Here is a 72,089-nt window from a genome sequence, read left to right as displayed (position 1 = left end):
CAAGACATAACTCTTAGGTGATCGTCTCTTTCATAATTCATACAAGTTACATGAGAAAGAAAAGTATTTTGACGTACAAAAAGATGCTCTCTGAAAAATCATATAATAAATCCGACCATAATTTGATAAAAGAGCATCCAAAATATCAATCTTTCTATATTCAATTGAGAACTCACAACAATTGTTTGAATACTTTCTTTTTATCATAAAATGGGGTTCATAATATCATAGTTCCCAACCCATAACATAAGTATATGAATAAAAGCTAAAGTTTATAGAAATCCCCATAATAAATACATAATTTTATAATAACAAAGGGGGTTTCATAATTCATGCTTTTCAATCAATTTCAAAACCTTAACTTATACATATACAATATAGAGCTTATTAAAAATGTCATAACTTACGCCCATGAATGTTAGGATAGTTCTACATACCTTTTTCATGAACAAAATTCGAGATATTTTGAATCTAAGTCTTGAAAGTATGAGTTTTGGAAGAACCCCTAATTTCTTTCTCTTAAGAGTGGAGAGGAGAATGAGTGTTAAAAACTGATTAATGATGGGTAAATAACACTTATTGAATGATTTAAGTAGTGGGTTAAGGTTTGAGATAAGGAAAAGATCAAACTACCCCTAAGAAAACTTACAAGAAAATTGCAGGAATTTCTTAGTTGACGATGGAATTGACAACCTGGCAACGTGTTGACGGCTCATCAACTCAAGTTGTAGATCAACCTCTATCTGATTTAGATTTTTGTTAGTTAAGGTTGACTATGGAGCTGACAGCCCATCAACTTGTTGATAGCTCGTCACTTCAAGTCGTCAATATCTGGTAGACAGACACTCTCAAGTAAAATGAGCACAATTTTCTACTCTGATATCAGATTAAGGTGAAACCAGATGCATTAGAAAAAAGGCTCAAAGATCTTTCATTTGGTATTATACCTGTCAAGTCGGTCGGGTAAGGTCGGGTCAACTCGGAACCGGCCCGTGAAAGTTAGTCGTTTTATGGGCCAATCCGGATTTGGACATGGTTAAATGGGCCGGTTCGGTTTCGGGCCCAACAGTAAAAAATTTCAAAGGGCAAAATTCAGAAATAGCATACTTATCCCCTTAATTATGAGTTTCATAGCAACAATTTCATAATTACATAATATAGCAAGTTGTATTTTGTATTTTTGCAAATTGTTGCTACAAAAATACAAATACATATGATTTTTACTGCCCTTATGATTGATATGTATTTTGTATTTTTGCAAACTATTGCTACAAAAATACAAATATATACAAATACATATGCCACAAAATGTAATTTGATAAAAGTGTTGTTATTTTTTGTAATTTAATACTTAAGTATGCTACTTTATGTACTTTTTTCAATTTCAAAACAACTCTAACCCGGCCCACTTAACCCAACCCGGTCCAACCCACCTAAACCCGGTCAAAACAGGTTAAAAATTCGGTCAAAACTGATCAAAAAGAAATTCTCTAATATACATTATATATACCCACCTATATACATTTAAAATACACTAAACAATATATATACACTATATATATAGTATATACTACATTAGAATTTAAAAAAATATATACACAATTACACATATAATCGTGCATATAACTATACGTTAGTTAAATATGCATATTACTCTAAATAAAACATATTCTACAAGATATATACTATAATATAATGATATATATAATAATTTATAAAACATATACACATGTATACGTTAAATATATACTTCTATAGAAGATATATACACATATATACGTACCATTCAATATATATGTACTACTTTAAATAAAATATACTACAATATATATACACACACACACACTATATATAGTTATATACTAATTTATAAAACATATACACATGTATACGTTAAATATATACCTATAGAAGATATATACACATATACACGTACCATTCAATATATACGTACTACTTTAAAAAATATATACTACAATATATACATACACATAATATATCTATAGTTATACACTAATTTATAAAACATATACACATGTATACGTTAAATATATACGTCTATAGAAGATATATACACGTATATACGTACCATTCAATATATACGTACTACTTTAAATAAAATATACTACAATATATATACTACAATATATACACACACTATATATATAGTTGTATACTAATTTATAAAACATATACACATGTATATGTTAAATATATACGTCTATAGAAGATATATACACATATATACGTACCATTCAATGTATATGTACTACTTTAAATAAAATATACTACAATATATGTACTACAATATATACACACACTAAATATATAGTTATATACTAATTTATAAAACATATACACATGTATACGTTAAATATATTCGTCTATAGAAGATACATACAGATATATACCTACCATTTAATATATGTACTACTTTAAATAGAACATATACTGCAATATATATACTACAATATATACACACACTAAATATATAGTTATATACTAATTTCTTAAATATATAGACATGTGTACGTTAAATATATACTACTTTAGAAAATATACACACATATATACATATCATTCAATATAAACGTACACATATAAAATATATGTACTTCTTTAAATAAAACATATGCTACATAATATAATAAATTAATAATACTTTACAGTAAATTAGTCCGTTTATTAATTTTTTTCTTTAAAAAAAAATTAACTGAGCCGATTAATCGACGGGCCTGGACCGGGGTTAGTCCGGGCCGGATTAACTAGGCCCAAAATAAAAAATAAATCAGCTCGGGATCCGATATCCTACAGTACGTGGGCTAATCAGGCCGAATTAAATCAGGCCAAATTGACTAAATGGGCCGGGTCGGGTCAGGCCGACCCGTTTGACACCCTTACTTAAATATGAGGAGGATAAAGTAGGGTTCTCTCTGCAAACTTTGACAATAAGCAAATCCAACAATAAATTTGTTTCTTCGTTCTATAATATTTCTTTTAATAACCCCCATGAGTCTCAAAGCTATAAACTGACCTCTTGAGTACAATTTAATTAGGGGAAAATATTAGATATATATAATAACACAATTAGTTTATAACATATATAGCCGTATTTTTATTTACATTAAAAATAGTCAAATGTTAAAAAAAATTGAATTTTAGTCACAAATGAGTAGAGAAAACGGGGCTAATAATTATGTACTACAGATGTTTGTCACGGCAGAATCGTAACTAATTTATATAATGAATTAATTCACAAGTATACTAATAAATCATCTTATTTTAGCCACGGCTAGATCGTGAATAAATAAATTATATATATAAGGCCAAACGCATTGTCAATCCCCTAAATTTGAGGCTAAAATAAGATGATTTATTCACAAGTATACTGATAAATCATCTTAAAAGTTAAAAATATAATTTATTTTTCATGCAGTCAATTTTATCCCTGGCTAGACTATGGATAAATAAATTTTATATATAAGGCCTAACACGTCGCCAGACTCTTAAATCTGACACCAACTTTTATTTTAACACCTAGCTTAATTAGTCATTCTAATTTTAAAATTCATTGTGTCATTTTGACACTCTTTTGCTGACTTGTCACTTTGTGTGTCTTGCATAAACTTTTAGCGCATGATGAATCTAAATTTTATGATTTTTATTATTTCTTCTTCCTCCTTCTCTCTCCTCCCAACACTTTCTTCCCCCACTTTCTCCATCTCTACCCTATCTCCACCTTCCTCCGCCACTCTTATTGCAGATCCACACTGTAATCATAACTACTTCCTCTTCATTTTCACAATCGACTTCAAAAATTAGAAAAAGAAAATCTTTAAAACAATTCCCCCCCCCCCCCCCCCCCTCCCCTGGTTTCGTCTTTAAGAAGGTAAAAAATGGTAGAGCATTAATTATCATCACCTTCTTCTTTCACTTTTTATAAATTCACCATTTTCAGTTACTCATTCTATCTCAAATTTCGGCAATCAAATTTTCTCCATTGTTCTACTCTTTTTCTCAAATTCATTTGTTCCATTTTTATCCTCACATTCCATCATAAAAATTCTTAAATCGATAACAAAAAACACCCTTATTATCAGTTTTGTAATAAAATTTTTTTTTTTCAAAATCTGACAATTCTTCTTGTTTCTTTTCTTCACTTTTTATTTACAAATTTCAGCATGAAAATTTCTTTAAAATATAATAAAAAATATCTTTTTACCAAATCTAACAATTCTTCAGACAAATCTAACAACTGTGGCTACAATACAATGAAGAAAAAAATTTAAAAAAATAAAAATTTAAGAATAGATTTGAATTGAACAATAGAAGATCTTGGGGGAGGGGGGAGGGAGGAGGTGGTGTTAAAAGATTTTAATATAATTTTTTGTAAGAAAATTTAAATTGCCACATTTAGTTATTTTATTTGTTGCTTGCTGCATCACCGCAGAGTGAGTATATACTCTTTCCTTATTTGTTTTTCTCATTATCAAAAAGGTATCAAAATGATACAACAGAACATTACTTCAAGTGTTTAAAATGAAGAATGCGTTTTTTGAGGTGTCAAAATAAATGTTTGGGCCAAATTAAGGAGGCTGCTAATATGTTTGTCCTATATATAATGTATATGTAGCATATCAATATCATATAAATAGTCACATAAGGTATTGATATGGTATAAATGGTGTATAGATGTGTATCAATATTATATAAGTAGTGTATAAACATGTATTAATACTATATAAATAGTGTATGAACATGTAGATATGATGAATAAATAGTTACGTAGTGTATATGTAACATATTGATATTATTATATAGACGTGTATAAACATGTATCGATATTATATATAGATGTGTAATGTATCGATATTACATAAATAGTGTATAAACGTATATCGATATTATATAAATAATTACATAATGTATAGCATCAAAATTTATTTAATTATCATGCCTTCCACCCTAATAAATAAAAGTATAAACAAAAAAGGCAAACACATTGACATACCACTCAACTTGGCATGATCTTTCACTTTGACACCAAAGTGCATGAAGTTTATTATAAACACCTAAAATAGCCGTAAACTGTGTTAGTTTGGCACTTTTTGCCCTGTTGAAAAAAAATCCGGGCGCATGTAAACAAATGCATCCACGTGAATTTAAAATGCCTATTAACAATTTCCACCTCATTTTACTTTTCACTCAGACAAAATAAATCTAAAAGGGGAGAAAGGAAAAAATTCAATTATTTTTCATATTATTTATTCGAAGCCCGATGAAAATCCTTGTTAAGATTCTCGATCATTTGTGTCATTTTGCTTCTATTTTCCTTGAATTCATTGTGATTACTATTTATTAATAGTGTATTTTACAGGTACAACGCTTGCAATCAAGTTTTGATGCATTTTCGTTTACATTGGCTTCAAAATTGATTTTAAAATTGATGAAATTACAGGTCGAACTAAACTTTTCTTTTATTATTCTGACATGTGGTTTGTTTGTTGAAAACAATTTAAGTGTTTGATTAAATTAGGATATTTTTGAAAATTTCAATGCTAAAGCTTAATTTTTATTTTTTTTTGAGATTTCAATGATAAAGTTAGAATTTTATTGGGGATTTGACCGATAAAGTTAGGGTTATTTTGATAATTTTAAAGTTTGGAGATTTTGAGTATTTCCTTATTTTTGAGAATATTTGTGGATTGTCAAGGAAATATAATAAATAATTCTATTTTCATCATTGGGGGACTATTGTAGCCGATCCTAACCCTACTTATAAAGATGATTAGATAATTGATACAAGACCAAGCATACAACAAGACAACAACAAGAAGCAACAACAATAGTGAATCGAAGATGGCCACACACGGCTTCACTATATCAACATCCCAACCACAATATTACAAGATTACAAGATAGATAAAAATTTCACACAAGATATTCTAGAATCTAAGAGCCCTAACAACATGAAAGGACCCTAAGACGAAAGAATGTCCACACCAAGTTCTTACTTAGATCAAGAGGAACTCATGAACCTCAAGGCCTAGAGTTTCCAGCCAAGAGACAACACAAGTGTTACTACACTTTGTTGTCAAGTTTCGGGTTCCCACAAGAATAAGAGAGAGAAGTTCTCAAAATATTACAACACTTGTGTTTTAAGAATATCAATAATGAACTACGTCTAGAAATGACACTAATATTACCTATTTATATTACACCATAAAAGAAAAGGAAAATAACCATTCTATACTTGGCCTAGGGGTGGCTTTGGAGTGTAAGTTTATTATACTTCAAAGCCCCTCTTCATATTTCAAAACATTTAATCCTTGTGTTTGATCGATCACACACTCACACAAGGTCAATTGCATGAACATGGCTGGGAGTTTTTGTAACTCCCGAGCTTGGCTACGTGTGAATGGCCTTGAACTCGTTGGAAAGCTTGGTATACCCATATCATCCTCTCCATCTTGAGAGGAATTTGACCTCAAATTTGGCATTTGGTCATCCTCAACCACATCCACTAAAGAGAGATCACACACATTGAAAGTGTTATGCACTTGATATTCTGGAGGAAGGTCGATCTTGTAGGCGTTTTCATTGATTCTTTCAAGTACTTGAAATGGACCATCGCCCCTTGGCATCAATTTGGTCTTTCTTTGAGAAGGAAACCAATCCTTCCTAAGGTGCACCCACACCCAATCTCCCGATTCAAGAATGAACTTCTTTATCCCTTTGTTGGTCCTCCTTGCAATCGTTTGTTTTTTTTAAGTCATAGCCTCACCTTTTCATGTAACCTCCTCATAGATTCGGACCGCTTGCTACCATCTAAGCTTGTCATAAGATCACTTGGTAAAGGCGTTAAATCCAAAAGAGTAAGGGGGATGAGGTCGTATACACACTCTAAGGGAGTCATTCCCATGCTTGAGTGTATGACACGGTTATAAGAAAACTCAATCAATGGTAGGTGTTCCTCCCAAGAAGTTATTTTTCCCTTAATCATGGATCGTAGCATAGAACCCAAGGTCCTATTTACAATTTTCGTTTGGCCGTCAGTTTGTGGGTGGCAAGAGGTTGAGAACAACAACTTGGTACCAAGTATACCCCACATTGACTTCCAAAAGTGACTTAGAAATTTGGAGTCTCGATAACTTACAATGGTCCTTGAAATACCATGTAACTTAACCACATTCTCAACAAATAAAGAGGCCACACTCGGTGCATCATTATATTTAGAGCATGGGATAAAGTGTGCCATCTTAGATAATTAATCCACGACAACAAAGATACTATCCCAACCTTGTCTATTCCTTGGCAAACCTAACATGAAGTCCATTTATATATTAAGCCAAGAACGGAAAGGGATGGACAGTGGGGTGTACAATCCATGAGGTAGAAGCCGAGATTTGGCTCCTTTGCAATCTACACATTGACCACGAATCCTAGCCACATCCTTGTGCATTCTTGGCCAATAAAATTGTTCTTACAATATCTCGAGGGTCTTTTCGACCCTTAAGTGACCCATGAGACCGCCATTGTGTGCTTTCCTAACAAATAACTCTCTCTACTAACTAGAGGGCACACATAGTCATCTACCTTTAAATAAGTAACCATCAAACTTGGCATAGGGATTTAAACCCCAATCTGAAGCCCACTTATCCCTACCCAAGTCTTTATATTCCCTAAAAATAGGAGCAAAGTATGGATCCTCAGGATACAACTCCTTTAAGATCTCAAAACCCATTAACTTCGAAGACAAAGTAAACATAATAACATGTTTTCTTGACAAAGCATCGGCTACCACATTATCCTTGCCCTTTTTGTGTTGAATTACATAAGGGGAGGTTTTAAGAAAATCAATTCATTTGGCATGCCGTTTGTTAAGTTTGTCTTGTGCCCAAAGATGTTTTAAGGATTCATGGTCCGTTCGGATCACAAATTCCTTAGGCCAATTGTAGTGTTGACAATTGCTCAATGCTCTAATCAAGTAATACAACTCTAAATCATACGTGGAGTAGTTTAGAGTATCACCTTTGAGCTTTTCACTAAAATAATCAATAGGCTTCAATTCTTACATCAAAACCGCGCCTATACATACCTTACTAGCATCACATTCCACTTCAAACATCTTGTCAAAATTAGGCAATTGCAATAATGGTGCCGAGATGAGCATAGCTTTCAAGGACTCGAAGGCCTTAGCTTGGTCTTCACCCCACTTGAATGGTTGGTCTTTTCATATTATCTTGGTCAAGGGGGCGACAATGGTACTAAATCCCTTGACAAACCTCTTATAAAACTTGCCAACCCATGGAAACTTCTCACTTCACCAACGATTTAAGGGGTTGGCCAATTTTTTATGGTGGTTATCTTGGATTCATCCACTTTGAACCCTCTTGAGCTCACCATAAATCCAAGAAATACAACTTCATTAATACTAAAAGAACACTTTTCTAGATTAGCATATAACTTCTCCTTTCGGAGGACATCAAACACACATTGTAAATACTTTACATACTCATCTAAGGAATTTCTATAAACCAAGACATCATCAAAGTAAACAACAACAAACTTTTTGATAAACGGCTTCATCATATAATTCATTAGCTGCATGAAAATGCTTGGAGCATTGGTGAGGCCGAATGGCATAACCGTTCATTCATAGAGATCGAACTTGTTATTGAAGGCAATTTTCACTCATCACTGGGTTGCATTCTTATTTGATGGTACCTGCTCTATAAATCAATCTTGGAAAATAGACACGAACCATTGAATTCATCAAGCATATCATTTAACCTATGAATTGTGTGATGATATTTTACCGTAATTTTATTGATGTCTCGGCAATCCACTTACACATCTCAAGTTCCGTCCTTCTTAGGCACTAGTAGCACTAGAATCGTGCTTGGACTCATGTTTTCCTTGATGTATCCTTTGTTGAGAATTTTCTCAACTTGGCATTGTAATTCATTGATATCTGTAGGATTGCTCCTATAAGCCGACTTGTTGGGTAATTAGAATCCCAGCACAAAGTCGATTTGGTTGTCAATGACCCTGAGTAGGGGCAACCCTTGCGGAAGCTCCTTTAGAAACACATCCTCATGATCCCGCAAGACACCAGAAATAGACACATTAGAAGGGTTTATGTTAAAATAATAGGCCAAAAGAAGCATAGGAATGCTATTATCATGATCCACAAATAACTCTTTCCTTCTAGCCAACATCACCATGCTTCCCTTCTCTTTGGAGGTTGAGGCCCCCTCGGATTCCCTCACTGCCCCACTCTCAGGTTTCCCTTCCATTTTTTTCATTTTTGGCCTTCTTGACTTTTTTTTTCAATTCCCTCATCTTTTGGTGCTAGTCATTCACTTGTAAAGGCAAAACAGGATGAAGAGTAACCTTTCAGCCATCCTTCTCAAGTGTATATCGATTGTACCTTCCATCATGTTTGCTAGACCTATCGTATAGCCAAGGCCTACCTAACAGCAAGTGACACACTTACATTGGTATCATGTCACAAAGTACCTCATCATGGTAGTTTCCCACCTTGAATCGTATCACATATTGCCTTATGATCTTAAATTCACCGCATTCATTCAACTATTGCAACTTATAAGGACTATTATAAGTTGTAGTAGGTAATTTCAAGAAGTTCACCATAGCAAAACTAACAATATTTGTACAACTACCACTATATATTACCAACATACACACACTACCCTTTACACGACACTTAGTGTGGAATATATTCTCCATTTGGCTAGGATCATCTATTGCTTCACTAATCATGGCATACCTCACTATAAAATTTGGAACAACACACTCTCCCTTTTGCTGATAAACATCTTCCCTATCATCATCATCATGTGGCTCACCCTCGATTTTCCCTCCATCTTGAGGACCGACCTTATTATCCTCTTTTTTAAGACCCACCTCCTCATCAAGGTAATACAATCTTTCTTCTCTTAGGATTACATTGTGTCGGTTAAGGCATTCGTTGGCCTTATGCCCCCAACCTTGGCACTTAAAGCATTAAAATCCCTTAGGATTAGGATACTTGTGAACTTCTTATCATGGAGGGTACTTTTGGATTGGCTTGACCTCAGATTATTTTGCATTGGCGGGTTGGTCCTTGTTCTTGGGCCAACGTGAGGATGTTTGAGCAATCTCTTTGTTTCTCGGCCAACCCGAGGATATTTATCCCTTGGCCTTGTAACTTGTCATTTCCTTGAGTTCTCTTTCAATTTCTATGGCCACTTGGAAGATTCCATCAATGGTATCGAACTTATAGAGAGTCAAATAAGTGGCAATCTCCTTATTCAACCCACACTTGAGCCGGATAATATTGTGGCTAACTTTTTCTCCCCGATGATCAAGTTTCAACATGAGTTATTGGAATTCAACATGAGCCATGACACTTTTTTTCCCTTAATACAATTTGTACAATCTAGCAAATAACTCGTATCGATAGCTCTTGGGAAGGTACCGTTGCCTCATGAGATATCTCAATCGAAACCAAGATGGTGGTTGTTCTTCAATCAACTCATTTCCAAATTGCTTGACGTACTCCCACCATGTATTAGTAGAGCCTTTAAAGTGGGCCATGGCATAAAAACTCTTCTTTTTCTTCGAGATTTCATTAACTTGAAAAACTTGTCACAAGCCGATTCCCACGCTAAGTAAGCCTCAGGATAACTTTCACCCTTGAAGATTGGAAGGCTTAATTTGATAGTGTTGATGCCAACATCCCTCTCTTGATGATGGTTCAACCTTTCCCCATGCCCTCGGTATCTTCTAGGATCTATACGGCCCCTTCTCATCTTCTCCTCCCTAATATAAGCATCATTAAAGGCTCCATACCCATCATAATCCTTTATACCATATTTCTCAAGGGGGACGGGACGGTTTTGGTTGTTTGGAACTTGGTTTGGAGGAATTGGATTTTGTGGAGACTGTGGTCTTTGGTTTAGTAGAGCTTGGAAAGAAGGGTTCAGATTTGGTCGAGGTAATTGACGACCAAGTTTTTCTTATGGAACTTGAGGAGATTGTGAACGAAATGGCCCATTGAAGTCTCGGCCTTGGGGGTAAGGAGTAGCTTGAATTACAGTATTTAGTGGTGGTCTTGGTGGATTGAGCATTGGATGTGAGGTTTCGGGGGAAATGGTAGCGGGAGTGTTTTGGTCATGTCCACTTGAAGAAACATGGTAATGTTGAGGAGTAGTAGGGAGGGGGAGTTCCTTTGACTCTCCACACGCTCCAACCTTCCACTCATGGTTGCCACTTCTCCTTTCAATGATCTTACATCCCCCTTCACCGAAGACACATCCATTTCTAACTTCCCAAGACTCATTTGCATTCTTTCCAAAGTTTGATTGAGGCCCTCAATAGAAGCCATGAGGATATTGGTATCATTTTTGCCCAAGGTTTGGGAGGTCGTTCCCTCCATTACAATGTATTACCTACAAAATCAATAAATAAGTTAGTACAAACCTTTCTTCACTCACACTATTTTGGTTTACCTCACACTTTTAGTTCCACAAGTGTTGTAAATTGGCTAGTAACCCGTGAATCCTCAAGGTATAAGATGTTCTTGTCCAGAGTAGATTTTTTTTCAAAGACTCAAAGTATTCTCGTAGGACTAGAACCATGAAGCACAACATATTCAAAAGATAAAAGCACCCAAGTAAACATTAACACGAACAAAGGATTCAAAGGACTAATTGACAACCTAGTAGGAGTTTACTAGTTTGTTAATTAGTTCAATGATCAACCAACTGAAACTAAGAATCAATAATTAGAAACTAGAAAAATCCAACTTTGAGCTCAATATTGACGTGAAAAGTAGCAAGGGTGACGTGGCAGCAAGCAATTTGTCTTGCGCCCACACAATTTTTAGTTACAAATTTGAATTTTCAACTTTCACACAATTAGTTTTGGAGGGAAAGTATAAGTCTTGAGTCCCTTTGTAAGTTTAATCTCAAAGAGGACGAACTTGACTTGTACTAGTCCCACAAAACAAGGCCCATGAAACAAGAAAAAGTGGTTGGAAAGTTGATGTCAAGTCTAGGAAGTGATGGATTCAAGTCTTCTCACAAACAACTTTATAACTTTTGTCTTCACCTTTTGAATCAATTTTGTACTTTAGTAAGTTAAGTTATAAAACTAGGTGAAGAACAAGATAAATAAAACAACAATCTTCAAAAACATCACCACAACACACCAACAATGTCCACTTCAACGGCAAACAACAATACACAACATGGCCAACTTTAAGTTCACCACAACAATGCCAATATTATAAGCTCAACTTTAGATCTAGACACCTTTTGTGCTAGTGAGAAAGAAACCAACACAAGAAACACACTTGACAATCAAAAACCTACTAGATCTAGTTACAAACTCTCGACCAAGACAACTTCACAAGAACAACGAATTTCGGCCAAGGTCCAACAACAACACATTGTTTCTAACTTTGGTAAGATCTTCCTAAGATTGATTTTGTTAGAACAAAATCAAGCCTTGAGCTTATACCAAATGATACAAGATCAAGCATACAACAAGACAACAATAAGAAGCAAAAACAATAGTGAATCAAAGATGGCCACGCACGGCTTCACTATATCAACATCCCAACCACAGTATTACAAGATTAAAAGATAGATAACAACTTAACACAAGATATTCTAAAATCTAAGAATCCTAACAATATGAAAGGACCCTAAGACTAAAGAATGTCCACACCAAGTTCTTACTTAGAGCAATAAGAACTCATGAACCTCAAGACCTAGAGTTTCTAGCCAAGAGACAACACAAGTGTTACTACACTTTGTTGTCAACTTTTAGGTTCCCACAAGAACAAGACAGAGAAGTTCTCAAAATATTACAAGACTTGTGTTGTAAGAATATCAATAATGAACTAAGTCTAGAAATGACCCTAATATTACCTATTTATATTACGCTATAAAAGAAAATAAAAATGGCCATTCTATCCTTGGCCTAGGGGTGGCTTTGGAGTGTAAGATTATTACACTTCAAAGCCCCTCTTCACATTTCAAAACATTTAATCCTTGTGTTGGATCAATCACACACCCACACATGGTAACCCCCGAGCTTGGTTGCGTGTGAATAGCCTTGAACTCGTTGGACATCTTGGTACACCCGTATCAATAATGAATAGTTTTAAATATATTTACCGGTATTTAATTAGTTTATAAAAAAACTAAATTGATATTTTTAAATAAATACGATAGAAAATGATAATAGAGATCACACTTTAAGAAACTATATTTTTATTTTTATAAAATCAAATAGTAGCTTACAACTTATTTAAATTTTCCTAATTAAAATTAAAAGATTATATGTTTCAATGCTTATTTTAACATCAGGTCAAACACATTTTCTTGAATTAAGTAACTAATTTTAATTTTTTTATTTTCAATTTTATTTGAAAATTATACAAGAGGATAAATTAAAATTACAAGTGTCAGTATATTAACAATTTTTATAAAATCTTATGAGCAATATTTTCTTAAAATCAATATTTTTACCTAATATACTATATAAATAAAAGTATATAGTGTATTTATATTAAGGAGATAAGAGATTGTTGTATCCATATAAATATATCATACATTCATTTTCATAATGAAATAATACAAAAGTTACTAAAGATACATTATTGATAGCTGGAAATTATCTTTAAAAAATAGAGTACAAATCAAATTAATATTGGTGGAGTTAAAATTTTTATTAAGGAAATTAAAAAAATATATGTTATTTTGTGTTAGTTTAAAGTTACTTTATATGCAGGTTAATTTATTTATTTTATCGTACTCTCTTCATTCCATTTTATTTGCTCTATTGAGTTAGACACACACCTTAATCTCTTACTTCTATAAAATTTAAGGAAATTTTACTAATATACCCCTAATTAAATTTTATACCTCTTTCCAAATTAATAATGATTACATTTATTGAACAAGTGCATAATAGGAAGATTTTGTTCAAATTATTCTTGAAAGATTAAAGGGGCAAATATTTGAGAATATAAGCACAACCCAAATAGAGCAAATAAAGAAGAATGAACGGAGTATCATATATCTTATTAATATTACAGATTTTAATTTTTATGAAAACTTACATGTAAATATATTTATATAATATAGTAAAAGTTTTTTACATTGACCATTTAATGTATTTCAATCTTTTTTAAAAAATTTATCTTTTAAATATCTATTTTGCGAGTTGACATGCACACCAATTGTGATTACACCTACAATCCATAAGTGAATACAAAAATTACACAAACTAAGACTTATATGAATATTACATATGGAATTCTTTTTCATTTCTAGTAAAACATTTATAGACTGATTTAATGATATCTTTTATGAAATTATTTTATAATGAACAAAAAAATATCTTTAAATAGGTTGACAACTTTAAATTTTAACCCACCAAGTTCATTTGTGATAGTATTTTTGAGCAAGAAACCAAAATATTAAAAGCTTGACGTATTGAAATTTTAACGGAGTCAGAATTTTAACTTAGAAAGTTTAAAATATAAGAAAATAAATATATAAAAAAAAATTCAAATACCACGTAAAAATAAAAAATAATTTTATTTTTATATAAACAATCTTTTTTTTTGTTTCTCATCCGGCGTTCGGTGTCCGGTACCCGCATTAGAGCCCAACTAATTTGGATTCGCACCGGGTAGGGTCCCATTCGGGGAGGTAATATTTTGTGACAGGGGATTTAGATTATAAATTTAAATTTATTTAAAATATTATTTCGTAAATAATGTGGTTGAATAAGTTGGGACTTGAAAGTAAAAATATCGTTAGCCACAAAATGGGTCCACTTAGAAAATATAGACACATAAGCCAAAAAAAATGGCTAATGAAGTTCTTTGTTGATATTACTATTGACTAATGATTGTTGACTCCTAATTTTTATCTTCCACAACTAAGTCTAATTTCGAATTTCTTCAATTTTTGAATAAAATTATAACATTTATTTTATCTGAATAAAAAGATTTTAAAAGTATTTATCTAGGTAAAATTGTCATTTTAAGTATTGATTATATATTATCGTATTCAATTATATGAAATTATATAATTTTGTTACTTAAATATTTATTTTATTAAAATATCAGCTTTTAATCAAGGCTTATCTTGAAAATAAACTCAAATGGTTAAAATCTTGATTTAAATGTAATTTTTTCTTGAAAATAATTTATTTACAAAAATTTTTGTTTGATTTTTATTAAATCAAGAAGCCCGAAATTAAACAAGTTATTAATTCGTATCGAATTTTAATTTAATTTAGCTGATCTTTTAAATTTGGCCATAATTAAAATTAAATGGACTATAATTGCGATGCAATTAACCAATTGATTTTTAATTTGGTCAAATATTTAATGAATTGACTAAATCCTAAATTGATTGTGGTTATTTTGAAAATAACGCCAAATCCTTTAAAAAAAAAATAAGCCAACATCAATCTCAAAACCAAAAATTTAAATTTTGAATTTTAAAATTTGTACTAGATCATACAATTTCCTCTCAACATTATCCTCATTTCCATTTGAATTTCAAAACTTGTACTAGATAGTACAATTCCATCTCAACCTTGTCTTTTTTTCAATTTGAATTTCAAAACTCGTACTAGATAGTACAATTCCACCTCAACCTTGTCTTTTTTTTCAATTTGAATTTCAAAATTTGTACTAGATTGTACAATTCCCTCTCAACATTATCCTCATTTCCATTTGAATTTCAAAATTTGTACTAGATTGTACAATTCCACCTCAACCTTATTCTTTTTTTCATTTTTGAAATTCAAAATTTGTACTAGATTGTACAATTCTACCACACCTTATCCTCCAACAAGCCTTACCCTCAATTTCAAATTCCCAAAATACCCTTAAATTCTTTCTCACACATTGGTGGATTGAAAGAATTGAATCTCCATCTTTTTCTATAAATACTACTACTATTTTGGTAGAAGGACCAAGTCTCAAAGGGTGAATAAAACTTTTGAGCAAATAGTTAAATTTCTTTTCTTTAGTAAAATTTTTCAAACGGTAGTCTAATCTGGGTTCTCGAAAGATTGCTTTCCGGTGGTGATCAGGACTTCGAAAAAAGCTTGGAATCCCATTTTGCTACCCTTAAAAAGGTAAACACAACTTTTCCCTTTTAGTTTTATTATCGCTTTCTTCTTCATCTCTTCTTCTTCTTCGTAGTTCGTTGTTGTAGTTTTGTTTGCTGGGATTATTTGTTGTAGACGGCCTTGAAGGTCATAGGACGTTGTGGTATCGATATTATGGTTATTTTCATGTTCATGGTATAAAAATGAGCTAGCAATAGTTGAACGTGTTTCTTTTACTTTATTCTTTGATTATTATGGATAAAGTTTTGATCTTTACTTAAAAGACGTACTCATACTTTGTTTAAATTCATTGTTGGAGGATATGTTTAGTTTTAGCATGTAAAGTTGTTTCCTTTATGTTGAAAAGAATAGTTAATATTGATTGTTTCGCCTTTTTTACTTTATTCTTTGATTATTATAGATAAAGTTTCAATCTTTGCTTAAAAGACGTACTTATGCTTTGTTTAAATTCATTGTTGGCGGATATATTTATTTTTAGCATGTAAAGTTGTTTTCTTTATGTCGAAAAGAATAGTTACTATTGGTTGTTTTTCCTTAATAAAATAGTAATTGGTTAAGTCAAGAACTTGTCATTTGCTTGCTAATTATTTTAATGGATTTCAAATCCTCATATGAGAGATGAAGTGCTAGCTTTATTGTTCATCCAAGATGTTTATTCCTCTTTTTTTTTCGCATGTTATTTTGTCAAAATGATGAGAAAGTTTAGATTTTTGTCGCTAAATAGAGTCATTTAGATATTTTCGAGTCATTTATAGTAGATTGTTGAATGATATTTCACTTTTAGAGATGCTAAACTTTTATTCTAATTTTCTTACTCCTTTCGGATTGTTATATGTGCTCTTTGTGTGTGTAAAGACTTGATTCGTGTGTCTCTCTGATTCATAATATCAAAAGAGAATCAACGATGGTTTAGAAATATAAACCATAGGTCGTTACATGTTTTTCCTAAAGTTGGCCATAATTTGAATGTATGAATCATCGGTAATGTCGCCTTAGTTGGAGTTTACAAATTTCCTTTCTTAAAAGTTAGCCTCCACCTTCTTCTTTTTTATACGGGTTAATTTTCTTTTTGTTGGATAATTTGATTTATTCTAATATCACAGTTTACTATTTCTTTATGCTTGAGAATGCTATTTTTCAATTTCATCATTTATCTATTAAGTGCAAATTTTTCAGACACGTATTAATTCCCAAAAATTTTTCTTTGCAAAATCTATTTTAGAGTTCAAATGGACTCCTTTCCTCTTGCATTTCGTAATGGGCCAATGAGGCTCACTTCTCTGAGTCAAGTTTGAAGTTTAAATCCAAAGTTGATGGCGTGCGGGTGCAAGAAGATAGAAGAAGAAGAAAAGTGAGTCAAAACTCATTGATGAGGTCACTAAGAGACATGAAAAGTCTCAATTTTTATTATTGTCTTATTCTTTATTTATTTATTTATCTATTTTTTCATTCATTTGGGTCTCGAAGCCAAAGTTGTAATTTAATACAGGTGAAGCGGATTTTGGACCTCAAAGGTCCAAAAACTAGCTTAGAACAAGTTATGAGCCAAAAATTCAAGTATTTAGATTAGGACAGGTGAAGATGCGCCAAAAGCCCAAATTAGGAAAATATTTATGGATTTGGGCCTAATGACTTAAGTCATTTAGTCTCCCTCTTTTCCCTAATATGTCAATTGTTCTTAATTTTTTTAGACTTAGTTAAAACTTTCCGCTAAGTCGTCAAAATTTATCAAGCACAAATCTTGAAGAAAATATTTTTCTTTAATCATTTTCTTTTCAAAAATCAATTTCCCTTTTTAAAGTTAGTCAAAAGAATTATGTTCAAATAGTCCGGATAACCGCAAGTTAGTGGATACTCTTGGTGCCTTAACAACCTTCCAAGAGTATTAATAGGAACCACTTACTCGAAATTTCTAAACTTAAAAGATTTTTTATTTTGAATCTTCTAAGTAATATTTTTAGTTTTTCTTGATATTTTCTCAAAAATCAAGTGGCCTCTTTGATTTCTTAAATTATTTCAAACTTTTCTTTAAGGTTTCGAAATAGTTTAAAAAGTCAAAAAATAATATTTTTCAAATCCTTCGATTGAAAAGGGGGCAAAACAATGATTGTACCATTTATATGTGAAATGACAAATATATCCTTGGTCTTCCTCCAATTCACTCTTCTATATAATAAAATAAATTAGATATCTTTGTTGTTGCTATTGATAAAATACCACTACAGTCTTGTTGAGTTTCTTTCCTACACTAAAGATTTTGGGTACTCAAAGGTGAAGGAATTTACTGTCAATATATAGGTGGTGGTGAGTTAGTTCAAGTTACTTCTGATAGTCAATTATTAGACCTTGTGAATGACTTAAAAGATGGTTATGAGCTTGATGTGTTTGTTCAACACGACATTAATAATGAGCGTGATGTTTTGATAGATGTTGATTTCTTAGAAGGGCTAAAGTGTAATGACTCTTCTAATGAAGATGGTATAGAAAATAATGGTAATGAGGATAGGAGTCTTAATTCAGATTTGAATGATAATGAAATAGATCTGCCTAGAAATAAATCAAATAGAGGTGAAATTCCTGATGAGGATGGCTCAGACATTTGTTGACACCTAATTTTTGTCCTCCACGACTAAATTTAATCCTAAGTTTCTTCAATTTTTAAATAAAATTACAACATTTAATTTATTCGGATAAAAAGCTTTTCAAAATATTTATCTGGGTAAGTTTGTCATTTTAAGTAATGATTATATATTATCGTACTCAATTATATGAATGTCACGACCCAAAAACGAGGGTCATGATGGCACTTGTCGCGGCGTACCTGGACAAGCAAGCCTATCACCCAAACTGATACGAATAGAGAAAAAGACAGAAATACCCCAAGGTAAGGCTTTGTGAATGAAGTCAAACCATATAAAATATTATAACAATGCAGAAAGAACTTATCCAAACTACCAATCATGCCCAAAACTAGGTGTGAATAGTGTAAGAACTACTAATACAATCCAAGAGTCAAATACATTGAAAAATTAACCACAAAGAAATAATAACTATCTTCGAATACTAATAAAGACATAACTAGTATAGAAAGATAGAGGTGAACTTCGGACGCATGAATGTCCAACTGCTACCTTGGAAGCTCCAACAATCGCCCGAATCAAGTAAGCTGAGGCGCACTCGAGCTAGGACCTGCACCAAAAGGGCGCAGTAGGCATGAGTATGGTCCACTTATACTCAGTAGGTATCATAGGCCGACCAAGCAAAGTGGTAAATAAAGCATACAAAATATACACTAAGGGCACGTCACCTGCAATCAGATAATGTCCCACAATGGTAGCCCACACCGCTTGCACTAACAGTTCTAGTATATCTCACGTATATTACAAAAACACACCAAGATACGAAACACAAGTATATATTATGTCACATATAATATAACAAGAAAGAACATGTAGATACAAGATCATCAAATACAAGTTAAGGAAAGTAAGACAAACACATAGATGACAATTCAATAAGGCAATACAACACAACATAAACACAATAAAGTAAATGCAATTTATATGATGATGATGATGATGATGATGCACGAGGTTGTCGCACAACCTCCGGGATCGTCGCACAATCCTCGTATATACCTACAGAGCTAAAGCTTCCCGACGTAGGACCTATGGGGGGTTTGTCAACCCATATACAATCCACATATCTCATATCTCCTTTCCGGCACATCCCTGGAAAGGGTTTTGTAAGGTGTTACAATATTTTTAAAAAGGTGTTGCCAGTGTTTCTCAGATATTGCCACGGTGGTACCAATGTTTCATGAATGAGTATGATATGAAGATGTAATGCTCACAACCAATCACAATAAGTATTTCCACAACCAACCACATGATATATTTCCACAACCAACCACAATGATACATTTCCACAACCACATGAGCCAATATTCACTCGTTATTTTCATTTTATCCATGAATTTCCACATGTCTCATATGCCAGTAAAGTATGAATATAATCATAATACACCCATGGTACCACATTAAACAATACAATACAATTACTCACATGTATTCAAGGCTATCAATGTCACATAGGACCCTACACGATCAAACATATCACATAATATTTCAATTTCAACAATTACATCATATATAGGCCCCCACACGGGCACAACACAGAGATAGCCATTTTTCATGATTAGTTCTCACCCTTAACATGCATTTTTTACCATCATTTACTACCCAGCCTAGTCTGAAGAGTTAAGCCATAACCTACCTCAAAAGCCGAAACCGGTTCGCTACACTTGAACCCGCGACCTTACTTTCCACGAATAATCTCGAACTCTACTAAAAACATCAAATATAAAATCTACGCGTCAAAACAAAATCAACGACACTCATATTGACTACTTTTGGTTCGGGGTCAAAACGGACCCCTAAAATAGATTTCCGAAAAAAAAGGGCAAAATTGAAACTTTACTTCAAAAATATGTTCCTCATATTTTTAGGAACCTACAGCTAAAAATCCAAGTTAAATCGAGTAAAAAAAAATGAGGTTCAAATCGAAGAAAACCCATTTTTAAGCTTTACCGGGTAAAATATTTAAAATCCGGGTTAAAATTAAGAATTAAAGTTGTTTTGAAGGTTAAATTGATGAAAAACTAGTAATTATAAGATAAAAATATTATTCAAGTGAAAGGGGATGAAATTTGGGTTTAAAATCATGCCCTAAGATTTTTGGGGTTTTGAGAAATTTATCAAGAAATTTCTAAGAAAAAAGTGAATTCTTACCTTAAATCCGTAATTAAAATCGAGAAATAGGTGTTAATCTAGCTTCCCAAGATCTCACAAACTTCACTTTTAAGATCCCAAAATATTTAGGGTTTAACTCTCAAGAGACAAGATGAAAAATGAGCACAATGGGCCAAAAATGTGAAAAAGCTGCTATATATATTGCAGATTTTTATGGTTTTTGCACCAGATTTTTCCTTCAAGTTCACCCCGGATACGATGGTAAAAAATTCATGTTAAGGGTGAGAAAACGGATACGATGGCGATACCAGATGTTCCAGAAAAAGTCATTTTCACAAAATTGACCCCCGAAACCCGAAATCATAATTTTTCAAATCGAGGATCGAAATGAGATTTAAAAGCTGTAAAATCATAAAAAATATGCTAACACACTAAAATTTACATTTCGGATATGCTGAAGAAGTCGGCTTTTCAATTCCAGATCGTTTCGATCAAATATGGGTCCCACACCCATATTTCCAATTTTCCAACTTTTTGATCAATAGGTCGAAATGAGCTCGGGTGAACCAGGACCCGAACCAAAGGTCTACCTAGCCTAAAATAAATATTTCGGAGCTGCTGGCACAGTCCGTTCGGTCATCCGTCGCACGGATCAAAATATAACCACATAAGTCCAAAATAAGGCTCTCGAAATCTTCGAAAACCACAATATTGCATAAATGATACCAAAATGCATCAAAAATTATGTCAACCACTCACACACCCCAAAAATATCATAATGCAACTACGGGGAGGGTAAAACAGTCAAATCACATAAAATCACAAATTTCACATATTTCATCAAATTTTTAGGTCGTTACAATGAAGTTATATAATTTTGTTACTTAGATATCCATTTTTTTTATATAAAATATCATATTTTAATCAAGGTTTGTTTTGAAATAAATTTAAAGGATTAAAATCTTGATTTAAATATAATTTATTTTTAAAAATAATTTATTCGGATAAATATATGTTTGATTTTATTAAATCAAGAAGCTCGGGATTAAAAGAAGTATTAATTCGTGTCTAATTTCAATTTAATTTAGTCAATCTATTCGATTTGACCATAATTGAAATCAAATTGGTCATAATTGCAATGCAATTCGTCAATTGATTTCTAATTTGGTCAAAATTAAATGAATATGACTAAATTTTAAATTCCAATTCGGGTTATATTTTAAATAGCCCCAAAATTTCCAAAAACTCTCATAACTTCTACTCAATTTCCACCAAAAAATAATTTTAAATTGTATTACATTGTATTATTTCTCCCCAACTTTGTTCTTTCTCAATTTTAAAATTCAAAAGTTGTACTACATTGTACGATTTCCCCCTACATTATCTTCCACCTCGCCTTATCTTCAATTTTAAAATTCCAAAAACACCCTTAATTGCTTTTTCTCCCACATTGGTGGATGACAAGAAGTAAATTCTTATCCTTTTTTATAAATCTTTTCTCCCACATTGGTGGAAAAGAAAGAAAAACCTCATTCTCTTCTATAAATACTACCACTACTTTGGTAGAAAGGAGGTGAAAAAGTAAAAAAAAAAAAAGAGGCTAGAAAGGTGAATTTTTTTTTTTTTGAGCAAAATAGTTATTTTTATTTAGTAAAAATTTTTGTTTCATAGAGTTAGTCGGCTAATCAAAATTTTTGAGTTACCGGTGGTGTTTTTTGGTAGTGGTTGATTCCGACAAAGCTCGTAGTCTCATTTTGCTACCCTAAAAAAAGGTAAACACATATTTTCTTTTTTTATCGTTTTCTTTTTCATATTTTTCTTCTTTGTAGTTTGTAGTTATAATTTTTTTTGCTGGAATTGTTTGCTGTAGACGGTTTTGAAGGCCATAGGACGTTGTGGTATTGATATTATAATTATTTTCATGTTCATGGTATAAAAATGAGCTAACAATAGTTGCACGTGCCTTTTTTACTTTATTCTTTGATTATTATAGATAAAGTTTCAATCTTTGCTTAAAAGATGTACTTATACTTTGTTTAAATTCATTGTTGACAGATATGTTTGTGTTTTAGCATATAAAGTTGTTTCCTTTATGTTGAAAAGAATAGTTACTATTGATTATTTCTTCTTTTTGACTTTATTCTTTGATTATTATAGATAAAGTTTCAATCTTTGCTTAAAAGATGTACTTATGCTTTGTTTAAATTCATTATTGGCGGATATGCTTGTTTTTAGCATGTAAAGTTGTTTCCTTTATGTTAAAAAGAATAGATAATATTGACTGTTTCTCCCTTTTGACTTTATTATTTGATTATTATGGATAAAGTTTTAATTTTTGCTTAAATAATACGTTTTTATGCTTTATTTAAATTCATTGTTGGCGGATATATTTATTTTTAGCATGTAAAGTTATTTTCTTTATATAAAAAAGAATATTTACTATTATTTATTTTGCCTTAGTAAAATAGTAATTGGTTAAGTCATGAACTTGTCATTTGCTTGCTAATTATTTTAATGGATCAAAATCCTTATATGAGACATGAAGTGCTAGCTTTATTTTCCATACAAGATGTTTATTTATTTATTTTTGCATGTTGTTTTGTCAAAATAATGAGAAAGTTTAGATTTTTGTGGCTAGATAGAATTAGTTAGATATTTCCGAGTCATGCATAGTATGATTGGTGAATGATATTTCGCTTTTAGAGATGCTAAACTTTTATTCTATTTTCTTACTCCCTTTAGATTGTTATATGTGATCTTTGTGTGTGTAAAGACTTGATTCGTGTCTCTCTTTGATTCATAATATCAAAAGAGAATCAACGATGTCTTAGAATAATAAATCATAGATCGTTACATGTTTTTCCTAAAGTTGGCCATGACTTAGATGTATGAATCTTTGTTAATTTCTCCTTAATTGAAATTTAAAGATTCGCTTTCTTGAAAAGTTAGCCTTAATTTTCTTTTGTTATATGAATTAGTTTCTATGTTTTTTCAATTTTAGAAGTCATGGGTATTTTTCTTATCGCCTCATCCCTTTACTCTTGCAAACTTGCGTTGTTTTTTCTCGCATTAATTCATTGAATATGGTCTTCTTTCTTTTACCTTTATTCATTCTTATATGAACATAAATCATGAGACATGTTAGTGGGTGTCTTTGCTTTACATTTTATTTGTTGACTTTCATTTTTGTGCAAGTGTGCTTATCATTGTCATTCAAATATTGGTTCTTGATAGTTTCTTTTGCTTTGAAATATGTCACTTTATGCCTTGAACGTATATTAATTTCTTTTTCTCTTCTTTGCATGCAAAAATGTCTCAAGTCCAAATGGACTTCTCTCCTCTTGCACTTCATAATTGGCCAATGAGGCCCACCTCTTTGATTCAAGTTTGAAGTTTAAACCCAAGGTCGACTATATGGCGTGCAGGTGCTAGAAGATAGAAGAAGAAGGAAAATGGGTCAAAACTCATTGATGAGGTCACTAAGAGACTTGAAAAGTCTCAATTTTTATTATTGTCTTCTTTTTATTTATTCATTTAATCATTTACTTATTCATTTATTTGGGGCCTCGAAGCCAAAATTATAAATTAATATAGGTGAGGCGGATTTTAGGCCTCAAAGATCCGAAAACTAGTTTAGGACAGGTTGTGGGTCGAAAGCCCAATATTTAGATTAGGACAGGGTCTATTGATTTGAGTCCAATGGCCTAAGTCTTTTATTTTCTCCCCTTTTCCTTTTACATGCGTTGTTATTAATTTGTTTAGACTTAGTTAAAATCCCTACTAAGTCTTCCAAATCTATTTTACACAAGTCTTTTCCTAAAACCAATTACTTTTCAACAATCAATCTTTCTTTTTGAAGTTAGTCAAAAGATATTTTCAAACAGTCCGGATAACCGCAAGTTAGTGGATACTCTTGGTGCCTTAACAACCTTCCAAGAGTATTAATAGGAACCGCTTACTTAGAATCTTTAAACTTAAATAATTTTTTATTTTGGATAGTTTAAGTAACTTTCAAAGGTTTTCTTAATTCCTTTTCAAATAAATTAAATGGTGACTCTAAAAAAGTTAAAAGTTTTGCAAAACAACATTGATGAAGAGTTGAGATCTTTTAGGGCTGAAAGTAGAAGCAAAAAAATCCTAGAAGAAAATTTAAAGCACTTGACAAAATACTAATAGATGAAGCTGACATTGATAAAGATTTTTAAGATATTGACAAAAATAAGAAAGATGGATATATGGGTAGATTAGAAGGTAATGAAGAGTACATTGATCATTCACACAGTGACAATGTTGATAGCACTGATTTATTAGATAAGAATGTTATTGTGGGTGTTGATTTACCAAGAAGATGAAATAATAGCAATAGTAGTAAAATCAGTTATGATGTTTATGGTATCTCTGTATTTGAACTTGATATGATTTTTAATGATCCTAAGAAATTCAAAAAAACTTTGAAAAGATATATAATAGAAAATAAAGTCCAGATTAGTTTAAAACCTAATGAATCTTATAGAATGAAGGCTAAATGTAAATTCAATTCAAAATGTAATTGATTGTGTTATGATGCACTTCATAGAAATTTTGATAATTTTTTGGTTAAAAACTATAATCTAGTGCATATGTAGAATATATCAACCAAGAACAAGATGTGTACACTAAATTTGTTGCCAACGAATTTAGAAATGAAATAACTAAACAATCATCTTTGAGAATTTAAGAAATACAAAAATTTAGTATGGAGAAATTGAAATTGTATGTTGGTAGAACTATCTATTATAAAGTAAGGTTACAAGTTCTCAGAGAATTTTTGGAAACTGAAACATGAAGTTTGCAAAATTATGTGATTATGCTGAGATGATTAAATAGATCAATCATGATAGTTCTGTTTAACTGAGAATTGACAGAGAAATTGTCCTAAATAAAAATCTATTTGTGTATTTTTATGCGTGTCTGAATGCAAAGAAGAAGGGGCGAATGAAAGAATGTAGAAGAATTATAAATTTTGTGGATATTTCTTAAAAGGTACTTGTAAAAGTAAGTTTCTAGCAATAATTGGGAGGAATGAAAACAATCATATATTTATTCTATAGCCTGAGTAGTTATGGACAAAAAATTAAAGATAATTTACATTTTTTATCAACTATTTGAAAGAGGATCTGCAGTTAAGGACTGAAGCAAGTCTTACTGTTATGGCTAATATTCATAAGATAATATTTAACGTGTTTTGTTAACTGTCAATTATTTGAAATATTTCATTTCTTTGTCTAGTACTTAACAATTTTTTTGCTACGTTGAATTTTCATGTAGCTATTTCTGAGTTGTTATCAAATGCAGATGTTAGAAGGCATGCTAGAGATATCTAGTCTAACTGGAGCAAGATTGAAAAGGAAAAGAGAGAATGAAATAGTTTTAGAGATGTTCCAAAATCAGTTTTACAGTGAAGTTTAGATAAGAACTTGTTACATGTGCATACTTGATAGGGAACATAACAATAGCAATCCTGATTTATTACATTATTCTACGAAATAATGGGCTAAGGCACTCATTAAAGAATATTGTAAGTGTGATGTTGTTGAAAATAATATGTGTGTTATCTTTAATTCATGAATCTTAATTAATAAACACAAATCTATTATTATCAGGTTGGAGAAAATTATAAGAAAAATCATGACTAGAACAATAAAGAGAATTATTTTTCAATACTTGTATGTGATGTTGCATATAAGGCTAGACTTAAATTGAAGGAGAATAAGGACAGGACTAGAATTTGCAATGTGCTTTACACCGCTAATATTGAATTTGAGATTGGAGAAGGGGATTTTAGACACATAATAAACTTGACTAATAGAGTTTGTAGTTGTAGAACGTTGCAGTTAAAAGACATTTCTTGCACCATAGTATTTGTTCATTGTATCATATTGAAGAACATCCTGAATTTTATGTAGAGCATTGGTATAAGAAGCAAACCTTCATGGAAGCTTATAGTCACTTTATCCACCTAATCTGCAATATGAATATGTGGCCTGAGGCCAACAATTTAAAGATTGAAACAGATCAATCATGATAGTTCTATTTAACTGAGAATTGACAGAGAAATTGTCCTAAATAAAAATCTATTTGTGTATTTTTGTGCGTGTCTGAATGCAAAGAAGAAGGGACGAATGAAAGGATGTAGAAGAATTTATTGCCAACGAATTTAGAAATGAAATAACTAAACAATCATCTTTGAGAATTTGAGAAATACAAAAATTTAATATGGAGAAATTGGAATTGTATGTTGGTAGAACTATCTATTATAAAGTAAGGTTACAAGTTCTCAGAGAATTTAATGGGGACTGAAACATGAATTTTGCAAAATTATGTGATTATGCTGAGATGATTAAATAGATCAATCATGATAGTTCTGTTTAACTGAGAATTGACAGAGAAATTGTTCTAAATAAAAATTTATTTGTGTATTTTTGTGTGTGTCTGAATGCAAAGAAAAAGGGACGAATGAAAGGATGTAGAAGAATTATAAATTTTGTGGATATTTCTTAAAAGGTGCAAGACTGAAAGGAAAAAAGAGAATAAAATAGTTTTAGAGATGTTCCAAAATCATTTTTACAGTGAAGTTTAGATAAGAACTTGTTACATGTGCAGACTTGGTAGGGAACATAACAATAACAATCTTGATTTATTACATTATTCTACGAAATCATGGGCTAAGGCACTCATTAAAGAATATTTTAAGTGTGATGTTGTTGAAAATAACATGTGTGTTATCTTTAATTCATGAATCTTAATTAATAAACACAAATCTATTATTATCAGGTTGGAGAAAATTATAAGAAAAATCATGACTAGAACAATAAAGAGAATTGTTTTGTAATACTTGTATGTGATATTGCATATAAGGCTAGACTTAAATTGAAGAAGAATAAGGACAGGACTAGAATTTGCAATGTGCTTTACACCGCTGATATTGAATTTGAGATTGAAGAAGGGGATTTTAGACATATAATAAACTTGACTAATAGAGTTTGTAGTTGTTGAACGTTGCAGTTAAAAGACATTTCTTGCACCATGGTATTTGTTCATTGTATCATATTGAAGAGGAGCCTCAATCTTATGTAGAGCATTGGTATAAGAAGCAAACCTTCATGGAAGCTTATAGTCACTTTATCCACCTAATCTGCAATATGACTATGTCTCCTGAGGCCAACAATTTAAAGATTGAGCTTCCTGAATCTAAGAAAATGCCTGGCAGGCCTGCAAGAATAGAAGAAGAGATAAATATGAATCAAGAGAGAAATATGAAAAAACTATCAAAATAAAGGGTGAAAATAATCTCAAGTGTCATCAACAAGGTCCCAATAAAAAATATTGCAAGGTAAAACAATTCACTTTAAATTTGATTTTTTAATTTATTAACTGTTATGTTTGAGTTTATAGATTCCTGATTCAAATTCACAAACATAAAATCAAAGATTTAATTTTATCAGAGAAAGTTCACAAGAATGTTGTCAGCCTAAAAGCTCAAGCCAACCTACACCAAGAACCTTAAAAAATAAAAATCAGAACAACCTAGCTCAAGTCTAATTCAAACCAAGTTGCAATTTTAACAACAGTTTTTGGTGATACAAGCAAAATTAAAAGATTGAAAGAAGCTGCAAGATCAATCTTTTTTGGTGATACAAGAATTTCTGTTACATAAAAATCAACAATCAGCTACCTCCTAGAAGAAGAAAAAATATTGAACAGAAGAGAGGAAGAGCCACAACCACAAAAGATGTTGAAAAAGGTGGATCAAAAAGGTCAAGAAATGTTGAATTTAGAATCTACAAAAGTGTAAAGAAAAAATAAATGCTAAATGTAAGTTAACTCCAATTTTGTTTCTTTGAATAAAGTAAATATACTAATTTTTTTCCTCAAAAAATAATAGTTAGGGACATCAAGACGATCCTACAAATTGGTACAAGTTAAAGTATGCAAGCTCTAAGGGGATTGATCTGTGTTATAAGCCTAGAAGCTTGAAATAAAAAAACATAGATGTTGTCAGCATCAAACTATTACAGTTGATGATTAATTAAAAGAAGAAAAGAAAATAATTAAGAATAAGTCATTCATTTTGATGGTATGTTGTGATTTTGTTGTGTAATGTTTAGTAATAAATAATTAATTTATATTTTTATTTTAAATCGTTATTACTGCACAACAATAAAAAATTTATTTCTTTAATTTTTGAAGCTTGTTAGTAACAGATTCTTTAAGTAGCATTATATTATGTATACTTTGAGTTCAATATAAAATGTGTTTTTATGTTGATTTTTGGTGTTACTGTGAACTCAATATAAACCATATTTATGAAGTTGTTATGGGTATTACATTGAGCTAAATATGGAGCAAGTTTATGAAGTTGTTATTGGCGCTACTTTGTTGTATTATATTGCTAGTTTACTTTGACATCATTGTTTACTTTGAATTGTGTGATCACAAAATTGAGTGTACAGAGCTAAAATAGAGATTTCATTTCATCAGATTTAAGAAATGTTATAGGGCCAAAATTACATCAATAAACTACACCTAAATGCACATCAAAACAATACATCTATACTATCATTAAAATAATATTTTTGGTCATTTGTAGCATCAAATCAACAGCAATGACACCATAAAAATTTAAGGATCAAACTTCAATAACTAGGCTTTATTGTTCATATTCTCCACAACACCAAATCAGTAGCAATGACACTGATAAGAAAGTATCTTCTCACTTGATTTTAGTTCTCTTCAAAGGCCTTTACTTTCTTCAACAAGTCCCACATCATCTTATTTGCTTGTGAAGGATGTCATCATTCGTCATACCAATCAAAATAATTAAAGACGCCCAATTTCTATAAAATCAACTATAGATCATAATTAACCAACTAATTAAATAAAAAAATTACCTTTGAACTTCTACAAGTAAAAAATCTATGATCTGAATTTTATTGAGTACGAGAAGTCTTCAATAATGTTTCATGACCACATTTACAATAGCAACAATCTTTTTCTAACAAAATCATGAAAGAGCACGACATTGTCCAATTCAGTTAGAAAAAAGATAAAAAAATACACTTTCGAGAAATTGAAGAATAAATTTTTCCTTCAAAAATAAATACGAAATTAATTGAAATAAGGATGAGAGATTTTTTTTTCCAAGAAATTGAGCTTTTATGATTAAAATTTGGAGCAGCAATGAGGAAGAAGATGGGTATATATAAGGGTGGGGGCTATATTATCGTTGGGGCTATTTGTATGCCACATCAGCAAATATGGAGCTTGGATGCTCCCTTGAAGTGTGTTCCATACGCGTTTTGCCATCAAAATAAAAGGCACTAAAGTGTCACAGTTTATGGCTACTTTAAGTGTTTAAAATAAACATCGATCATTTTAGATGTCAAAATGAAAGGTTGTGCTAAGTTGAGGGACTTGTCGATGTATTTTTCCATTCAAAAATAATAAAATATTTCTTTTTCTCTATAAAAAAAATTGAAAAATTAGAAGAACAAAAAATGTTTTAAAAAAGGAGCAACAATTTTCTTTTTCAAAGAAAAAACATAGTGAAAAAATAGCAATGGTTTTCTTTTTCTAAAGACTAAAAATATGTTGCAGCAATTTTTCTTATTTTTTTTTAAAACAGCAAGAAAGTTTTTTTTTTTTTTTTTTAAATCTTTAAAACAATGCAAAATAAATAGCTAAATAAAAAGATGGAAATGAAAGACAAGTGGCCATTAGCAGTAATTCTTTGGCCGAATGGCCATATTTAACTTAACAGACATTTTTTGTAATTTGCTTTTAATTAATGCGCAATTTATCAAATAATTGACTGTTTTTTAACTTTTAACCTTTAAAATGAAACTTATGCATAGCGAGATATGTGTTCTTTAAGGGTGTGAGTACATAAGACAAACAAAGCCCGTTAGCCAAGCTTATCCTTTTCGTAAATCCTATTTATAACATATAAAATTTAAGTCATCGATGGTGAAATATCTATAGCTCTTAAATTGGCAACTGTTATCGAGGAAGTACTTGCTTAAAAGGAATCAATGTATCCCTGGCTGGAGTAATACTGAGAAGGCAATATTTTACCCAATATTTATTGACAAATTAAATGAGGAATCCTTGGCCTCAGAATTTTCATATACATTAAGATTAAATTTTGTTTCTCTGTATTATTTCTTTTTCTTTTTGGCAAATTTATACCACTAGACAACACACTAATGACCTTTCAAATTGAATAAGTACGGGGGATAGACTTTATCGTACCAGTTCTGACGAGCTAACGAAAGCTTGTGAGAAATAATTTCATAATGACAACACTTTGTAACGCATGATAAAAACTTTTCCTCTAGGCTTATTATTTTTCTGTGTGGATAAATGTCAAAATCATGCCTATAGCTAGCTGTATATGAAGTCTTAATTAATCTATCCTCTTGAGTCACTAAGAAGGAAAATCTCTACAGATCAGGAAGGGAAATTTTGCATGTCAAATATACTAATGTGTGTATACAAATATACAAAAATAATATGTATTCTTTGACACCACTCTAAAGTATGTTCTACAACAACAGTTGGTCTAACCATAGATACCTTACAATCAACCTATTCACTTTTCTCTTCAATTCATGATCCTTTCTTTCTTTTTCTTTTTTTAAAAAATAATCAATCAAGCATCTCTATATATACACATGACTTCCATGCACATAATAGAACAACAGCAGCAAGTTAAGTTTGTATCATAATAAAAAGCAGAGAGATTTAAGTTTCTGTGCAAAAATGGGTGCTATTGGAATTTTTCTCGTCTCTTTGATGATTGCGTTGTGTCTCCTCCACAGCGTTTCCGCTGCGACCAGACATTATAAATTTGAAGTATGTATATATTACATAGTTCCCTAGTTGATTTTTTCCCTTTTTGGCTTGAATTATTTGTATTATATTTTTATTCCGTTTTATGTTTCAGATCGAAATGCAAAATGTGACACGGCGATGTCACACGAAGAGTATGGTTACAGTGAATGGACAATTCCCTGGACCTCGCATTGTGGCAAGGGAAGGTGATCGTCTTGAAATTGAAGTAGTCAATCGTGTTCAGAACAACATCTCCATCCATTGGTAAATCAAAATAACTCTTACTTTCGTGTAACACCAGGTTCAACAAGCAATATATTTGATATTTCATGATTAGTGTGTGGTCTTCTTTTAACAAATAACCTTAATTCAAAAAACTCTTCTAAGCTGAATAATATTTTTGTTATGCGTATAATAGGCATGGAATTCAACAAATTCGTAGTGGATGGGCTGATGGACCAGCATATGTAACACAATGTCCCATTCAAACTGGCCAGAGTTATGTGTATAATTTTACTATATATAATTGGCCAAAGAGGAACTTTTTGGTGGCATGCACATATTTCATGGTTGAGATCAACTCTCTATGGTCCTATGATCATACTTCCTAAGAAAAATACTGCTTATCCATTTGCCAAACCTTACAAAGAAGTTCCCATCATCTTTGGTAATTATTAAGTTATGATGAATTGAATCTATAATCCTTAGCTAATTAGTCTATAAGAAATTATTAGAATACTAATGATGAACAAATATATATTACACAGGAGAATGGTTCAACGCTGACACCGAAGCTATAATTTCCCAAGCTTTGCAAATAGGTGGAGGTCCTAATGTTTCTGATGCCTATACTATCAATGGGCTTCCTGGACCTTTGTATAATGTAAATTGCTCCACAAAAGGTAGTAAACATTATTTTATATAGTTACAATGATATTTTTTTATTCTATTACACAAGTAAGAAAAAAAATATCCGACGTGACGTTAAGAAAAAAAATATCCGACGTGACGTTAAGAAAAAAAATATCCGACGTGACGTTACAAATAATCATTTTTTAATAGTGTTGATTAACACTTTTGAATGTGCTTCACAGATACTTTTAAGTTGAAGGTGAAGCCCGGAAAGACGTGCCTTCTTCGATTGATCAATGCTGCACTTAATGATGAGCTTTTCTTCAGCATTGCAATTCATACCCTCCAAGTATGGCTGTCAAGTGGGCCGGTTCCGTGTTGGGGTCTAAGTGGGCTGCGCCGGGTTGGGCCCAACAGAAAGTTAAAACCCATCCTAACCCCGCCCACTTAACCCAACCCGATCAAACCCACCAAAACTCGGTCCAACTCGGTTAAAAAATCGGTCAAACTCGGTCAAAAATATAAAAAAAAAAACTTCTTTCAATATACATTACATATACTGTAACACCCCATATTCAAGTACATATATTGGCGTATTCAAGTACGTGTATTGGTCTTATTTATATGGAATTAATTTTATTTTATTTTATTTATACCGGAATTTGCCCGTCGATGGTTCCATACGAAGGTTATTGAATAAGCTTTCCAACGATATAAAGATTTCCAAAAACGGATAGGTTTCGGATATAATCGAGCACGTTCGAAACTATAAAACGGTGGCTGGGATATTGGGAATAGTAAATGTGCAGGAAAATTTCCTGCACACAAACTATTGAGGTCAGCCTTTTTTTGGGTCAACTTTGAACGATCATAACTCCCTTAATATAATGAATTGGGAGAGATGCCACCTATGAAAAGAAAGATCTTTGAGTCTTCTTTCCAATGCAATTGGTTTCATCCAAATCTGACATCTGAGTAATGAGTTATACTCGTTTTACTTCAGCCTCTCAAAATAGATTTTTAGGGTCAACTTCAAACGATCATAACTCCTTGTACAGGACGAACTAGGTGGCCTACTTTATATTAAATGAAATCCCTTTGAATTATCTTTTCAATGATACCAATTTCACCCAAATCCAATATCGGAGCAAAGAGTTATGGTCGATTTACTTTAGCCTATCAAAACAGTCCACCATGGACAGATTCGGATTTACTTAAATTTTAAGGGCAATATGGTCATTTTCCATCACCTCATGGACGAAAATTGGTCATTATATACATATACTTAGCCTCATATCCATCATTTATCATCCAAATTATTGAAGAATAAGAAACCCTAGCCTAAGTTCAACTCCAATTATCTTGTGATTCAACCGTAGAAAATCCAAATTGATTCTGTAGTTGTGTTCACCGTCTCGAGGGCTTCGAGAAGCACCCCTTATTTGTGCCAACAGGACTTCAAAATCAAAAGGGCCATTTTATGGTAAGGATGTAAATTATGTTGGTGTTATTTATATGGATATGTATATATTTATGCATGTGAGCATAAGAAGTATGTTATTTGATTGTTGTTGAAAGATGATTGGAAATGATGTTGGATTATTCTTGTGCATAGTTGGATTATGTTGAATTATGAAGGGATTTGGTGTGATGATGTGATATTGAAATGATGATTATATATATATATACACATAAACCGATTGTTCAAGTTGGTTTTTGGAATGCTTTGCAAATATTGGTTGTATGGAATTATGGAAGAGAATTGTGGTGTTGGGTTGCTAATACTAGATGCCAAACATTTCATTGTAGATAAGTGATTTGTAAAGGCGGGAAGTTGTGTTGAATTGGTATCCGAATCTACAACGAGGTATGTAAAGCATACTCTAACGATGTTCTTTGACATGAAAACATCAATGTTCCATCAAGTAAGATTCCGAGGTTGTCCAAAAACATGTATTGTTCTACATTACCAACGAAGTTGTTTTCATTCTATAAAGTGTCAAAATGTTTCATTGATATACCGAAAGGCTCCTTTTTCATTGTTGTGATATTGATGATTCCGAAACACATTGTTGATGTACCAATGAGTCTTTATTACATCGTTATTGTATAGAAAGTCTATTACTTGGTTCCTATTGATGTATCATTATTCCAAAGGTACTATATTGGCATGAACACTAATGTAATAATCTCAAAAGCTTTTGAACTAAGTTATTGGAAAGACCTCTTATGTGTGTTACTTGATATACGTGTGGGTGGTAGCTCAGGGGCTTAAGCCTAGCATGGGCCGATCCCGATATTTGATATGATTACAGTTGATATGTACTGGGGGCAGCCTAATGGTCACAGTACGGTACAATATTGATTATTGTTAGGTGGTTGGAGGTTTGGGAGGAGGAGGTAATGGCGAATGATAATTGTAAAGAATGAAATGAACAAATGTATACCGTTCCACAAATGTGTTTGAATTCAAGAACCCAATTCAGATTAATGATAAGATAATGTACATGATCCTAAAAGTGTTTATGAAGTGTGGTTCACTTCTATTATGATTTATTCACTTGCGTCTGATTTTCTTGATCCCCCATACCACATATGATTATTTACAGCTTTACATACTCAGTACATATTTCGTACTGACGTCCCTCACGGGGGACCTGCATTTCATGCTGCAGGCACAGGTGCTTCAGCTCATTCACAGCATAGATAGGAGCCAGGTCATACAGCTATTGTTGGTGAGCTCCAGTTTGCTTCGGAGCTTTCCGAGTCGGTCCCTTATGTTTTATTATTGTACAAGAGTCATGTGTGGGCGGGGGTTTGTCCCGACCCTAGTTATGTCATGTATATCCTAGAGGCTTTGTAGACATAAGGAAGGGTAAAGTCATGGAAGTTTATATAGTGATGTTATATTTGTATATGTGGTGGCCCCGACGGCCAAGTATTATATATATATATATATATTTGTGCGTGTTGTGCTGATACAGGTAATTAGACCCTTCTATATGCAACGAAGTGCTGTCCAAATTTTTGGTGACATGTAAGTGAAAGTACAGGTATTTGAACGGGTTCTCCCGGGCCTTCTCGGCTTCGGGTGCCAGTCCGGCCCGATGGGATTTTGGGGCGTGACATATACCCACCTATATACATTATAAATATGTTAAATAATATATATACACTATATATATAGTATATATTACATTAGAATTTTAAAACTATATACACATATACACAATTAGTCAATTACTCATATATACGCACCATTCAATGTATATATACTACTACTTACAAAATATACTACAATATATATATATATATATATATATTACAATATATATAGATATACTTATCTACTCATACCTTAACACAATAACATCAACAATGTAGTATTTAAAGAGTTTCTTTTAGGGAGACATTTTTCTAATAGGTTTAATATTTTTCGATATTAGATTTTTAATATGTAGGTCTCTTGACCAAAACATATCAATAATATTATGTTTTTAGTTTAGTTTTTTTTGTCATCTGATTTATATCTCTATTGCTTGCAAACTTTAAGCTTACGTATGACGCCCTCTCGATTTCGAACCCAAGAGAAGTAACTATCAATTTTTTAAAGCTAATGTAGTCCTATGGACGTTATTTATTTTATCACAAATTCAAGCCTCTTTAAAGCTAAGAAAACAAATCTTATACTGTCTCCGTTTTTAAAAGAATGACCTACTTTGACTTGACACAAAAGTTAAAAGAATAAAAAATATTTTTGAATGTTATAGCCTTAAATTAAAGTTGTGTCAAATGTATCAAAATGTCTTTTAATCTTGTGGTTCTAAACATGTCATGTTGAAAATTGAAATTAAAATATTATAAAAAAAAAGAAAGGAATTATTATTTTTGATACGGATCAAAAAGAAAAGTATGCTGTTATTTTTGAGACGGAGGAAGTAGGAAATTCAAACAGGGAACAGGGGAGCATACTATTATATTCTTTTAGAACTGATTAGTATACTAATTGATTCTCATAAACAGAACAATTGAAATACACTATTAAGAATAAGACTATCCTAAGATGTACTCATATGGTATACTATTGTTAAATTCAATAATCTAAAGCAAAATTGAAGTGCAGATCACACAATGTCAAAATACTAGAACTAGCAGAAGTTGTAAAAACAATAGCCATTTTTTTCTTTTTTTGTGAAAATGAGAAGTAATAAACAAAAACTTAGAGGATAAAATCCTATAAAACTTCTACAATAGATAATTGAATTTAAAACCTGCTTTCTTTTTACCCAAACAAATCATGCATCATTAAGAAAAATTAAAAACAATATAACAGATGTATTTCTTGATACGATCTATATCACTTAGGCTGCATTTGTTTTTTATTAAGATTCAGACGTCCGAATCTGAATGGACATCTGAATGATTGAGATGTTATCTCTAGATTTGAAAACTGAATGATTAAGACTGTTTGTTTTTCAACATAATGTATAATTTTTTTTTATTTGTATATAGAATAAAATAAAAAATACTATTTAAATAAAAAAATAATTATATATCAGAAAAATATGTAATTTAATACAATAAAATTATTATTTGATTGTAAAAAATATTTATGTTTGTTAGTGATAGTGGAGATGGTTTATAATGGTAGTTACGGATGATTGATGTTAGTGGTGATAGTTGTGATGATTGATATTGTAGTGACTGTTATGATGGTGACAGTGGATAGTGGTGGTGGTGGTTGGGTAATACCCCGTATGTTTCTAAGCTAGGAAATGAACCATTGTTCCTATGTATGAAACCTCCTATCCTGTGATTCATATTTTAGTACATGACTTACAATGAGTATCCTAGTGATAAGATAACTTATGATGTGTTAAGCATGTTCATATGAGTCACTTAGAGTAAGGCAAGCTAAGAGCTTTTGAATCCATAAGTTTTAGTGTTTGATTTTGCAAGAGTAATATTTGAACAAGAATAACTTGATTTATATGTGGTATTTTGGTAGATTTAGACCCACCAAATTGTATAGAATCGAATTAGCTTTCCAACGATATCAATTTTACCAAAATCCGACACCTGAGCAAGAAGTTATGGCTTTGCGAAGTGGAGTGTGTCGCCTAAGAAATCACATAAGGCTACTGGAATGGGTATGCCATAGGTTGTGAGACACAGTGTGCCATAAGGTGTGCGGCGCATACCTTAGCTTGTGCCATAAGATGTGCGGCACACACCCTAACTTACGCAATAAGGTGTGCGACGCATACTTAGGATTCCAGTGACAAAATCACTTCGTTTTAAAGTTATTTTGAGGGCAACTAAGTATTTTGACACTCCTTACACGCCCCTAAACTTAACCTTACAAAATTTATAGCTCCTAATCACTTTACAACCCTATTAACATCTTAATTTCTATATCCAACAGCACAATAGGAGAAAAAAAACTAGGGTTGCACCATCTAGCTTGAAGGTCCAATCTTTCAACAATTTCATCACTATTAAGGTATGGATAGTGTTCATCTATGGATCCCTTTCATTCATAGAGCTTAAGAACCATGTTTTAAATATTATTTTGTGATTGGCTTGTTGTGATATGAACATGTACATGTTGATGATTTGTTGTTTAAATTTCAAGATGATATCTAAAGGTGTTTTCATGAAGTATATGTGTTTTTTAGTTGAAACCCATGAATTTTAGGTGGTTTAATATGGTGAGATTCATGAACACACCTAAGCCAAAAGAATGCATGCAAAGTGTTTGATAAAATGCCTAGGATGATAGGATTTATGTCCTATGATCTAATATTGCTTAAATGACAAGTCCATGCTCTATGCTTTATGATTCCACATGAATTCCACGTTATTGATATGTGTTGTTGTTGTGACATAGATTGAGCACGGTATTGAAGCTATGCAAGTATATACATGTTGTATGCATTTCCTTTTCGTGTACAAGATCTTGAGAACTATGCTTAGTGTGAAATCCCCTACTTATGATATTGTAAATCGTGGACTCTACTCTTATGATCAAGTCAGTCATGTGTGTCAGTTTCCTTCCATCGAGTCCTAGGGGTACTTGTACCAAAAAAATATAGTTGTTTGCCTAGATCCATGTTATGTTATCACGATACTCTCAGTCAAGCCATGATCTATAGAACTCAGTCAGTCATGTCACCCAAGAAATCTCAGAAATCTCATGATCTCAGTTAATTCTCAGATAGTAGTACTATTCCGTCAGTCAATGGAAGTCAGTTACTCAGTCCATGTACAGTCAGTTAATCATGTTCAGTCTTTTTATATGGGAGTATAAGTTAGCACCGAGTGAATCCAAGGATGAGAACACACTGTCAGATGAGGGTGTAATTCTTAGCAGTCATCCTTGCGTTCCAAAACTATGTAGCCAACATAGGTTGAGACATCAATACCTGTTAGTTGAGGGCAGATGAGGTGGCTTAACCTTTCAGATTAGGGTCCCACTGTTCTCATTAGAGTACCTACCAGATGAGGGTCACTTACAACTTGTCTTTACCAGTGGTGCAGTACTGACACCCTTCTAATCAGGGTACAGATTGGACCCCAGCTCAGCTATTATAGCGCATTTGAGGCATGTCAGATAAACAACTACCTCCCATAATTTCATTCTCAATCTCAGTGAAAGAACTCAGATAGTTTTTCAAATTTCAGTACAAGGACTGTCAGATATAGTCAATTCAGTTACAGTACGGAACTCAGACGGTTCCACCAGATTCAGGACTATCAGACACAGTCATCTATGTTATCAGAATTTTAGTATCAGTCATGTTAGATATCAGTAAACCATGATTAGCGTACAGATCTAGATATCACTCATTCAGGATCTCAGTTATTATGTATGCATGTTTGCACTCTCATGTTCATATTAGTTAGTCAGTTAGCATTGCTCATACATGTAAGCCCTTTTGCATTTAGCCTATCTCACTTGTATAATCAGTACTTTCAGTTATACTAACGCATTTGCGCTATGGTGCTTTCTTTAATGTTACACCATAGGTTCAGAGACACGAGTTCCGGATCAGCAGTAGCAGTCGCACTTCAGTATACAGAGTTGCAGTGAGTCCTCTTCATTCGAGGACGATATGATTTGATTTTACTTATTATTTCTGTTAGCTTTCAGTTTACGAAGTTAGTTGGAGACATGTTCCTTTAACTCCTTACTCAGACAGTACTTAGAGGCTTTCAAATTTTAGATTCAGCTTTCAGTTATTTTGGGTATTCGTTACCCCATATGGATGTTATTGTTTATCAGATATTCTAGTCAGTTGAACCTTATGGACTATTGTTCATTTTTTTTTGCATTTTACACGTATATTATGCAGTTCATCGGTACAGATATCAGTCATAGGTTAACTTGTAGTCCTTCAAGGTCATAAGCACCGTGTAGTGTTCTGGTTTAGCAAATTGGGGCATTACAGGTTATGATATGAAGTTGCTTGTTGTTAATAGTTAGAGGTATTTCTTGTGATGGTAAAAAATGAATGCATGATGGTTGACGATGTGTTGGTGCTAGTTGGAGATGTTGTTAGTTATGATGGTGAAGATGGTTATTAGTAGAGATAAATTATAGCGATGTTAGTGATTGAAGTGATGGTAGAGGTGGCGTTACTAGTGACAATGGTGGTGGCCGCCAAAGAATGTATGGAGGTTGTGATGTATTAGTGGTAGTTAACGGTGGTGCTAGTTATGATAAATGAATTAGTCGATAGTAAGGACTAACCGATAGTGGTTGATGATGGTGGTACTATTGACGACGGTAAATATAATTAGAAAAATAAAGGCAGTAGGTGTGGTAGTAGTTGCCAATAGTAGTTGGTAGAGATATTTATTGTCGATGGTGGTTGTGATGGTGGAGGTGGTTAGTGGTGGTTGACAATAATGGCGGTGGCAGAGGTGGTGACTGATGATTATGAGTAGAGTGTCGGTGAATATTATCCAATACCAGAATACCTTTTCAGACCTATTAAGACTTGATTCTAGGTCTGAATGATTAAGACCTATTAAGAGCTAAAATCTTAATAAAAAACAAATGCACTTAATGGTGTAAAGTATGACCCATTCAGATTCAGACCTCCATTAATTTCAAACAAATGAGCCCTTACTCTGGCTAGTTATCTGAAAAGCTTTTAGAAATCTAACGGTATCTGCTCCCAAAATTTCATAATGGGTAACTGCCTCTCATTCCTTCTACATCTTCTTAAGGTTATTTGTTCCATTGGTTTTAGACACCTCAGAGTCAACTCTTGTCTCTTAGATCACTGTATCTGACTCTATTTATGAAGGTAGTCATTCACCTCTTCGTTCCTTAGCTCCATTTTAGCCACTTAAATCCTTTTTCATTGATGGTTCATCAACTCTTGAGCTTAGCAAAATATTACATTTCATGCTTTTAGTCACTTCAATCTAGCTATGGCTACCTTGCAATCCCTTCCATTTGATTTGCTTAGAAGTTTCTTGAGCTCCAACTGCCATTTGAGCAAAGATTCGAGTTCTCCTCCTCATGGGTGCCCACGTTAGCTAAACTTGCATTAAGAGAGAAATAAACCTTTTTTTTCTCTCCACTATGGTAAATTAACTTGTTAATTAGAACCAAGTTCATATGCTGGGTAAATATGAACTTACATAATTTAAATCACAGTAAAATTTGTGGAAAAATGGGTTAAAATATGCTTTTTATTTTTGATCTTTGATGTTGGTAAGTACTTCCTCCGTTTCAAAAAGAATGACCTAGTTTGACTTGGCACGGAGTTTAAAAAAATAAAGAAGACTTTTGAATCTTGTGGTGTTAAATTAAAGATATGTCAAATGTACCAAAATGCCCTTCAATCTTGTGGCCTTAAACATGCCATGTGGAAAGTTGAAATTAAAAAGTTGCTAAAAAAGGAAAGTGGTCATTCTTTTTGAAATGGACTAAAAGGGAAAGTAGGTCATTCTTTTTGAAATAGAGAGAGTAATATTTTGATGCACCTAGCTTGAAAAACAGGTCAAGAAGATCACTTTAATTAGTGAAACTCAATATTTACTGAGTTATGAGTAGTACTTGTAGAAATTAAGAGAGTGGTGGAGTAATGATAATAGAGATCATCGAGCTTCATACATTGAAGCAATTAGAGAAAGAACTAGAGAAGAAGAAAGATGAGAAATGACGATGATAATGATGAAGAAAATGAATGAGTAACTGATTTAGAGACTAAATTGAATTTGTATCCAATAACTTGTGTCTCATCTATACACAAGTGATGTATATGTAACTAAGCTAAGCAGCTTCTAGGTTTAACTGATTTCAGGCTCATAACTAATGTTTCACAAGGTTAGTTCTGAATAGTACTCAATTGTACTTAACTAACTGTGCTAATACCTTATTACTTGTTCATATCAACACTTCCACTCAAGCTAGGTGGTGAGAAAATGTTAAGCATTCCTATCTTGGAACTTAGATGAACATATCACTCTTTAGTCAGCCCTTTAGTAAGCAAATCAACTAGTTGCTCTTTGGTGTAGATATACTCTATCTTTACAATACCTTGTTGTGGCTTATTCCTTATAAAATAAAGATCTATTTCTATGTGTTTAGTTATCTCATGAAAAGATGGATTAGCAGTAATTTGAAGTGCAAATTTACTATCACAATAGGTTGTACTAGGTTGTTTGAGCTCAAAACCAATTTATTTCAAGATTCCAATTAGCCAAACTAGCTCTGAAATCGTTGAGGTCAAACTCCTGTATTCTGATTCAGCTGAACTTCTTGAGATTGTAGTTTGTTTCTTAGACCTATAGGCTACTAATGATTCTCCAACTTTACTAAGAAACCAGTAACAGATCTTCTTGTTTGTGAAATGCTGCCCAATCAGCATCACAAAATGCTGTAATGTGATCTTAAAGCCCGCTTGATAGTAGTAAACCTTTTCCTGGTTGTTCCTTGATGTACTAAACTATTTTTTTAATCTGATTCTAAGTACAATTTTTTAGGCTGTCGTAAATACTGACTCAAATTTTAAACACTATAAACAATATTAGGTCTTGTGACAATAAAGTATAAGAGCTTTCCAATTAATCTTTGATATGGACCTTGATCAGGTAGGACTTCATATTTCTTCAGTAGTTCCCCTCATATATGTTCATCATACTCCCTAGTTTTGATCTTCTGAATTATATCAATAGGTGTTTTTGAGGGTTTAGGTCCTGATAATCCTAATTCAAAGATTAACTATAGTGCATACTTCCTTTGATGTATGAGTATGTCTTGTTCTGATATTGCAAATTCAATCCTTAAAAACTACTTGAGTTCACCTAGATCCTTTATTTTGAATTCCTGTTGCAAATGTATCTTAGTGTTTTCAATAAGTTTCAACCTATCACCTGTTATCAGTATGTCATCCACATATATAAGAACAATAACCATGCCCTGGTCTGTCTTCTTAATGAATAGAGAGTGATCATATTGACTTTGCTGAAATAGAGAATTGATTATGGCTTGCACTACTAGAAAATATTATTTTTCCGATGGCTAAAATAGTCGGAATGTAGTCGAAAAATAAGGTAGTTCTGACTGTTTTATGATAGTCGAAATATAGCTTGTCGGAAAAATATTTTCGACTACTGTAGTCGGAAATTTCTGACTACTTTAGTCAGAACGTAGTCGGATATTTAATAAATATTTATTTAATCTATAATATATTAAAAGTGTAAAGACCCTTAGAAAAGTGATTTGAACTTTTTGCCCTTCATTAAAATACTTTACAATAGACAAAATTGTCTTTTCACCTATTTTTTTAAAGTATTATACTATTATTTTTACAATATTTAATTAAGAAATCCTAAATTATATGATAAGAGAAAATATATTTCAAAATTATAGAGTCCTAAAATAAATGGTACGAGAAGAATATATGGTAAAATATAAAAGAAAAAGTCACTTGATTATATTTTGTAGTAATTATATAAATAAGTTATTAATGATTTTTTGATAATATCATATAGAAAATCACGTTAAAATTGGAATTGCATAAACCATTCCATATACTATATATGGAAGACTTGTGCAATGTAATTGTTGCGATTCCACTATGGGAATTAAGGTTTTCAACAAGGAAATTTAATATAATGCCCTGCAAAATCCTTTTTCAGTCTGAGCCTTAGAGCGTATTTGGTAAAGCGAAAATCCGAGTCAAAATATTGAAGAAATATCCTCTCAAGTATGAAATACTTTGAAATCATGTGTGAATCTTTTTGAGCATGAATTAAGATTATAGAGGTCCCCTAACTCATGAACGAGTTGAAAACTTTCCTATTGTTCTAGTGACTGTCAAAATTTGGATCAACTTCAATCGACCATAACTCATTGTATATGAAGAACTGGGTGGCTTTCTATATATTAAATGAACGATCTTTGAATTAGCTTTCCAAAGATACCAATTTCGCCAAAATTCGATATCGGAGCAAAGAGTTATAGATATTTTACTTCAGCATATCAATCTGGAAAAGGTTGACGACGTTTCTGACGGGCTGTTATGTTTTTTACGACATTTCTGATGACGTCGTCACTTTCTGACAACATTTCTGATGACATCGTCAGCCTTAGGCAGAAAATTAAAAATTCGATCCTTTTGTGACGACATTTCGTGACGGCCTATCACGGGTCTAATAGCCTGTGACGGATGTCGTCAGCCATCTTTTTTCAGCAATTAAGGAGCATTTTTAAAAGAGTATTTTGGTCTTTTCCACCCATTTTGACCCTCTATATATATCCAAGTAAAGAAGAAAACTTCATTCTTCTTCCAATTCTCTCAAGAATATCTAGAGTTCCATTAAAGAACCCTAATCTTCCAAAATTCATCCATAAATTCTTCAAGAATTTATTTATTTCAAGTGTGGATAAAGTTTCAAGCACTAAAGTTCATCCAATTTCAAAGGTTAAGGCATGTAGATGTTGATTCTTGGGTCCCTTTCATCCAAGAAGCTCAAGAACCCCTTTTAAAACTAAAAGATTTTTATGTTTATGAGTTGTTAATAATTTTTATGAGTTGAAATGGATGTTTAATGTGTTGTTGAGTTTTGATTTATGTTTGCCTACAAAAGTTATAAGCTTTGACCCTAGTATGTGGAATTCATGTGATGTTTGTGATAGACCCTCTTGAAGTTATTTTTTCATGTGATGTGTTCATGACTTTTGGGTGTAGAAATGGTTGAATAAGTGAAGAACGTTCCCCATATGTTTGATAAAGAGCTTAGGTGAAGCATAAGGGCCACTATAGTATGTTGAATAGGAAACCCCATATTGTGAACTAGTCCATGCATGCCTTAGTGAGTGAAATGTGCCAAGATAGCATGAAATCCCCAAGTAGGTGTAAAATCGGTCGTGTCTAAAGACCCTAGTGAACAAGTTGAGATATGATGATTGTATATTTCCCGATTTTGTGCTCTTTGATATATGCTAATCTTTTAATACATGTCAAGTGCTTAGAAAGTAAATAGTGACGTGTTAGTATGAAGTTTCCCCCAAATCAAGTGATATCCAAATACATAACAAGACCGATATAGGTATGAAGTACTTGATGTAAGATCTCGTTGAATGGGGTATAATCTAATAGTATATCTTCCCTAGGCTAGTATATGATAGTGAACCAATGTTGATGATCCTTAAAGGTTTGGAGTGACCCTTTGGTGGTTGTGATGAAGAATAGAGGTCTATGTTTCCTAAACGCTTAATGCGATGTCCTAAGGATTTTGAGAGGAAAAGTATGTTATGATGCTCAACTACTTAAAGTGATTATTTAACGATTGTGATAATACATGAATGATTCTAATGATGAATGAATACTTGTAATGATGAATAAATGATTGTAGTGATGAATGAATGACCGTGATGACGTATGAATGATTTGTGATGAAGAATGATTATGTCTTACTTTTATATTGTCGAGTCCTGGGGCTATTTATACCCAAAAATAGAGTTGTTGTATAGAGCCCGTGTCAGTTTCTCAATAATTCCAATAGAGCCATGATTCTCAGAACTCAGTGAACTATAAAACTCTGTATCCTCAGACAAGTGCGAAGCTTAATAAAGCTCAGTAATCTCAGTTATCTCTGTATCGCTAGTAATCTAGCCTCAGACCTATAATCAACTCAGTTCTAATAGTATTCAAGTCATTCAATCCTAATCTCAGAAGTGATTCGAGTAATCTATTCAAGCTCTGTATCATCAGTTAGATACCATGATTCGATATCTTTTCCATCAGATACGAAACCAAGTAATCTCAGCGTAATTCAGTCAGACCTTTTGAGTAATATGATCAGTGTCAGATTCAGTTCAGCCAGTGTTCAGTTGAGAATTTAGTTCTGAGTCTTTTATTTGGGAGTAGAAACTAGCACCGAGTGAGCTCAAGGATGGGATCTCACCTACTAATAGAGGGTGTGGTTCTTAGTAGAAATCCTTGTTCTCCAGAACACGTAGCCAGCGTAGGTTAAGACATCACACCTGTTAGTTGAGGGTGGATAAGAGACATCATACCTACTAGATGAGGGTAGATGAGGTGGCTTGACCAGCTAGATGAGGGCTCCACTATTCTCGTTTGAGGACCTGCTAGATGAGGGTCACATAGAGTTGTCTTTACTAGTGGAGCGGTAATGACACCCTTCCAACTGGGGCACAGGTTGGACCTCACCTGTGGTAGGTCGGACCTCACCTGTGGTAGGTCGGGGCATGTCGGTTAAGTGACTACTTCCCACAGTCTCAATTTCAGAATCAATCTTCAGAAATCTAGACTTTCAGGTACAATCATCTATCACTGTGAGGAACTCAGATAGTTTCATTGATTTATGGACTATCCCATCAGATAGACTTGGTCTCACATATAGTTATTTGTTATCATATTTAGAGATATGCCATCAGACATGATTGATCATAGTATCAGATTTCTATTGAGTATTCTGGTTATCAGATTCAGATATAATCACATTTCTTATCATTGATTAAGCTTCCGAAATCATCCGTTAGAAAGGTTGATCTTTAATCCTGTCAGTCGAAAGTAGTAAGTCTAAGAATTCAGTCATTGATGTAAGCATATCCAGATCCTCAGTTATCAGTATCAAATAAGTCAGTGATTCAGTATCTCAGTGTCAGTAGTGAGTTCAGTCTGCAGTAAAGTGGTATCTGAGTTTCAGTATCTAGAGTTGCGATAATTGTGTTCATGTTTTGTGCATTCATGTATGTGTTCTCACGCGGCATTTTCATGATTCAGTTTAGATATTGCGCATACATAAACCCTTGCATTAGCCTACCCCATCTACATACTCGGTACATTTTTATACTGACGCATTTGCGCTATGGTGTTTTATTTGACACCATAGGTTCAGAGGCACAGGATCCAGTTTATCCTTAGCAGTTTGGTCCCAGTCAGCAGCAGTAGCAGTGAATCCTCTTCTTTTGAGGATGAGTCTCAGTTTACTACTATTGTTTCAGACTTTGTTTATTTTCTATTGACGGAGTTGGTTGGGGACATGTCCTATCAACTCCACAGTTCAGACAGTTAGAGGCTTTTCAAACGGATGTATTAGTATTCAATTTTTTCAGTTTTGAGTATGTATCAATGTGTAAACCTTATGGCAAGTTTCCGCATTTATTTCAGATATTACCACAGTGTACAGGTACAAATATCAGAAAAGGGTTAGCTTATGGTCCTTTGGGTCTATAAGCACCGTGTGACGTCTCGGGATGGGATCGCGGGGCGTTACATTTAATATTTAGAATTTTAGAATTTATTAAAATTTTATTAATTTCCTTATTGAATTAGGTAGGAAATCCTAATATTTATGAACTTTTCATTAAAATTTACCTTATATAAATTATTTTCCCTATTTAAACTATATCACATAATTATAAATTTTTTTAATGCCCAATTTTCTCTTAGACCGGTTCACATATTTCTCAATTTTCTTCCTAAATATATGAGAAGTAAAATTTCTAAATATATGACAAGTTAAATATGATTTATTCATATTTAAAAATATAATATAATTGCAGACAAACTTAATTAATTAATAGTGAATTGGAGAATAACAATTAATTGCAGAATGTATCTATTGCTCAAATAAAGTGATTTTAAATTGCAGAATCCTAATTTTACATGTAAAAATGATTAAATATAGAATTTTTGTAGATGTATAACTCTGTGATGTTTTTAACAGGCTAAAGCAAATTGTTTTCCTTCCCTATTTTTTTTCAATATATACATATACGTGTAGACAGAGGGTTTCGGATTTATTAGTTTAGTTAATTTGTTTTGCTTCCCTATTTCAATACGTACACCTAATATATTTTGTAAATTTATTCATGTTTTTGTTTAGATTTCAATTTTTAGGCAGACGGTTTAGGATTTGGTAAGATTAATTAATTTGTTTTCTTTTAATATGAATGTCGTTTAGATTTATCGAAAAGTGTTTATTTTCTACTGACATGATTTTTATTTATGTTGCAGTGTATTTATGGGCGTACTTCATCAACTCTATCTATCTTTCGGAGAAAATTAACAAAGAATTATATTTAAGCTTTGATATTAAATCATTAGATAAACATATTTTTGCATCCCCGTGCTTGTCAAGATAGATTGTACTACTGAAGATTATGGAGATTTTATTATAGAGGATTGCAGATTTCATCTTCATATCAATAGGTATGTAGTTTCTTTTTTTTTTTTTTTCTAGCAAAGGAGTAACTAAATAAATATACATTTTTTTTTTTTGGCTAAATTGAAATAGGTTCGCCAAAAATATTAATATTCAAGGTAAGTTGATATAACATAATTAATTAATAGTCAAAAAGAAAAGAGAAGATGTTTTCCAATCCCCAAAACTATTATAGCTTGCTTGTGTGTGGATTACAAAGTTGTTCTTATATGTTCTTTTTTATGATGTTTGGATTTTTCAAAAATATTGATGGGCGTGTATTGAATCCTTCAATATTAATATATTTTTAGAGGATTCTACGCGAGTATGACATCAATTTTGGAGAGTTTGAGCCACATAGTCCCTTTTACAAGACATTTTATCTTTATACATAACATTTTTTTTTAAAAAAAGCTAATGTTTCTATTCACTTTACAACAACCATAATATTTTTTGAGGATTCAACACGAGTATGACATCAATTTTGGAGAATTTGAGCCATATAGTCCCTTTTATTACAAGATATTTTTATCTTTATACTTAAGAATTTCATTAAGAGAGTTCAAAATTTAATATATACATATAGTTGTATAAAATAAATAAATTACAATAAAATATAAAATACCAAAAATGTGCATGTCCTCAATAATATAAATATTTAATTTTGAAAGTTAACAATGGGAAAAAGTTAAATGATTGCATGTTCCTGTTATTACATATTTGTTTTAATATACAATAATATTTTCGTGATGTTGTTAGCTTTTTATTCTTAAATTTAGTGACGGAATTTATATCATTTCATCAGATGCTACATGCTACATTGTCTTAGTTATGTTTTACATATTTCATTATTTTATATTTTTGCAATTAAATGACTAAAAATTAATCAAGTTATGATATTAGCAGACGCGGTCGTGTTTGTAATTGAAATCATACTTTTTAGTTTTTTTTTTTTTAAAAGTAAATGTAAGCTCTCTATATAACACATTAATCTATATTAAACATGTAGAAATTTTATATAGTATGGGATAAATGTGCCATACTAGAAGCCAACTGTATTAGAAGTGATCAAAATTAATGACAACTAATACTTGTTTTTATTAATTTAAGAATTCTAAATTACCTAAAATTTATTTTAAGTAGGTTTAAAAAATCTAGAAATAAATATGAAAGAGTTAGAATAAGAAAAAATATAAGAAATATCAATTTTTTTAAATTTTTAAATAAGTAATCAAAAATTTTCTTAAGATTTAGCATCAAAATAAGAAAAGATTTTAGTATAAAAAAAAATCGTACTAAAAATATAATTCAAATCGACGCATCTCTCTTTACCTCTAACAACAAGTAAAAGAGGTACTGCATGACATAACAAAAGTGACATCCATTAACCATTTGAAACTTCTGGTGGTAAAGTATATATGAGATTACAATAAAATATATGTTAAACTGTGAAGGATCTTTGAAAAGTGATTTGAAATTTTTGTACTTCATTAAAAATGTTTGCAATAGATAAATCGTCTAAATCTTAAATAATCAAAAGTTACACGTGCGAGGCATGTGCGATTAAACTAGTAATTATAAATATTTCGATGACTCTAGTCAGAAATTTAATAAATAATTATAAATTTTGACTGGGGTAGTCAGAAATTTAATAAATAATTATTTAATAAATATAATTATTCCGACTACTGTAGTCGGAAATTTAATAAATAATTATTTAATAATTATAATTATTATGACTACTGTAGTTGAAAATTTAATAAATAATTATTTAATAATTATAATTATTTCGACTACTGTAGAAGAAAATTTAATAAATAATTATTTAATAATTATAATTATTCTGACTGCTGTGGTAAAAAAATTAATAAATAATTATTTTTTAAAATTATTATTATTTAATAAATAATTATTTAGTAATTATTATATTGCATTAGCTTACACTGCTCTTAGATTATAAACATTATAACTAATGTATTTTTCATAATAGGATCAAACACGACAAAAATTTATAAATACAACCACTTTAAAACATTAAAACAAACATCAAATCAAATAGTTTAAACATCTAAATGTCACAACCAAAAACAAGAACAATAACTACAATCTAATTATCATCAGATCCACTATCTTCCTCATCATGAAATACTTGTGGCATGTGCTTCTTAACCAACTCCTCAAATTTAGCAAACTTAGCATCGTTAGCTGCACATTTCTGCGTCAATTCCACAATTTGTTTTTTCATCGCTTCCATTTCTTCCATAGTTTGCAAAGTAGAAGAGGAACTAGAAAATAACGAAGGACTATTCGAGGATTGGAGAACCCCTGTCCCGTAGGTTCTACCTTTCTTTGGACCACCTGCCACAACTGTCCACATATTAGTCATATCTCCAGGTGATGGTTGGACCATGGTACCATTTCTGAAGTAGGTTGGGTTTGACGCCACTCTTATATGTTTTTTTGAAATTCTTCCTGAAAGAAAAATTATTTGTCAGTATGTAAACAAGCAAAGTTGAGTAATAATAAAACAATGTATGTAAAAGTTATTATCTTACATATGCATTCTTAGCATGCGTTTTGACCCAATCTCCTCTTGTACCGTCCTTGATTTTCTTCCAATGCATCTCTTCGTAGGCCTTAAGAAAAGGGCGCTCTTTTCCCCCATTTTTATATTCCAGCAAAATTTTAGAAAAAGAGATAATACAAGTATGAAGACAAGTTCGGGCAGCATAGACCAAAACATCTTAAGACTAATACAAATCCAACAGAAGTAGTAGTTTAGGAGAGTTGAAATATAGCTTGGTGCTATATAAGAAGTAGTAGTTTAGCAGAATCATGCGTTTGCTGTACTTAATTGTCTCTTTTTCTCTTATTCCTGTTGTTCCGCAATATGGAGTCTGGACAAAACAGTACAAGCAGTTTTATGCTAAAACAGGCAGTGGCTTCACTGAAACTCAATGACACTTGCCCCTGTTGTTCTTGCTAGTATTTATAGAGATCTGAACTTGCTTAACTAATTGATTGTATCTTCAGCTAAGCACACTGAACATAGTAGTAATTCTAGATGTATAGAAGACAATTCGGAACATATCCTTCGCGCTCCTTTTCATTTTGTTCAGATATGGGCTTGGGAGAGATTCCCCAGTTTACAGCCTAAGCCTAGTGTTATTTACTGTGGAGAGCCAAGAGTGGCTAGATGGAATAAGGTGAAAAAACTAGTACATGTAGATTTTAGGAGTGAAATTGATTCTGCAGTAGAATATTTCTGTGGCATCCTTATGCTATTGATACTGTGAAGAATTGGGGCATCAAGAAATTCTACAAGGAAAGAGAGAAATATGTGGTGATTAGACCAAATATGGGAAGAGAAATCTTACTATTAGCTCGACTTGTTTGAGCTTCTGAACTAGTTGGGATGGATTGTGAAGAACTGTACAACCCACATAGAGTATCAATGAAATTTGGACTCGATCAAGATGTGCCTAGTTGTCTGAATCATGTTTGGAGAAACTATGACAGACCAATTAAAGATGTCAATATCTATATACCTTTTAGGCTGTTTGAGTTGGATGTTAGCAAATGATACCTTGAGAATTCATAAGTGTGTTCCTTTATTTGAATGAAGTTTTGATATGAAAGAATAAGATATTATGAATTAATTCAGCAATTGGAATTCCTATGGGTTTATCTCTAAACTAAAAAAAGTTGGACAATTGGAAATTTAACTATAGTATGACCCAAGAAAGATAGTGGTGATCTTGTTCAGATTAATACCTCAACTGATATCGATGGATTCTAGACTTTTGAAGAAGCCAATCGCTTGTCTTAAGAGCATTAAGTTTGGGAAAAGGAAGCTTGTAAAGTGAGTAGTGGCTCTTCTTTATCTTGCATCTTTCAAGTATGGTGTCCTCTAAAAAAAGTTTCCTGCAATAAAGTGGTTTGTTGCTTGGGGCAAATAGAATTATCGTAAGATATATTAACAAATGTGATAGTTTGAAACATGAACTTAATTATATATATGAGTTGTAAAATTCTTATATGAGATATAACGTGTAACTGTTACATGTTTCTATATTATGACTAAGTTCTTAACTATGTTTTCTCACCTATATATTTCAAATTGTCAATATATTCGTATATATGATGGAAACTAGGTCTTCTAGAGGAGCTTCAGATGTAGATGCTGATTCAGTTTGAGCTTAGTTCATAGGTATTGTGTAAGAACAAAAATTTTATAGAAAAATAGAGGATGCACTAAATGGTGGAAGAGCAATAATAATGCACTAGAGGATGCAGTTAAGCGTGTAACGAAGGGACAACAGTCTAAAACCCATGGAAGGATACCAAGATCGCCATGGGGACACAAGGAAAAAATAAATGCCTCAGTTTGTTGTGAATTTGCACTGAAAAGCGATAAGGTCAGAACAGATGGAAATTATATTTGGGGTTATTAAACCAAAGTTGTAGAATCGCCATTTGATGATGAAGATGACTATTTAATGATTTTAGAATTTTTAAGCCGGAGGAGGCTCCTAAAAGAAGGAATTACTGTACCAGATAATCAAGAAATCCTACCTAGAACCCATAACCAATCTTCTTCAGCTTTGAATGATAGATCTCGAACTCCTACAGAAAGGGAGGCCTTAATGGAATAAAAACCACTAAAAGAAACACTTGAGACTTCAAATGTAAAATCGAAATAATTAGATGGAGATGATGCATATGTAGTTAGCCAAATGGTGCAACTAAAGAGCAATGACAACAATGACAAAGGTGTCTATAAACTCAATTTTCCTGATAGTTTAGAACTTGCAAGTGAGAGTCCAAAAGCAACTAGGAGCAATGGTAGATTTGTAGAATTTTCAGGTACTGATATTGCTAAAATGAGTTTGCAGATTAGCAATGATTTAGTGGATACACATAAGGTAACTACAAATATGCTGATCAACAGGACTGAAGGAAATATGCAGATGCAGAATATTGAAATGATAGATATTCCGAAACTTGAGAAGAGGATTAGAAACCTTGAAAATAACATTGTTGGAAAGTTAGATCGATTCCAACTTTCAGAAAGATCATGCATTCTACTAAGCCATAAGCACCACCATTTCGTTAAATAGAGAGAATGTGACCCTAATCAACACCAAATTGCTATATTTTAGTAATTAAGCAACAACAATCGGAGGGTAGAGTGTACACAATCCACTAATTCTCTTCATCTTACTTTCTAAAACCATCACACAGTGTGATACAAGATCAAGTTCACAATAAAAGAAACAAGCAACAATAAGAGCAACAAGATGTCAACAATAATGCTAGTGACTCGAAATAGGCCATACACAGTTTCACTAGATTTCAAGATGAACAACAACAAGAAGATAACAACAATAGTGAATTGAAAGAGCCCTACATGGCGTCACTATGTCATGATTTAGAACATTGAACTAAACCAAACAAATAAAAAATTTAAGCTAATATTACCAGTCTTCGTCGGTGGGTAGCGAACTCATCGAACCTCCAGTGTGCAATAAGCCACCCATTTGAGACGCTCTATTTGCCTTTGCTCGTTCCCTCCTCACCCTATATTCAGGAGTATTTTATTTTTCTAAGAACTGGACCCACATATTAGCATTTAGCCAACCAGGTTTTTCCAAGTTTCTCCAAGCCTCATAAAAGTGGTCTTTGATCCGTAGAGCTACTTTCAACTTGAAAATGCATTGTATTTCTTTTTCATGACAAGAATTTCATGCACACTTTATCTGCAAAATAGTTTAATATAAAGTCATGATATGATTTGACGAATACAAAGGTAAATTCATCATTGATAGCATACTGAAATGGTAAATTCTTTGATTTTGATTATACCATAAATTGGTTCCATATAAGAATTCTAACGTCGAGTTGAATCTCATTCCAACTATCCCACGGCTCCATGTAAAATAGTTTAATTGCTTTTATAACTATATGTCCACTACAATATGCGGGAATGAACTTTCAATAAAATTATATTAAATTATCTTAGCTTTAAATTTTTTTAAAAATTATGGGAAAACATAAGGTTTACTTACCCATTACCATCAGGGGCGATAATTAGCCTCCCGTTGTTGTCATATTCTACTACCTCTTTAAATTTCAGAATCTGAGAAGCAACTGCTGTAGCATTAGATGCTATAGCACTATCAATGGATGGTGATGTTGAAGTGCTAGGACCTCTAATTCTAAATCTAGAAAGGCTAGGTGTGGATGATGTTGAAGGTACAAATGAAAAGCTACTATGCAGACTATTATAGGGAGAAAAGGGCTAGAGCTGGTGGTGTGGTGGGGGCATGGAAAAAGAATTTGGTAGTGAAAAAGTTTCCCTTGGAGGAGGAAGAATATTTTTATTAGTTGGTTGAAGAGTTGTGGTAACAGGTGGTGGTGGTGGTGTTGTATATTGACCTGCAGGAAGATTTTTAGGTCCTTTCTTACCTTTCTTACGTCGTCTATTACTATGACCTTTTGATGCCATTGATTTTCTTTATTAACCACCTGGAAAAAAACCCACCAAATGGAGTTAGTCTGTGTTATGCTGCCTAGATATGTTTCTTAGATCAAAAGAAAATTAAATTCTGCATTCCTTGTAGTACTGAGTGAAAGAAAGCCTCTTCTTATCTCGAATAGTGAGATGCTAAGTATCTGTCCTTTTATTTGTCAATATGATCAGATAATTATTACATTCAATATATGTTATCTATTTTTTTAAGGTGTTTGCATACACGTTAATAAATACATATACAAACCTTAATCATAAGAGTATTTGTCTAAACTACTTTGTATCCCTCAAACATCTCAATTTGTTACCACTCCACTAACTAAAGCAGTTAAGATGAATTTGAAAAATAATTAATTCCATAAAATATTCCGGTGTATCTCATCTAGTAAATAAACAACCTTTTAAAGAATACATAGATAAAAACTCCAGATACTACTAATGTAACCTTACTCAAACAACAAGAATAAATTAGCTCTTATAATTTTAGTATTCGATATTTGAATCCAAGGTTAACACCATTCAAATGATCCTGGTTTAACTGGAAAACTGCCATAGCAGAAACCACATAACTAGATAAGTTTGAATGAAACGGAAGACAACACTAAGGAAATCATAAATAGGAAAGACTTAGCCACCGGATAAATTCTGGACTACACCAAAAACTTCACAAATAAATAGCTTGCTTTATGCAGAGGAACTAAAGAAGTAAGATTTAAGAAAATGCAACAAGATAAGCAAATCATGCATAGTACAAGTAGTTTTACCATTGCTATTTAATCAAATAACCAGAAATGTTCTTACTGGCACTACAAATGTTAACAAAGAAAAGACACTAATTGTCAAGACAAATAGTAAAAAGCAGCAGCTAAAATAAAATTCAAGACCTTATTACAACACATTACTACTATTAATAACAACTCAATTCTTGTCACTTGTTTCATAGTCATTCATCAAATCTTCCTCATCACTAGTTTCATATTCATTCATCGAGTCTTCCTCATCACTTATTTCATTTTCATCAAGTAACTCTTCCTCGTTTATTTCATTTTCATCAGTTGGATCTTCCTCGTCATTTGAACTAGATGTTCCTTCTACATAATCATGAACATTCAATCTAAGTTCAAAAGGATCAAATTCTTCATGTAGTCCTTCGTTATGCTGCAACTCACCTGCTAATTCATCATCCATCCTTTCTTCAACACTTGAAATATCATTTTGATACGCTACATCCAATGCATCCTCTACTTCAACTCTACCTATAGGATTTGTTTTAATAACTACCCGCTATGCAAATTTATTCTTACGCAAAGGATAAGGAGCGTAATACACTTGTTTCACATTTTGGGCAATGAAAAATGGATCATAGAGTCCTTACTCCCTGTACGCTTAATTTCAACTATTTTGTACTGAGGGTGCACCTTTATACCTAACCTAGGCGTAGGATCATACCACTTACACCGAAAGAGAACTAATTTTTTCTTTGTCCAACCAATATGATAATCAAGTTCTAAAATCTTGTGAAGCACACCATAATAATCAACACCGCCCTCACCTTTCACCCAAACCCCACTATTGTTGGTTTTCTTGCCCTTAGAGAACTCTTCTGTATGAAATCTGTACCTATTGATAGAGTACTTAGAAAATTTTCTGACTTTAGCATCAGGTTCCCAAGATATATCACGTAAAAATTGGCCATTTGGGTCATAATTAACTGGATTATGAACCTATAAAAAGTTCAAAAAAAAGTTAGAATTTAAATACACATAAGATTGAACAAAAGTGTAAATCACATTAAATATTTAAAATAAACTTACATATTCTCTAAACCACACTGAAAACATAGGATAAACAACAACATCTCCGTGTAAAGCCACGAAGTAGCTGTCCGAAAAAGTTATGACTTTCATTAGTTAAAGCTTAGATAGACCTTGAATAATTGTCCTTAATATAAATATACTAACTTATAAAAAGGCAGGACCTCGGGACAATTTAATAATACATGTGTTGTAGCTGATTTAAACTCCACCTTATTCATATATCAAAGTGGACCACCTTTCGGACTTCCTTTACCTGGTTGATTGAATATTGAAAATGGTGGTGCTGAAGGATCTGTATTGTCTCCACCAATATGCCTATTAGGTCGGTTTCTCAAAAATGGTACATCATGTTCAAAATAATATGAACGAAAATAAGAGGTTTCTTTATCTAAATAAGCCTCATATATTGATCTCTCAATTCGAGATCTGTTTTTTATGGTCCGCTTCCATTTGCCAATAGTCCTGCATAGTATGATCTTTTAGATGAAATAATGTTCAATTAAAACAAATGAAGGTAAATGTTAAAAGTCAATAACTCTCAAAGGGATACATTCATCTACACTGAACAGTCCCTCCAATCGTGCCTCTTGAACAAGGTGAATAGGAAGATGCTCCATAACATAAAAAAAATAAGAGGAAATTTTTTTGCCAACTTGTTTAACTTTAAGTAAATGTTGATATCCATCAAAGATAGGTTCTCCTCTATTAATATATTAGAACATAAATCTTTGAAAAATAAGCTTATCTCTTTTATGGGCTTCCAGATTCTATCGGGCAATGCATAGAATGCAATAGGCATCAATAACTCTATGATAATGTGATAGTCATAGCTCTTCATAGAGGTCAATTTTCCTTTATTCATATCAACACACCTAGACAAATTTGATGCATATCCATCTGACATTTTCAAATTGTTAACCTAATCACAAATCACTCTTATATCCTCCAAAGTGAATATGTAACTGGCCTTGGGCTTCTAAATCTTATTGTTTGAGTATGTCAAGTACAACTCACTACACTGACAATACTCCTTTAAGTCCATCCTGGCCTTCAAGTTATATTTTGTTTTGTTACTTATATCCATCACAGTATTAAACAAGTTGTCAGAGAAGTTTTTCTCAATATGCATGGGACCCAGATTATGTGGCAGAAGATTATCCTTTCAGTAATCTAACTCCCAAAATATGCTTCGTTTAGTCTAGTTATATGTAACCCATAACCAGGTATCCTGGATGGTGGAAACTCTGTTAGCTTAGGCAGATTCTTCACTCTATCCCAAATTTCTTCTCGCAACAAAATTGGCAGTGGCTCTTCAAAATCAGTCTTATTCTTCATAAAATCACTAGTATTTTCCTAAACTCATGTTGCATTAGAGAGAATCGACGGTGAAAATCAAACCATGAGTTTTTACCCCCATGTTTCAAAGTGAATGCTTTTGTGTCTTCCATACAACAAGGGCAAACTAACTTGCCCGCAGTCGACCACCCAGACATCATTCCATAAGCAGAAAAGTCATTTATAGTCCACATCAAAGTAGCACGTAATCTAAAGTTTTGTTTTATTGATACATCATATGCTTCCTCACCTTCATGCCACAATAAGTTCATCTCATCATTCAGTGGCTGCATATATACATCAATCAAAACTTTTAGGTTGTGAGGACCTGTAATAATAAAAGTTGGAAATATATACTGACTCGTCATACATAATTCAGGCAGGAGATTATAAGGAGTCACAAACACTGGCCAACATGAATATGGTGTAGCTGAGACAAAAAATGAAGGGAATCCATCAGTAGATAATCCCAACCTAATGTTTCTTGGTTCACTATAAAAATTTGGATACACACTATCAAAATGCTTCCATTCTTCTCCATCTGACGTATGACATAAAATACCAGGTGGTCTTTTATTTTCATAGTGCCATCTCATAAGAGGGGCAGTGCTCATTGATGCATACAATCTCTTTAACCGTGGTATAAGGGTAAGTAATGCATCAACTTCACAGGAACTTTCTTCCATTTGGCCTGTGTGACTTTCTTTTAACGAAGTTGATTACAAAATTTACGATGTTCTAAATTTGCATCTTCCTTATAGAATAACATGCAACCTTTCTTGAAACAATGAATCCTCTCTGATGAAAGTCCTAACTTAGAAACCAACTTGTTTGTTGTGTAGAAATCTTTGGGTAAGTCAAATTTATTTGGGTTAAGTTCATTCATAAGTCCAATGATAGAATTCATGCCCTCTTGATAAATAGAATAATCAGACTTAATACTCAGTAACCGAATGCCAACAGATAACTTAGAATGCATTGATCCTTTATACAATGGGTGACTAGCTTCCTTTAATTGTTCATAAAAGTGCTTAGCCTTACCATTTTGTTCATTTTGAAACCCCGAGTGTGTCCCAAAATCATCCCTGACCATCTCACCTTATCGGGAACTTTCAACATTATTATCTCTTATTGGACTTTTAACATAATTCTGAAAAGTAAAATTATTAGCAGCACTACTCTCTCCATGAGTTATCCACACAGTATAATTCAACATAAAACTCTTCTTATAAAGATGTAATGTAACAACATCTGGACTCAATAACTTGCAACACTTGTAATTCCAACAAGGATATCTAATTGTCCTTTCAGTAAGAAAATCATTAAGTGTCATTGCTTTAGCAATAAAGCCAGCTACCTCAGCTTTATATTCCTCCCTCAACCCTGCACGGTTAGGATAAAGTCTATTATACATCCATGTACGATCTTTATTTTCAAACTACACAAAAATGACAACAATAATAATAGAGAAGAGAAACAAAACAATAATAGGTTTGTTTAGAGATGCTACTACGCAGTGGACACAAGAAGAAAACTAAGATATTCAATACAACATAGTAAAGCATCCAACAACAATAGAATATTTTTATTAAAAGAAGAAATTTTTTATTAGTGAAAGAAATCCAATCCATGTGATAGCTTCACAGATTCACACACCAAAGGCAATATCAACAAGAAATTTGTATGAATTGATGGGTCATTTATGGAACTCTAAATATAAGTAGCATTTTACCTCCAAGGAAACTCATTAAACTTTGTGACACCAATCGATGAAACAAGAACAATTCTTTTTAGTGGCCTAGGCAATGCTGACACAAGGTTTCTCACACCTTCCCAATCTACACAAACAAATGCATATATGTCATGAGAAAGACTACTGCACTAAAACTTAGAAATTAGATTGTAAGGATAGAGAAATGATGAAGAACCCATCAAAATTGCTTTCAGTTTTATCAGATACAAAAAATAAGAACTCATTAAATGACGAAGGCTCTATATCCTGCAATATGCTATCAGTGTTCTAGGGAAACGAAAGATTTAGAACATCCATTTCTTCATTTTTATAGAGCAAGTTCAAAAGGTGAACTGATTCACATGGTTACCAATACACAAATCCAGTCTCACTCAATAGAACTACAGAGAAGGGGCTCTATATCCTGCAGTAGATTCTTTATTTTAATAGAGCATGTTCAAAAGCCTATTTGGAGTACGATAGATAATTCCAAATAATGTGAAGGCTTGGGAGGTCAGAGAACGGCAAAGCAGCTCTAGGCTTTACAGAACACTATACTTCTGTGCACCATATGGACAATATGGAAGAAGAGGAACTACAGATGTTTTGAAGGAAAAACAATAGTACTTCATTAAAAGCTAAATCTCTACATTGTCTATTATTTCATAAAAATGAAAGATGCATATCATTACAACAGTCTTTTGGACTTCACTGACTCAGTGTATCATAGATAGAGGTGCTTAAGTCCTTCATTTTATTTATATTTGTACTGGGTAGTGCATCTTTGTGAGAAAAAATCATTACTTATAACCGGAAAGAGGACTGAACCTGCAGATTCTAGTTAGGAATCATGAATCCTATTTCCATTTTAAACTATAGTTTATTACAAAATGATATATGCAATGCGCAACTGCTCTGGAACACTTATAAGGTTCAAAGTGCTTAAGACTACTTCCCAAATTTATTTTCTCAACACCTGCAAGTATCATCTTGCTAGACTATTTTAATTCAACATCTTCTTACTAAGGCAAAGAGCCAAACACATACCATATTAAGCTTGGGGCGTTCTGAGTAACTTTTAATTTACATTATGCTCGTCATGACGCTTTTATAAATAGCAGGTGTTAATCAAGAACTACTGCACACTGTATTTCTACATTACCTTTGCCATAATTCTCGCAATTTAAATAGTTATTAATCACATTCTTGCTTACACCATAACTTATCTACACAACCTCTGAAGTCTCTTTCTTCTTCGTGTATTTCTCTAATTACTACTGAATCAAATTCTGTTGTGAGTTTATAAATTCGAAGTAATTAGCATATGTCAATGCTCAATCAATTATTTTACTTTAACCATTTGGGATCACTCTTCCATCAAAGTTCTATTCTCAACTAAATAGGAACACCAGAAGAGGCAGAATATCTGAACTGCATAGGAACAAGCTTGATATTGTACAAAGTAAAAAGGAACACACCTATCCAACACCAACATCAACAACTGTTCGGGCTCCAAATTGATTTGAGACTAAACTGACCAATGCAGAAAGAGGTTCCACCTGCTTAGACAGTTGAGAAAATTAAACCCGTAGAAGGAATCTGTATAGTTTGTTGGCCATAAACTCTTATACCACAAATGACACAACAATGAATACTTGGGCCTGCTCATCAATCAAAGGTACTAAAAATAAACCATGTCCCTAAACTCTTGTAGTAAATGAAATAAATTTTTACCTCGAATCAGTGAAGATGTGATTGAAGACCACGTCCAAAGAAATTTATTAATTGACCTTCAATACCGTCATTCAGTGAAATTGACCTTTAATACTGTCATTCACCATTGCCGTTACCACTTCACCATCGCCAATTTTTGAGAGAGAACGCTGTTAGAGAGAGAGAGAGGGCTTAGAGTGAGAGAAAGATGACTTAGAGTGAGAGAGAGAATTGGGAAAGTAGCTGTGGTGTGTTTAGGTTATATTCTATATAAATTTTTGACTACTTCAGTTGGGTAGTAATTTAATATATTTAATTATTGGAATTTTTCGACTACAATAGTCGATTATATATATGATATATTTAATTATTTATTTTTTTGACTAAATTGATCGGTTAAATAATAATATATTTATTTAACTATTTACACTTCCGACTACAATAGTTGGAAATACATAATTATTAATTTATTGAAATAATTATTTAATTTTTATATAAGGATTTGGTTATAAATTTAATAATATATTTATTTAATTATATATATATTTCCAACTACAGTAGTTAGAAATACATATTTAATAATTTATTTAAATAATTTTTTTTATAAGGGTCTGATATAAATTTAGTAATATATGTATTTAATTATTTATATTTATGACTACAGTAGTCGAAAATACATATTTAATAATTTATTGAAATATTAATTTAATTTTAGTATAAGGTTATAATTATATATTTAATAAATTCTTTGCTTAATTATTTATCTTTCCGACTACAGTAGTCGAAAATAAATATTTAATAATTTATTTAAATAATTATTTATTTTTTGTATAAGGGCCTGATTATATATTTAATAATATATTTATTTAATTATTTATATTTCTAACTACAGTGGTCGAAAATAAATATTTAATAATTTATTTAAATAATTATTTAATTTTCATGTAAAGGTCTGATTATATATTTAGTAATATATTTATTTAATTATTTTTATTTCTGACTGCAGTAGTCGAAATATACATTTTCGATAATTTACCGCCAAACATTTGACTGTTGTAGTCACAAATAGTATCAGAATAATATTTTGTACAAAAAAAGTAAATTTTCCGACCGAAGTTGTCGGAAAGTTGTGACTACTTTTTTTCCGTCAGAACTTTCAGTCAGAAATTTGCGAATTTCTGTTAGTGTTGTGTAAGCTTAGAATTCCACTATCTTGGGGCTTGTTTGAGCCCATATAAAGATTTTGTGAGTCTTTATACATTGTTCTCCCCCCCCCCCCCCCCCCCACTCACAAAACCTTAAGGCATATCCATGTAGTCTTATCTGTTAGATCATCGTATAAAAAAGCATTGTATACATTTATTTGATGTATATGTCAATGCCTTGAAGTAGCTACAGACAAAAATGATCTTAAAGTAATGATCTTAACTACCAGGGAACAAGTCTCTTGATAGTCTATCCCCTCTCTTTGGATATAGCCCTTAGTAACTATCCTGGCTCTTATCCTCTCAACCTCACCACTTGCTTTATACTTTATCTTATAAATCCACTTGCACCCACTAACACTTTTCCTATTAGGAAGCTGAACTACCTCTTAATTTTTATTATCTTGGAGTGCTTGAATTTTAGCATTCACTGCTTCTACCCATTTAGGGTCCTTTGAAGCTTCAAAATATATTTTTGGTTCAATTATGAAAGAGACAACTGAGAGAAAAGCACTATAGTTACGAGAAATGTGATCACAAGAAACATAGTTTGATAAGGGATATAGAGATTATTCCTAATGAAGGCTTAGTGATACATAGTCTTTGAGCCATATAGGTAGTTGAGTGCCTCTAGTAGACCTCATTGTTGTTACTTATTGTGATTTAACTCTTGAAGTTGTGTAATACCCCGCACTTTTTTCTAGCTTAAATTAGCTCCTAGAATGTTAAGTGTTAGCTTAACAAAATGAATAACCTTTGATATATATAGAATTTTCTAGTTCTAGACCCTCCAGTATATAAAAAATTGAATTAGCTTTCCAACGATACCAATTTCTCCTAAATTCGATACTCGATTGAGAAGTTATGGCTTTTTTAGTAATAGAGTATGGCATTTTGACAAGCACCGCGTCACGGTGAAGACCAAAATGGCAATTGTGAATTTTCAGTGGACCTTTGCGATTGGCCTATATCATTTTTAAGTCTCATTTTCCAATTGTCAATTTCCAGTAGCTCACCGCGATGGTGGCGTATCCCAGTGCTGGCCTAAATGGCATTTCAGTATCTTACCGCAATAGCTCTGTGTCACATTGATTTTCCAGTTCGCAATAGTCAATTTCCAGTGAGCCACCGCAATAGTGCCGCATCGCGGTGGCATGCCAAATTGGGAATTTTCTTTCTTTTCCAATTCTAATTAAAATTTTAAAAAGGGTAGTTTGGTCTTTTCCTAAGCCCCAATTCATGGATAACACAGGATTAAGCTCATTCTAAGCACTTTATGCATATTTTTCATCAATTCTCTCTCAAAGAAAACCCTAGAGCTCAAAACTTACTCCCCAAGAAATCAAATTTCCTCAATTCTTCTTCTAAGATAACTCAAGATTAAGGATTCCCAATTCAAGAACTTCAAGAGTTCATCTTCAAAAGCACAAATATGAATCCAAATCAAGTATTCTCATCAATTTCATTAATTAAGGTATGTGGGTTTTATGAACAAGGATATTCTTTCATCCTTGTCACCAAAACTAGTTTTTAATTACAAATTTACATGATTTTGTATGAATATACATGAGTTTTAAATTATAGTTCATACCCATTATTGTTATTTACAAGATTATGAGATTTCAAATGATTTAGAAGTTGAATTGCATGTCTATTTTCGTATTTTCATACCTATTGCTGTAAATTCCAAATTTTGGGTTGAGTTGTCAATATTTACATTATCAAGCATGAAAATTATGATGTTTTAACATAAATTTGATGCAATTGGATATTGCTATTTCAAGTTTGATTGTGCTATAAGCACCCTATGACTAGATTATTTTAAGAATTTTGATAAAGATTTGATATTTTCATCTTAACTTAGATATGAAATCCATTTTATAGTTTTAGATTACAGTTTAACTTAGCAATTATACAGTTGGTTTTCGCAATAAACCATTATACTAGATTTTAAGGTGGATTTGCAATAGAATGAGCATACAGATTAAAGGGAGTAGTATTTAGCACCGAGTTGGGTATGTTCTCATGCCCCATAACTACAAACCAACATAGGTTCAGATTATCAGATTATTCTCATTTCTATATGGATGATAGATATAGATGTGATTACTTAGATTAGGTTATACTCCTTGACAAGAGTATGACACCTCTTCCCAATGTGAGGTTTTTCCATAAGGGAACTAAACATTGGACTCCATGATAGCTCACATGGTTTTTGTTGGTTAGAAGAATCTCCCTACAGACTAAAAGCTACAGATTTTAGAACAGAATAATCCTAACAGAAAAGCTTTTAGAAACTAAGTGTAAAGGCTCACAATTTTATTCAGACATTGTTTCACAAAAGATATTAGCTATGAGATTTTAACTTTTTAGATTTCAGATACAGAAGTGAGTCCTTTCTACACTAGACATTATGATTTAAAGACATAATACTAGTACAACTTTTAGAAACTAAATGTTATGACTCTCTACATTTTTGCAACATATTTTGCTATTCTTGATTATGATTTACAGTTTTCAGATATTCTAGCTTATGTGAGTCATTTACATTTGGCATGCATTATTTTATAAATTGTGATGACGTTAAGATATTATTTTACTTACACATTCACCCCCATATACTCAGTACATTCTCAAAGTACTGATCCATATATACATTTATGTGCTACATCATCTCATAATGTAGGTTCAGGTGCTCAATTTTAACAACATGAGTGATTTTGAGCATCTCCATCTACATCCCAACAGTTGGTGAGTCCTCATAGTTTAGGGACTTAGTCTTTCAGTTTTTCAGTTTATTAGTATAAATGATTCAGATAGTTCAAGTCAGCTGGGGGTTTGTCCCAGTGACTCTCTAGTTATTAGTAGTAGAGGCTTGTCAGGCTGCTAGATATGATTTCAGATTATTTAGTATTGATTGTTCAGACTATTGAGGCTAGTAATTTACAGAGATTATATTCAGGTATTCTCTATTAGCTTAGATAAATTTTTGCATTCTAGTTTTGATATTATATCTATATTCCCTTGTTATGAGATTTAGACTTAGTAAAAGGCAGATAGGGTTAAATTAAGGCTGCTCATAGTCTTGTACACCGTGTGATGTCTTGGGACCCATTTCAAGGTGTTACAAACTTGGTATCAGAGCCTAAGGTTCTATAATAGTCCTAGGGAGTCAGACAAGCCGCGTTACATAGAGTCTTAATCATGAGTGTGAAGCATGCCATATTTATGAGCAAGAGGCTATAGGACATTTTTAGGAAATTATCTCTTTCTTTCATGATCTATTGTTCTTATAGTATATCTATCTACTTTTAACTTATGCTTTTACGTTACAGTTGAGTATGCCTCCACGTCGAGCTAATGCCCATAGAAATGATAACCATCTACCCCAGCCTGCTGACCCTCTGAATAAGAATGTGTCCCATGCTAAATTTTGGGTTGATTTTCTGGTGTTTACCCAGGAAGTGACTACCAATGTTTAGGGTAACCATTAGGCGGTAGTCTCAGTTTAGTAGAATGGTGATTTAGCAGTAGCCAAAATTCGAGACTTCATGAGAATGAATCCGTCAGAGTTTTTTGGGTTAAAAGTTGGTAAAGACCCACAACTTTATTTAAATGAGGTAAAGAAGATCACCTAGATCATGCATGTTTTTGAAGAGGAGAGTGTAGAGTTGGCATCCTATATATTAAAGGACATAGCATATGATTGGGTAGTTATATTAAAGAATGGTAGAGGTGAGAATGCAGCTCCTATGAGTTGGCAAGTATTTCAAAATATATTTCTAGATAGGTTCTTTCCGCGTGAAATAAGAGAAGCTAAGATAGAGGAGTTTGTGAACCTGAAGTAGGGTTTAATGATAGTGAAGGAGTACTGCCTTAAGTTCAATTAGTTGTCTAAGTATGACCCTAATACGATGGCTGATTCTAGGACAAGTATGAGTAAGTTTGTTATTGGAGTATCTAGTTTGGTAGTCAAGGAGTGTAGGACTGCCATGCTTATTGGGGACATAGACCTTGCTAGGTTGATGATTCACGCTCAGAAGATTGAGGTAGAAAAGTTAAAAAAAAGAGAGAGGGGAAATAAAAAGGCTAGAATAGGGTAGTTTGAGTATAGCTAGACAAAGTATGGAGGGGGGAATCATTCTCAGTTTCAGAATCATTCATTTATGCCAGCCCTATCTTCAGCTAGTGCTCCTACCCTTAGAGCTAGATAGGAGCAGTGGGGTAACACTTCTATGTCCAGATCTCAAAATAGTATAAGTGGAAAACCCAGTTATTCTCCATGTACAAAGTGTGGTAAGAATCATCCTGGTGAGTGCTTATTGGGGCAGAAGGGTTGTTACGGTTGTGGTAAGTTGGGACACGGAATCAAAGAGTATCTGAATGCTAAGCTGGGAAATAGGGATGTTCTTCCCCAGATCTAGAATATTAGTACACCAGCTCCTCTAGGTCACCTTGTTCCTCCTCCGGGCGCATCATCCAGTATCGATAGCGATCAATGCAAAAATTGGTTTTATGCTTTACCATCTCGTCAAGAGTAGAAGGATTCACCAGATATTTTTACTAGTATGCTTCGTGTCTTTCATCTTAATGTTTATGTGTTTTTAGACCCTAGATTGAGTTTCTCTGATGTGATCCTATTAGTTACAGTGAATTTTAAAATAGTTCCTAAAAAGATTGACAACCTCTCTACTTCACCTGAGGTAGTGGTATGGTCTGCGTACACTCTACCCTCCTAAGATCCCACTATGTGGGAATAAATTGGGTATGTTATTGTTGTTGTTTTTGTCCTGAAAAGATCCTTGAGCCTTTCTTAGTTTCTACCCCAGTGGGTGAGTTAGTTGTTGCCAAATAGATCTATAGGAAGTGTCCTATCACTGTCCTTCATAAAATCATGTTAAAGATTTAATAGAGTTAGATATGGTTGACTTTGGCCGGATTCTTGGTATAGATTGGCTCCATTCTTGTTATGCATCCATAGATTATCGTACCTGAGTGGTAAAGTTTCAGTTTCCTGATGAGCCAATCTTTAAGTGGGAAGGTAATTCAGTGTCTCCCAAGAGTCATTTCATATCCTACCTTAAAGTTAGAAATTTGATATCCAAAGGGTGTATCTACCATTTAGTTTAAGTGAAAGACACTAATTTGAGACCTCAACAGTTCAGTCAGTTAGTGTACTCTATATCGTATGGCTCCATCCGAGATTAAAGAGTTACAAGAACATCTCTAAGATATTTTAGACAAAGGTTTCTAAGGCCAGTATTTCTCTATGGGGAGCTCCCATCCTATTCGTGCAAAATAAAGATGGTTCTTTGTGAATGTCCATTGACTATCGTCAGTTGAATAAAGTCACAGTCAAAAACAAATATTCTCTTCCTAGAATCGATGATTTATTCGATCAACTCCAAAGTGCAAGTTACTTCTCAAAGATAGACCTTAGATCCGACTATCATCAGCTTAGAGTAAGGGAATATGATATTCCAAAGACAACTTTCAAAACCTGTTATGGTCATTTCAAGGTTCTAGTCATGTCCTTCGGACTAACAAATACCCCCGCAGCCTTCATGGACCTGATGAACAAAGTGTTCAAATAGTATCTGGACATATTTGTCATAGTCTTTGTTAATGATATTCTTGTCTACTCTTGTAGTGAGGATGATCATGCAAACCATCTTAGAATTGTGTTGCAAACTCTTATAGATCACCAGTTGTTCTCTAAATTTAATAAATGTGAATTTTGTCTAAGAGTAGTAGCTTTCCTCGGTCATATTATTTCCAGTGATGGTATTAGAGTTGTTCCCCAAAAGACAAAAGTAGTAAGAAACTGGCCTAGGCCTATTTCTCTGTTAGACATTAGGAGTTTTTTGGGTTTAGCTGGCTATTATAGACGTTTTATTAAGTGTTTATCGTCTGTTGCATCTCTTATGTCTAGATTAACTCAGAAGAAGGTTAAATTTCAATGGTTAAATTTCTGCGAAAAGAGTTTTTAGGAGTTGAAGACTCAAATCACTTCAGCCCCAGTTTTAGCATTACCTGATGATACAAATGGGTTTGTTGTGTATTGTGATGATTTTAGAGTTGGTTTGGGTTATGTGTTAATGCAGAGACATAAGGTCATAGCCTATGCCTCTAGATAACTTAAGCCGCATGAAAATAACTACCCTACCCATGATCTTGAGTTAGTTGTTGTTGTGTTTGCATTGAAAATCTGGAGGTACTATCTTTTTGAGGTTCATGTTGATGTATTTAGGAATCATAAAATTTTGCAGTATGTGTTCACTCAGAGGGAGTTAAATCTTTGTCAGAGAAGGTGGTTATAATTGTTAAAAAATTATGATATGAGTGTGTTGTACCATCCAGGCAAAGTTAATGCAGTGGCAGATGCCCTTAGTAGATTGTCCATGGGCAGTGTTGTTCATGTGGAGGGTGATAAGAGAGAGTTAGTTTGGGAAGTTCATCGGTTAGCTACATTGGGTGTGGGGTTGGTTGATTCAGCTGAAGGGAATGTTTGGGTCCAGAGTAGTTTTGAATCTTCTCTAGTTTCAGAAGTGAAAGAAAAGCAGGATAAGGATCCTAGTTTGATCAAACTGAAGGGTTCAGTTAAAGACTAGAAGGTAGAGGTTTTCTCCGAAGGGGCAGATGGTATGTTGAGGTACCAGAGTAGATTGTGTGTGCCACGTGTTGATGATTTAAGGTAGTGGATTATGGCGGAAGTGCAAGGTGCAGTTACTTCATTCATCCTGGAGCCACCAAGATGTACCGCAACTTGCGGGAAGTCTATTGGTGGAGTGGTATAAATAAAGATATAGCAGAATTTGTAGCCAAGTGTTCAACTTATCAATAGTTTAAAGTAGAGCACCAAAGACATGGTGGTACATTGCAGGAGTTTGGTATCCCCACTTGAAAGTTTGAAGAGGTGAATATGGACTTTGTGATTAGATTACCTTATTCGCATCGCCAACATGATTCAATTTGGGTTATTGTAGATAGATTGACTAAGTCAGCTCATTTCTTGCCAGTTGACACATCCTACACAGCTGAAGACTATGCTAAGTTGTATATCAGATGGTTAGTCAGATTGCATGGAGTTCCTTTATATATCATCTCAGATAGGGGTACTTAGTTTAGCTCTCAGATTTAGAGAGCCTTTCAGAAGGGTTTTGGTACCCAAGTTCATCTTAGTTCAGCTTTTCATCCGCAGACAGATGGTCAGGAAGAAAGAACCATTTAGCCCTTATAGGATATGTTGAGGGAATGCGTTCTTGATTTCAAAGGCAGTTGGGATGAGCATTTACCATTGATTGAGTTTGCCTATAATAATAGTTACTATGCTAGCATTCAGATGGCCCCATTTAAGGTTCTTTATGGGAGGAGATATAGATCTCTAGAAAGTTGGTTTGAAGTGGGTGAGGCCACTTTGATTAGGACAAATATGGTCTTTTAAGCCATGGATAAAGTTTAGTTAATTCGAGAGAGATTGAAAGCAACCCAGAGTCGTCAGAAATCTTATGCAGACGTTATGAGAAGAGATCTTGAGTTTGAGGGTGATAACCTTGTTTATTTGAAAGTTTCACCCATGAAGGGAGTGCAGAGATTTGGCTAAAAGGGCAATCTTAGTACCCGTTATGTTGGCCCCTACCGGATTTTGAGTCATTTTGGGAAGGTAGCGTATGAGCTTGAGCTACCTGTAGATTTGTTCTCACTTCATCCAGTGTTCCATGTGTCCTTATTGAAGAAGTAGATTGATGATTCAACTGTTGTAGACCCTCTAGAAAGTACAGATATTTTGAATAGTCTCTCATATGAAGAATTTCCAGTAGAGATTCTTGATCATCAAATCCGTAGACTAAGGAACAAAGAAGTTCCCTTGGTCAAAGTTCTCTGGCGAAATTAGTCCGTTAAGGGCGCTACTTGAGAAGCAGAAATAGACATAAGTACCAAGTATCCTCATCTCTTCTCCACAAATTCAAATTCATCCTAAGGTAACAATCTTCCTTAATTCAGTTCTTTTCCAGTCCCAGATTCAGCTATATAGTTATCCTCATGTAAATTCATATACTCACAGATTAGCTCAGTCGTTCAGTGTGTTCTAGATTCAGTCATGCAGTTTGTTTTAGTTGTGCATGTCAGCACATAGCCTCAAATTTCTCAGTATTTTTAGTTTAGCCAGCCACATTCGAGGACGAATGTTCCCATGTGGGAGATAATGTAATACCCCACACTTTTTCCTAGCTCAATTTAGCTCCTAGAATGTCAAGGATTAGATTCAAAAATGAATAAACTTTGATACATATAGAATTTTCCAGTTCTAGACCCTCCAAGGTGTAGAAAATTGAATTATCTTTCCAACGATGCCAATTTTGCCTAAATCCGATACTCGGTTGAGAAGTTATGGCATTTTTAGTAATACAATATGACATTTCGACAAGCACCGCGTCGCGGTGAAGACCAAAATGACAATTGTCAATTTCCAGTGGACCTCTGTGATTGGACCGTGTCGTATTGAAGTCCCATTTCCCAATTGTCAATTTCAAGTAGCTCATTGTGATGGTGGTGTGTCGCGGTGCTAGCCTAAATGGTATTTCAGTGGCTTACCACGATAGCTCCGCATCACGTAGATTTTCCAGTTCGCAATAGACAATTTCTAGTGAGCCACTGCGATTGTAACATGTCGTAGTGGTATGCCAAATCAGAAATTTTCTTTTTTTTCCAGTTCCGATTAAAATTTTAAAAAGGGTAGTTTGGTTTTTTCCCAAGCCCCAATTCGAGGATAACATAGGATTAAGCTCATTCTAAGCACTTTATGCATATTTTTCATCAATTCTCTCTCAAAGAAAATCCTACAACTCAAAACTTACTCCCTAAAAAATCAAATTTTCTCCAATCTTCTTCTAAGATAACACAAGATTAAGGATTCCCAATTCAAGAACTTCAAGAATTCATCTTCAAAAGCATAAATAGGAATCCAAAATCAAGTGTTCTCATCAATTCCATCAATTAAGGTATGTGGGGTTTATGAACAAGGATATTCTTTCATCCTTGTGCCCAAAACTTGTTTTTAGTTACAAATTTACATGATTTTGTATGAATATACATGAGTTTCAAATTAGGGTTCATACCCATTATTGTTATTTGCAAGATTATGATATTTCAAGTGATTTAGAAGTTGAATTACATGTCTATTTTCATATTTTCATACGTATTACAGTAAATTCCAGATTTTGAATTGAATTATCAATATTTATATTATCAAGCATGAATGTTATGATGTTTTAACATGAATTTGATGCATGGGTCATTAAGCTCTAATTGTATATTGCTATTTCAAGTTTGATTGTGCTATAATCACCCTATGACTAGATTATTTTCAGAATTTTGATAAAGATTTGATCTTTTCATCTCAGCTTAGATATA

The 72,089-nt window shown here is 32.7% G+C and overlaps 1 pseudogene; it reads left to right on the top strand.

Annotated features, from left to right (window-relative positions):
• The first annotated feature begins 31,582 nt into the window (after window positions 1-31,582).
• LOC107842873 lies at window positions 31,583-33,209 on the top strand (annotated as a pseudogene).
• The last annotated feature ends 38,880 nt before the right edge of the window (window positions 33,210-72,089 follow it).

Source organism: Capsicum annuum, chromosome 9 (assembly GCF_002878395.1).
Source record: "Capsicum annuum cultivar UCD-10X-F1 chromosome 9, UCD10Xv1.1, whole genome shotgun sequence".
Classification (NCBI taxonomy): domain Eukaryota; kingdom Viridiplantae; phylum Streptophyta; class Magnoliopsida; order Solanales; family Solanaceae; genus Capsicum; species Capsicum annuum.
Note: the sequence above shows the minus strand (reverse complement) of the source record. Positions and strands in the feature narration are given on the sequence as shown.